General features: G+C 35.1%; 1 protein-coding gene and 3 pseudogenes across 5 annotated transcripts; all 4 read right to left on the bottom strand.

The window, feature by feature from the left end:
• Window positions 1-41031: 41031 nt before the first annotated feature.
• Window positions 41032-44535, bottom strand: LOC110007956 (phosphoenolpyruvate carboxykinase (ATP) 1-like). Of its 4 annotated transcripts, none has more exons than XM_088855764.1 (6): window positions 44376-44535; window positions 43993-44291; window positions 43707-43880; window positions 43396-43441; window positions 42025-42172; window positions 41032-41501 (listed from the first exon to the last, which is right to left on the bottom strand). In XM_088855764.1, the coding sequence occupies exons 1-3, from the start codon at window positions 44396-44398 to the stop codon at window positions 43711-43713; spliced, it is 492 nt and encodes a 163-aa protein (XP_088711890.1). In that variant the 5' UTR covers window positions 44399-44535; the 3' UTR covers window positions 41032-41501; window positions 42025-42172; window positions 43396-43441; window positions 43707-43710. The 4 variants fall into 4 exon arrangements, with proteins under 4 accessions (XP_088711890.1, XP_088711891.1, XP_088711893.1 ...); XM_088855765.1 differs by having other exon boundaries at window positions 41032-41124; XM_088855766.1 differs by lacking the exon at window positions 41032-41501 and adding an exon at window positions 41636-41793.
• On the bottom strand, window positions 41358-43308 carry LOC148779252 (phosphoenolpyruvate carboxykinase (ATP) 1 pseudogene; annotated as a pseudogene).
• On the bottom strand, window positions 44434-45491 carry LOC148779251 (phosphoenolpyruvate carboxykinase (ATP) 1 pseudogene; annotated as a pseudogene).
• Window positions 45492-45493: 2 nt separating this feature from the next.
• Window positions 45494-52496, bottom strand: LOC148779250 (phosphoenolpyruvate carboxykinase (ATP)-like; annotated as a pseudogene). The gene is made up of 6 exons (XR_016047538.1): window positions 50557-52496; window positions 47843-47943; window positions 47067-47365; window positions 46755-46954; window positions 46472-46517; window positions 45494-46332 (listed from the first exon to the last, which is right to left on the bottom strand). The product of XR_016047538.1 is annotated as a phosphoenolpyruvate carboxykinase (ATP)-like (transcript).
• Between the last annotated feature and the right edge of the window lie 19593 nt (window positions 52497-72089).

Raw genomic sequence — 72089 nt, 5'->3', positions numbered from 1 at the left:
ATGATGCCTATTGGTGATTGAGAAAAAAAAGAAAAGAAAAACTACAATTACAATTCATCCAAATTGACTAAAGTAAATAGAGCCTCACCTCATAGCTCATCCAAAATTACAATTCAAGCTTTAAAAATACCTTTGCATTGATCATCTCGAATTGAATATTATAGTTATATAAAATAATTAGGATTCAATCTCTAAAAAATAGCATATATTGTAACAAATTATCTCGACCATCCATTTCACCCTTAAAATAGTAATTTACAAATCCACAAGAATTTTACCATTTTTTTAGTTTCAAATTTTATTCTTGGTGTTGAGAATTAAATTTAGAGCCATCATGGACATTTCCTTTGTCAAAAGTAGTTTTGGACACGGATTTGAGATGAGGTTTTATTTTTTTTTCCATAAAACCTAGGCCTTATAGAAACCTCATCAGCTTTGAAGTGAGGTATTGTTTTGTTTTCTTCTAGAAACCTCATCCAAATAAATAATAATAATAATAATAACTACATCCAAAAAAAAATAGCACAACGAGGATTCGAAATGAGGTTTTGTTTTGTTTTCTTATAAAAACCTCATCCAAAAAACAAAAAAACACGACGCACACTATTTTTTTAGCTGCAACACTATGAAATAAGTAAAGCTTCACGTCAAAACTCACCAAAAAATTGTAATTTTTGTAGCATAAAACCTTCAAATCGATCATCTCTGACTTACCATAATGGTACTAAAAACAAAAGGAAAACTATCTCGTCCATAAAATATGGACCACTGGTTGAGATCTCATATGGCCATATCCAATGGTCGAAATTAGTTTCGTATGGCCATATCCAATGGTCAAAAATTAGTCTTGTGTTTTTTTTTTTTTATTATTGAAATAAGATACTCATCTGCATTTGGAGGGCAGGTAAATTTTTATCAATACTACTAAATAAAAGTGATTAAACAAAATTTCAATAAAAAATGACAAAAATATCTCTATATTTATTTTGTTCAATATTTTTTATTCAATTTTATTAATTTTATTCATTTTTTCTGATAAAAGTGAACCTAAACACAAATTTCATATTGATATCATTTTTAAATAAGAAGCTAAAAATATAAAACGAGATTCATTATTAACTCTTACATGAATATGGTTCAATCAAACCATTAAAAGGCGCATTTGCACCTTTAAGCATCCACATGCTACTGACCAAAACCACCATAAAAATAAAATAAAAAAAATAAAGATTTCAACCCCTAAAAATACTACGTATTGTAAAATATTTTTCAAACTGCCCATGTCACCCTAAAAATAAGTGCTCGGACATATGCCACTTTATTTTAGCTTTAAATTTTATAGCCGTTGGACATTAATTTTCGGAGAAATATCCCCCATTAATTTTCGGAGAAATATCCCCATACATCCTATTTTTTGTTTTCATATCTCAGTAGACTTAAGGATTTAAATTATATCTCCTAACTCTCTGACTAACTTTACCGCCCTAAAAAATATAAAAAGAGATGCTTATTCTAAATCTTTCTTCTCTTTACGTGATATTTCCCTAAACCCTAAATTTCTCTCTCTCTCTCTTCCTTGAGATTCCTCAAACCATCTTTCTCTCTTTGCATTCCTCACTCTCGGTCTCTCACTCTTTCTTTTGTCCCGTGTTACTCGAAACCCCTCTATCTTATTTTTGTTCCAAAAAGGCACAATCTACAAACAGTTAATCATCCATGCGAATAATATCCAACCAATCAATAGAAAAAATCCACATAAATCATGCAAATATATAAAGAAAAATAAACCATAGAGAGAAAGAGAGAGTGGGAAAATAGAGAGAGAGAGGGTTTGGGAAAAGTCAGGCAGAGAGAGATTTAGGAGAAAATCACGTGAAGAGAGAGGAAGAATGGTGTTTAGAAAGAATATGTCTTTATTATATTTGTTTGAGAAAAAAAAATAGGTTAAAAGGGAATTAAGTTAGCTTAGGGGTTAAAAGATACAAGACTTAGAATTTTTATGACCCAAGATTTGTTTTGAAAACTTGGGTCTAGTGAGATATAAAACTTAAAAATAAAGGGTATAGAGATATTTTCCCTTGATTTTTGAGCATCATGGAAACTTCCAACGCCCGGATGCTTTTCGAAGGAGTGTTTGAGGTGAGGCATTTATTTTCCTATTTACTAGGATTTATAGTAACTACAATTTTTTTTAATTCAAAATCCATCTTGATTAAATTTAGAGGTGCACCTCATTTTGGATTGTTTTGAGGTGCACCTTAATTGGATTGTTATATCAAAATTATATTTATGATTAAATTTAGAGGTGCACCTTAATTGGATTGTTTGAGGTTGCAACCGTATGCAAACCACACCCTTCTTAAAATTTTAATTATAATAAAATAAACATTAACTAAATTGTTAGCATTAAAGTTTTAGATTTGTTTTTCAATATAATTATTAAATTTTTGGGAAAAGATGCATGTACGGGATGAGTGAGAATCTTTGGGACAAAAATTAACTACAGTAGAATCCTGGTCCAACTCAAAGTGGTTTACTGATATAATTTACAGATTTCTTTTTAGGGTGTCATTTGTACAAGTTGTCAAGCTTAAACAATCCAAGTTAAGTAAATTATACCTAAACGGCGTGGTTTGTATAAGGTGTTCAACCTTAAACAATCACGGTAAGGTGCACTAAAAAATCTCGTCATAAGATGTATTTTAGGTGTCAAAACTTCAATAATCACCCTAAAATGTATTTTTGACCCTTATTATGAAATTGAAAGAACCAAACATATTGTAAAACTGGCAAATCTATCAACACTTAAATATCTTGATAATGGACAGTCTAAATAACGTATTGCAAGATATACTATTATTAAAACTTTAAATTGAAAATTTCTTTCACATTCATACATATCGAATTGGAGATGATTAATTGGGGGGTTTTCTAATGAAAAAACAATATTTTCCGGTGAGTTTGGAGTGCACTATACTTGTACGGTATAATGTTGACACCTTATTGAAACTTTTTGCCATATTTGAAACATGTGGTTTTTTATGCCGGAAAACTTTGTGATAATCCAAAAAAATGTTTTTGTCCCAAATCATGAAATCTACTCCATTGAAAGTGATGCAGATCGCATAGATCTATAAACGCTTAAAAATATTTGAAAATTGACAGGTTAGATATTGTGCCATAAGATGCACAATTTTCAAGACTTGAAATCATTTTTTTAAATATATATCCGTACATCTCGAAGTCCAGAGGATTAATTGGATGGTTTTACTGTTTCTGATCAATCTGTTTTGGTAGGTTTTTGAGGTGCTCCTTACTTCTACCGTTCAAGGTTGATACTTTGTGTGTGGCTTGTAGAGAACTCAACAACATCTTGGATTATTTTTTATATACTTTATTTATTTATTTTAATATGGTTGAGGTTTACTTCTTAGGAAACAGTTGGGCTAGGAGTTGATAGAGATTTTGGAGGTACTTAGTTGATTAGAATCATAGATATTTCAAGTGCATTTTCTCTATTTAATTGCAGTGATATCTAAGGTTTTAGGGTTCTCTTTTGTTTATAAATATGATTTATTATAAAGAAAAAGGGAAAGAAGAATAATTGATTTTTGGATCTTGTAAAAGGATCTAAGGCAAGCTCCTCAAAGGCCATGAAGGCAAGGGAAAAGAGGAAAAATAGGATGAATGGGCTCTTAGCCCCTTTGAGAAATCCGCTAACTTAGAAGGTCCAAAATCTTACAAAAATAATCTCATGTGTTCTTCATCTTAAAAAGCCCTTATTTTTGTGTTTCTAGTTTGTTTTATTTTCTCTCCCCCCTCTTTCCTTTCATCAATTTCAAGGATTGAAAGTTAGGGGAATGAAGGTATGCAAGGATTGGTCGGAGGTCTTTCAGTTTATCCTGAAATATTCTCATTAGTGACAAAGTATGGAATCTTCTGTATTAATGCCCAAGCTTTTGTGCCATTTTCTTGAAGGTCCATTTTGCTTGTGTTAATCTTTTACCATGATCTTCCATTTGATTCTGTCAAATTTGAGGGATAAACCACTATCTCTGTGCATTCTTTTTATTGCAGGTGGGGTGTCGACAAATTTTGAAAGGAGACGCCCCTTGTTTTCCACGAAAATAGAATTCCAATAGATCCTCCACTTGGAATTCTAGATGGACTCAAGAATCATTTAAACATGCATTACTTGGCTCAAGCATCCATTTGCTTGATTTGACCCACTTAAGCAAATTCAGAGGCTATCTAGTTGGGAAAAAGGGATGCAATTTCAGTATGGGGCCAGGACTGCATGCATTGGTGCCTGCCTGATGTGCCCGATACTTGGGTTAACATATTGTCAACTCTAATTCAAGAGAGATTGGTCAAGAAAACAGGACCTGCATATAGAGGATGATGAACAATGATTCGAATCCATCGAAATGTAGAAATATAAATCTTCCTAGAAACCAAGAGGAAACCTTGTGGAAGACAGTCTAGAGAAGATTTTTTTAGGCTGTATTTCTATTTAGATTCTATAACTGCAGCTTATCAAAGAGGAGTGAAGCTATTTTGTCACACTTGATAGTTAGCAAACAAAGATACACTTGGTTGTTGAGGTCATTACACAAATTTGAACTCACGATTTTGCAATTCTTCACACGCTTCGGTGACTTGATTTTTGCCTTTCATAAGAGAAATCCACCAATTCTTGGGACTAGAGTTGAATTGTTGTGTTGACTTTTATAGGATTGGAGCTGATTCAGTTGTAGTGAGTCAGTTTTGGAACGAGTTTGGTTTGGAGTTGATTTTTGTGGGTGTGAAAACTGTCAATTAGTTTATTAGCTTTACCAGTTAAACCATGCATTACTCAGATGTAGTTTTTGGCTGAAATGAAAATGTAAGGCTGATCGTGATCATTCAATTGAATATTTATTTGCTCAAATGATTAAGAATTTGAGTGATTATTTGCTGGGCACTTTGGTTGAGTGCATACACAATTGAGCACTTGCACCTTGGGGACAATGAGAAATCGAGATGCTTCTTTGCCCGGACATTGTGGACTCATTAGATCAGGAGAAGGTTCCTAATCTGTTAGATATGCCTTGTGATCTGAATGAGAATTATCGAAATTATTAGATTGAGCAGTGGTATTACATCTACTTTATAAAAGTGAATATTAGAAAATTATAAGAAATAGTAAATTTTGGCGCCTGAAATTTGCGAAGGCATTAGTCACCCGAGTACTATTAATAGGAAAAAGAATGGCAGGTTTGGGGTCGAAATCTATCCCTTTTTTTTGTTTTATGACATCCCTCTCTATAAAGGTAGAAATATGCTTTCTTTTTCATTGTTGTCTCTCAAGGCATGTTTGGTTTGCATAAAAATATTTCTTAATAATTATTTTCACATGAAAAAATTCTTTATGTGGTTTGGTTTGGGAGTATTTTCACACCAATTGGTCCAATGCATCTTTTCACACCAATTCTCAGCTAAAAATTCCGTGGTTTGGTCAGGGAGTATCTTCACACCAATTGCTCCTAGTACATCTTTTCACACCAATTGGCAGCTAAAAGATTTAGAGGGAGCAGAAGTCTGCGCACATTTTTTTATCTCTCTCAAAGAAACAAGCAAAACGACTCCCATTTTCCACCATGAGCGTTGTTATTGCCATCCTCAGCACCACTCCGCGATTTCCTCTTGGGCTTAGCCACTTCTAATAGGAAACAACGTTTCTCATTGAAGGTCGTCATTTGGACACCAATCATGTACAAAAGAGCCACTCTCAAAACAAGCGTTATCTCCTACGGCACAGGCTCACGTTATGCCCCTAAATTCTTGCCCAAGACCCTTGAAACCCTACTTCACTCTTCATGTTGCTACTTACCCAACCTAGAAAGAGAGACATGACTATGAGATAGAGAGAAGAAGCATGGCTAGATATGGACCCATGCTCTCTCTCCTTTTTGCCTCATGCCCAGTGTTCTCGTTCTTTCTGATCACCATGTTGTGGTTTTCATTCCCATTGACACCTTCCCACTAACACTTTCAAAAAACTGACTCCTAAACTATTTCAAAAAACAGGTAGGTGCATGTCTTCTCAACTGAATTACCCGCAAAAAAGGGTGGGGATGGGGAGTTTTGAAATTATCAAATTATACCCTGAGTAAAATGCTAAGAGTTTTACTTTTAGGAAATCTTGATAAATCTCTCTTATTATTCATTTATACTTTTGAATTATTGAAAGTGGAAAATAGAAAATAAAGCAATATATTCAAGATATTGGTACATGGCTTGTAAGTTTTTGTTTTTGTGAAATGCTACTCTATTAAAGCACATTAAACTTCATATAGAAGAAAATCCTTTTTAACTAAGGCAGTTACCTTGTATTTTATTGAATTTGTTATGTACTTTTTCTTTTTTTACAACTTTGGAAAATTTTAGTGCCTCTTCCCTATTTTTAAAAGGAGAAAGTTTGTTAAAGTTGCAACTTTACTTATAGAAGTAAGGTTGCAATAATTGTAAGAAATACAATTTCTCCCAGTTTAGAGATGCGCACGATGATGAAGGGTGAATCAGAGGAATAGCGTCGTTTGGAGCATCGTCGTGCGTATGTAAGAACTTAGCGCCGTCTATGACCCAGCGCCGTCTGTGAATTAATGAGAGAGAGAGAGAAAGAAGACCCAATGTCGTCTATGAAGTGCAAAAGAAGAGAGAGAGAGAGAGAAGGTCGACGCCGCACGTGAAACCGCGCATGAAGATAGAGGTATGCATCACCGGCTGCGACGAGAGAGACGGAAGAGTAACGTCGCGAGTGGAAATTGGAGCATCGCCGAGAGTGTAGCACCGTTTAGAGCATCGCTGCGCGTGTGGATGGCTATCGCCACCTGTGAAGGCAGCAAAGAAGCAACCCCGTGCATGAGTTGAGTAGCATCGTAAGAGGAGAGGGAAGATGTGACTACTGTCAATGCCGCGCCTGTCAGAGCCGTACGTGTCAATGCCGCACTTGTTAGTGTCATGCATTCCAGCCACGTGGATCCTACCTACCTTGGGTACTTAAGGCCCTCTCCCCTTTCATCTCACTATCAGTTTTTCCCTTCCACGTTTCTTTTTATATCATCTTGTAATCCCCCATGGATTAGAAATTATGCTTCAAAATGTATGAGTATGTCACTGTTGAGAGGTTGCATAAAATGTATAGACTATCACTCTCTTTGTACCAAACCTTTGACTTACTGAACGACATCTAAATGTTCTCAAATCACCGCCATTTGATTCATGCATTTGTCTACTATGATGTTTATGCTCTAAACTTGTTCAAATTCTTCATAAAATATGAGTTATGTTTCAAATTGTGTCTATATGTCACTGTTATCAGATTTTACTGGATTTCACAATTATTACCTCTGTTGACACAAGTTTTGACTGACCAAACAGGATCTGAAGGATCCTAAATCACTGTCATTTGAAAGATCCGTGTGTGTATTAAAAGTTTCGTGTTGAACGCTTTTTGAAATTCCATGTAGGCTGAGAGTTATGCCCCGAAATGTGAGGGCATATCATTGTTGACAGTTGCAGGAAATTCTAGCAACCGTTACTAAGATTGTGCCGACCTTTTGGCCTATCAAATATCCTCCAAATATCTTCAAACCACCACCATTTTAAAGATCCATGTTTAAACTTGAAGTTTCATGTTTAGATAATTTTTAAATTCTCCGAGTTATGCCCCCGAAAAGAGGGGTACATCACTTTTACTCCTAACCAAGATTTTTTCAACTTTGTACCTGTCTTGAGAAATAAATTGTTTTATGCTAAAACCCTACCCATATGTGTTCAAATCACTTTTATACGAATAATGAACAATTCTATTTCGAAATTAGTTTTGAAACCACACTGGAACCCTGCACAGTTTGATAATGACGCCTTTTTGCCATGAAAATACCTTGGCGGTGAATGTAGTGAAATTGTACAGTCTTTTAAATGAATTGTTCACTGATCAACCTGAGCGACAAGTGTTACAAGTGATAATCGCTAAGCATAAATGTTATGGGATAATTTCATATGAGGAATGGTGTAGGTTAAGGGTCATGATGTTATGTAAACAATGCTATGTGACCATGTAATAAGTGACGACCGATGATTACAAATGGCATGTGATATCTCGATGATAAGTGTTACGTGATAAATGTTGTTGTGCTAATGTGACAAGTGTCATAAATGTTAATTGATAAGTGTAAGTGCCACTTGATAGTCCTATTATGATGGGTGTTTCATTCTAAGTGCCATAGTGCTTCATGACAGCTGTATGTTTGTGAATAAGACTCAAATCTTGCATAATGAGGCTAGAATTGTCTGTCATAAGGTACTGACTAGGTACAAGAAAAAATTAAAATTAGTGCTTAATTGCTGTGTTGAAATACTGTGATAATGACCATTACGCCATGGGCTACCCATTGGTAGTGGGTACTGTTTTATTATGATATTGTAATATTGAGCGCTACGCAATGGGTCACCCATTAGCAATGTGACTGAAATGATGGATGCTATGAGCATTCTTTGGGCGTATCGCATGACCAAACATTGATGTTAGGGGATGCTTTCTTTGATAGTATTGCAGGGCCTGCCGGCGTGATTGATGTCAGTGAAGTGCATGCTTTGTGTGTATTGCATGACCAAGATTGATGTGAGTGGGTGCCTGCTTTGAGAGTATTGCATGGTCTGCCTGTGTGATTGATATCAGTGAGGGGTATGCTTTGGGCGTATTGCATGACCTGACCATCAGTTTACTGTGAAATGAAAATGTGCTCTATGATAAAGCAAGAGCATACTCTGTTAAGACAAGAACGTATACTGTGAACCGTGTTCGATTATAGATTAATGAATGATAATGGGAAGTGCATGATTGTTATGTATCATGATGGTGTTCATTAAGGAAATGTTTTTTGGACAGTTACTCCTTATGATATCTGTTATTTGCACTGTGAATGTGAAGGATAATTATTGTAATGATCGAATGAGAATTCTGATATCTGAAATGATGCATGTGATTGATACACTGATGAGATTCCTGATTTATCTGATATTTATACTATGATAGACTTATTAATGATGCTTTGTACCTATATCTACTTATTGGGCTTTATAGCTCATTCCACTATTTCTCCCCTCCTTGTAGATTGATAGCGGCAGGTTCAGGGGCCTGGAGTTCGTGTTTTGCGGCGGGTAGTTGAAGCCAGATTCTTGGAGAAGGTACTTAGATCTTGTTTGTTTTTTGGTAGTTTAGCCCTGAGTTTTTGTTTATTGTGGATATATGTAATTTTGGGCCCAGTGGTCCCATCTGAAGTATAATATTTTGGAAGAAATTTTATATAGTGGATTTTTGGTGTATAGGATTCTCTATGTTCTTCTGCCTGTTGGATGACTATTTTAGTTCTTTTCCATGGCTTGCTCCGTTTGCCGCATTATTAAAGCATTGAGTTCACTCCGACCTGAGTGACGTAAACTACATCAAGATCATGGAACCGCACCCGATCATCCTCTGTCAAGTACGGAATGGGGGTCGGGGGCGAGGTCGTGACAATAATATAGACCATTCATTTTATTTAGATGGTATAAATTTAACTCTATTTTAAAAGACATGTCACTTTTTTACACTTACCATGTCAAATCTTACCTTCCAACTAAGATAAATGGTGTAGATTATTACAAGCGTATTTCTACAAATAAGTAGAGGTAATATTGTAACTTCAAAAAAACCACACTCTAAAAATATCTTTTAATTCCAAGAAAAAAAAATAGAAAATAGCAGTAAAAGGTGAGAGAAACTTTGGCTTGGAGAAGCCATCAATGCACCTCGGGAACTGGTTTTGAACTTTGGAAGTGGAGAAAAGGATGCGGTTAGCATGCAGCCAAGCTCACACATGTAGAAATATGGGCTTGGCAATAAATACATTTTTAAAATATATCTTGATCCTAATTTTTTGAGAATATAGAATCTTTAACCTGGAGAACATGAATATGAAAAAGTAATTTTTGAAAACTAGAAATAAAAACTATATGTAAAAAACATTTGGACCGTTAATTATAATTGTTTTTAGATGGACCACCTATTTGCATCCATCTTTAAGTTGGATGCTTTATACCTCCGGACCGCATATTGTACAAATATGGTCCAGCCCGCATAGAACAATTGTTCAAAAGAAAATGAAGATATATTCTCCATATTGGTATGTGGCTTCTATGTTGTTTGTTTTTTTATATCATGTTGAGATTATATAAAAGGAAAAAGTTTATATAAGATTGCAACTTAAAAAATGTATAATTAAGTTCAACCTCAGAAATTCATCATAAAAAGGGTTTTCCAATACTAGAAAACCCTCTAATCGATCATCTTGACATCGAGATATATGAATATGAAAAGAATAAACGATTTCAAGTCATAAAACTAGTGTATCTTGCAATGCATTATGTGGGCCAACTATTTCCAAAATTTTCAAGTTTTTATATATTTACTTGATTTGAGCAACTTTTGGAGTTTAAGATTTATAATTAGATATGAAAATAAATTCTCGATTTATTCTAAAAAATTTTGACACCAAAATTATATTTATAAAAAAAATTGGAAGTGCACCTTAATTTGATTGTTTAAGGTTGCAACCTTATATAAACCACACCCTATATAAAATTCTGCCCTAAAGCAGCACAATAAATGTTCTATGAGAGAACCCTTTTAAATGATTACGTTTTAAAAAAATTATTAAACCATTTTTAAAGTTATTAACTTCTGTCAAAAAGTAAAAACTTTTTTTAGTGAAGGGAGTTAGCATGTATCTCACTGAGTTTGTGTTCTATTTTTTTATCTTTTTTTAAAAAAAAAAAATAGAGCGATTACTCGTTTTAATTTCTTGAATCAAATTAATTTGGGCATGGTGAGTCTTGCTAAATCAGCATTTGTTTGAGTTAGGTGGTGCTATTAATATTCAAAAATTGGGGGCTAAGCTACTTGGCTTCAGCCTATGGCTAATGCGAATTCCTATGGAGGGCACATAAAAAATGCATAAAGTACTTCAGGGTTTACTTTTAAGGGATTGTATACTATGAGACTAGTCATCATTGTTTTGAGGAGGTCACAATTGATACTAGTCATTAGATGTTGGATGGTTTGGGGTGTCATAAAGTTTGAGGAAAAAAAATTGAACTCTGAGTTTAGTCAATGATACACTCACAGCCACCTGATTTGAAATCTGACAGACAAAAATATCTGTGACCTCCTTGTATAAAACTAAATGATCTCTTTATATACTTTTCCTATTTTTAAAAGAAGAAAATCGATGTCTCTTTATTTCATCTCTCATTCGGAAATAGGGGCAAAGTAGCCCTTTATTAATCTCTCTATATCTATAAAATTGGACGGAAATCTCCCCCATTTTTGTATCTCTCTTGAAAGGGGAAACTTTCGTTCCTCCTTGAGCTGAAACTCACACCTCTTGTTTTTCATTTCCCTCTCTCCAATCAACTTTACTCTCTCTTCTTAAGGCAGTTGCTCATTTGTTGTTCATTCCTATGTAACATATGTGTTTGAAGCCTCTTATGGTGAGTGCTAATTTTCATGGTTTTTAGGTTCTTTCACATGCAAAATCATAGATTTTTCTTCTTTTTTTAACAAAAGCAACATATTTTATTTATTTTTTATTTTTTATTTACAACGAAACATAAAATCTCTCCTCCAATTCCTTCTCGTCGAGCCTCTCGATCTGTCATTATACCTCGAGAAGTAGAAAGAATTACAACCCCCATTCCATCTGAAATCCTAAGAATTCGTTGATAGTTGGAATAGATTCGTAGACCGGATCTGCTTATACGTTTTAAAGTCTTTCTATAATTATCTTGGAAGGAATCTGATATCCTTATTTCCGTCTCAGCAAATCCTTTTTTTTCCACAAGGGATTGTGATGTCTTTCTATGGTATCGCAGGTCTGTTCATTAGCTCCTATTTCTATCATTAATGCCTGCAAAATCCTCCCTATAAACCACTTCGTGCAAATCTTTTAAGGAAACTTGGTAATATCTATCGATAATTAAATAGATCAATCTTCGTAACCTATTGTTAGCGGCCATTTAGAACCTAGAAATCTATTAAAATTAAAACAGAGTACACGGAAATATGACATTTTCATTGTTTGGGTACACTTTAATAGTAAGGAAATAAAAAAATATTACCAGAGATTTCCGAAAATCAATTACGCGCGGTATCGGTGAAAAATCTATTACGCGCTTGACAGATAGTCGGGGTAAAATCTTTGAGGCATCCCTACCTAAAAATACAGTGATTCACCTCCTAATAAACCACAAGAAAAAAATAAAAATAAAAAAAATAAAAAAAAAATTCATTAACTAGGAGCTAAAACGTTGTAGCGTTTTTCTTTAGCCTATAGCTTCCTTTTCAAACCGAATCGCATATATATTTAAACCTCAAAAATCACACATGACCCCATCTTCTTCAACGACCCGCTAAAAGCTGGTCGCTCCATTCCGGCAACCTATCTGTTTCAACGGATTTATTTTTTGGATTCTTCAACCACAGTTATGGCTATTGTTCCAAAAAACTAAACGGATTTGGGTTATCTGCTAAGATCAGTCTTTTTATTGTTTTGGCTTTATTTTTTCTTTTTTGCCATTATTGTTTACTGATAAATTTGAAATACTTGAGTTCACTCATAAAGAATCATCAAATGAGTGTGCTTGAATCGTTTTTTTTTTTAGTTTTTTTTTTTTTTCTTCAGAACTTTTTTAAATTAATTTATCTCTTCAAATCTCCTCCAATGCCCCAATATAATTTCTCCTCCAATGCATTTCATTTAGTCATAAAGCTTACTAGCCAAATATCTCCAAATTCTTTTTTTTCTTTTGAATTTGCCCATTGAAGTTTCTAGAGAGAGATGATCGAAAGGCTTTAGCACAAGAAAAGAAAACATAAAAATATGATGGCTTATCATAATAAAAGTATGTTATTCCAAAGTGTTAACATCTTGAAAACATGTGATTCCAAGTCAAGATGCAAAGGCATACAAAAGGGGTGGCTAATTCTTATGCCTGATGTAATTATAAAGTTTAAGCTACATACTAATAGGGATAAAGTTTAAGCTACGTACTAATAGGGATTGTATGCTCAACCATGTTTTGGGTATAAAGCCAAAAAAAAAAAAAAAATGTTGATAATGCATTTCCCATATTTCTTGACATAGCCAAACAGTAACAGTGTATTTTCCAGGTTGCATCTAAATACTACCCAAACAGTTACAATACATTTGCAGGTAATATATTACGCAGTAACGTATTACGCCAGTAATATATTTCATGGACAATATATTTCTAGGTATCCAAACGACCCCTTATTAGTATTACATGAAGTTTCTTCAAAGGCAAATAAAACTGGTTCCAAATAAAAAATCCCTCTCTTGAAAGGGTAAAAATCTGCCCCTTCACAAAATTCCACTTTTAAGATTTCATTTATCCCTCTATCTCTAATGGGGGTGGAAATCCACCTCCCCATTTTCTTTTATATCACTTTTATTTCTATTTGAAATTTATTAAAATATTCATGTGAGATAAGTCTATTTTACATTTCAACCAATGGTTTAAAAACCGGATCGGTGACCCGGATCGGGCTTTTCAAAAACCGATCCGGATCGGCGAATCGGCGATCCGGATCGGAATCGGGTGAATCGGTCAGAATAAAGCTTCAAAAAAATCCGAAAAAATTATTAAAATTCATTATAAATATTGGTTTTTAGGAATTCAATAAAAAATGAGGGTACTCCATTAAGAATTTTCATGTTTTTGAATGAATATGAGAATATTGATATGTTCTTTCCCTGCATGAACTGCCATTCAGCATTTAATTTACAGTATTTCGTGCTCATCCCTACACTGTTGCTGTTGGGACTCGATATGTGAATTATATGGCTGGGATAGGATGGCCTCAAAATCATCATCTCTCTCGTTTTCTCTTTAAATAATATGGATTAAAAAAAAAAAAAAACAAATTTTCAAAAAAAGCGATCATGGATTAAAAAAAAAATCACAAATTTTCAAAAAATTCTATCATGGATTACAAAAAAAAATTCGATCATGGATTAAACAAAAAAAATCACAAATTTTCAAAAAATTCAATCATGGATTACATAAAATTCGATCATGGATTACATAAAATTCGATCATGGATTACATAAAATTCGATCATGGATTACAAAAAAAAACAAACAAAAAAAACAAAAAATTCAATCGTGGATTACAAAAAAAGAAAAAAATAGTTCGATCATGGATTACAAAAAATTCAATCATGGATTACAAAAAACTCTATCATGGGTTACAAAAAAAGCAAAAAACAAAAAATTCAATCATGGATTAAAAAAAAACAAACAAACATTTCGATCATGGATTACAAAAAAAAACAAACATTTCGATCATATATTACAAAACATTCGATCATGGATTACAAAAAATTCTATCATGGGTTACAAAAAAAAAAAAAAAAAAAAAAAAAATCGATCATGGATTACAAGAAAAGAAAACAAACATTTCGATCATGGATTACAAAAAATTCTATTATGGGTTGCAAAAAACCAAAAAATTCGATCATGGATTACCCAAAAAAAAAAAAAAAAAAAAAAAAAAAAAAAAAAAAAAAAAAAAAAAAAAAAAAAAAAAAAAAAAATCCGTACGAATCGCCGATTCACTATTCGGACTCGCCGATTCCGTACAGTGAATCGGCGATTCACTGTACAGAATCGTCCGGTTCTCTCTAGAACCGGACGATTTCCGATTTTTGGGCGATCCGGTTCCTTTTTCACTATTTCCGAGTCGAACCGGGCGAGTCCGGTTCGACTCGGCGTTTTTTAAAACGCTGATTTCAACACATGATCATTATGTATTTTGATAGGTATTTTGAAATTAAATCAAAAGATATGAGTAAAATGTTAAGTAATTTATCTCTTATAAATATTTTTTATTTATTTATTTTCGTCCTTCTGTAAAAGGCGAGCAGAATTTAGGCCCCTTTATTTTCTCTCTCTTGTTCCAAATGCTCCCTCCATCTATTAAGGGAAGTGCACTTAGACTTGTGTGAGTAACTTGGGTCAAGTAGGTGCCGACTCCTGGACCTTACCTAAGTGTTTAAGTGTGCTTACGACATCATTAAATATGAATATTCATAGGGCTTTTTAGGGGAGTGATATTAGGCAATGGTTCATAGTAATATAATGAAACAATCTTCAAAATGTATGCAGCACTATTTGTTTAACATCAATTTTTAAATATATATATTCTTGTCATTCCAATCGACAACTTTTTTTTTCTCAAAACACAGCTTTAGTTAAATTAATATCTTTCCATTTCAGTGAGAAACTTAGATCTAGGCCTTAGAAGGTTTTTTTTCCTTTCTAAATATTTTAAATAACTTTATTACTATTAAATTAACAAAGATAAAAAAGAAAAACTAATTTTGAATTCGTAAAGGCCTAGATCTTGATATTCACTAGATGAATGATCTAGATATATTGTTGGTAGGAACTATGTTTGACCATATCTAAAGTACAAATTAAATTTTTTTTTTTTAAGAACGATTATTAGGATGAAAAGAGGGTATACACAAATTTTGACTGCATATAAAAACCGCATGGTGCTCTAAAAATATAGTTTCATTATATGACAATGATATGGTGGCATGAAATTTAATTTATCAAACCAACTTGGTTTTGGTAAAGGTAAGTCTTACCAAAATGGCTACCCTTACTATGGAGGTAAGTCTCATTTTGTAAAATTTGTGATATTTTAATTTCTCGAATCAACATGGTTTTGGCGTGCTAACTACTAAAAAACTTGGTTTAGCTAAAAAGCGAGTCAACGACAATTTGGCACTATATAAGTTTGCCACCGAATTAGGAATGACCCGCAATGGACCGGGCGGCCCATAGAAAAGTACGACCTGGGCCACAAACTATGCCTTGGGCTCATAGTTAGCAAATCGCCAATTAACCAGAGTTTTTATGGAAGCAATTTTAAACGGAGACTTTTTTAAAAGGTCGGAAAAAATCGCCTACTTTTCATAAAAACGTTTAAAACACATATATTTTTTTATAATAGGATTTAAATCAGGCCAAAAAATCGTATCTATTTCTAGTTATAATGTTTTTTTAAAGATATTTTTTTTTTCGTGTTTTGTGTATTGCAGCCGTTGCTACTTTCATGCTTTAAAAAAAAAAATTTATTTAAAAAAAAAAACCTAAAATAGAAATTTTTATCCCCACTATGTTCTTCAAAGCCATAGTTGCAGATTGAAGGTGAATTTTTTTTTCCCTTTTTAAAAAAAAAACTTAAACAAATAGATGCAGATTTCAGTGTTATTATGGAAAATCATTGTGTAAATGAAATACTGTTTATAGCAAATCATTTTGTAAAGTAAATCATTGTGCAAAGAAAATCATATACATGCAAATTTCTTTGATTATTTGTGATCATTGTTTTTATGAAAATATTGTTTATGGCACAAACTAGAGCTCAACATAGTATGTTACTGATGAATGAGAGGCAGAGAATGTGACTACAGGACCAAGCAGTCAATATTTTGCTTTTGATTATGTGATAACAAATATAAACAATATAGTGTAAATTGTAAACTTACATGAGCAAGCAATTGTACATATAGGTTTAGTCCCCAAACCTAATCTTTCAACTCTGCTTGCTATTTCCCCAAAAATAAAAAAAATCCCCTTTTTTTTTTTCTCTCTCTAAAAATCAGTTAAGGCTTCTTGACAAATCAGTATAGTTAGGGCTTTCTCTCAAACAACATCTTAAATAAGAGAGAAAAGCCATCATCAAACTATCACAAATCAGCATCCCATCTTTTTTTTCTCTTTCTAAAAATCAGTTAGGGCCTCTTCTCTCCATAAACCCATGAGCCCAGCCCTATTTTAGTCTCTGCCTATTTCCTCCTTCTCTCTCTAAATTGTAACCTTCTTCTCCCTCTCTTCCTTCTTCCTTTTCTCTCTAAACCGTAAACACAAAGGTCTGAAACCCAAATTTCTACGGGCCTCTTTTTAATTATAGAAATTAATAAACCTTTAGCCATAGTTATGGTGTGACCATAGTCACCATACTATAGTTAAATCCTTATAATGAGAAAAAAAAAATCGTGTTTTTTTTTTTTATACCTGTCAAGTAGGTGTGATGTTTAAGTATTTAATGAATAAATTTATATAGTATATTTGTCACCATACCATAGTTAAAGTATTTAATGGATAAATTTATATGGTATATTTGTTTTTGGTATGTAATGGGTAGATTTATATAGTACAATTTTTTTTTGATATATACTAATTAATTATGTATTTAATATTGGATGATTGCATCAGAGTCACGAGACATCTAAATTAATTGACTTAATTATATTAATCTAGTAAAGTTTTTATAAATGAATTAGTTATTGATGGCTTTGACATAACTTTTTTTTTTTAGAATTTCAAATTTTCTAATACTATAAATTTATCTGATGTTTTAGCCTAATCCGATATATTAACGATATCTTTATATTAAGTATTTCTGTCGATCCGTATTTTTTACCCGATTTTTTTACCCGACTTTTTAAAATAACCAATTTTATTGTGAGCCGATTTATAGATAGCCCCTGATTTGCTAACTATGCTTGGGCTAGGGCAGTGTTGGCCGCTCCGACCCAACCCTATAGGGATAAGGGCGAGACCCAGCCAAGGAAGGATTGGCCCATTGCCATTCTTATTTAATGTTAAACCGGCCTATAAACCCAATCAGTTCATGAAGATCAGCCACTCTAACTTTAAAGCGTAGCACCGGATGAGGTTTTTATAAAGCCTAGGTTTTAGGAAAACAAAATAAAGCCTCACCCCAAATCATCAGCCTCACCCCAAATCATCATCCGGAAAGTTTTTTGGGCGATGTATTTCTCTATGATGGCTCCAAAATCAATTTCAAACACTGACAATAAAATTTAAAACTCAAAACATTATACAAATCTTATGGATTTCTGAACACTTATGTTTCAGGTAAAATGACCGGTCTAAAAAATTTGTTATAATTATCTAGAATTTGTAAAATGGAGGGACTTCTCATTTTAATTTCTCAAATCAACATGGTTTTGGCAGAGTCACTACATAAAAACTTATTTTAGCTATGAAGCGAGTCAACAAGAATTTGGCACTATATGAGTGGGCCACGAATGAGTAAGGACCGGCATTGGCCGAGCAGCCACTAGGAAAATAGGACTTGGGCCACAAAATATGCATAGGGGTAGGGCAATATTGGCCGAACCCTATGGGGATGAGAAGAAGACCAAGGCCAAAGAAGCTCGGCCCATTGCTATTCCTATTCAACATTAATTCAGCATACATGCCCAATCGGCTCATGAAGACCAACCGCACTAATTTTAAAGGGCAACATTGTTATTTTAAAGGCCTAGACTTTATGAAAACAAAATAAAGCCGCTCGCCGAATCTTCGTCCGGAGAGTTTTTCCTGCTGAGTAAATCTTTATGATGGTTCCAAAATTAATTTTAGTACAAATCTTATGGATCTATAAATACTTATTTTTTAAAAAAATTAAAAATAATTTGTTATAATATACACTACATTTTTAACTTAAAATCCTATATTTTTCACAACGATAATGTTGATCGATGTAAAGGCTCTACAGTAAACTTGCAACTTTTGAATTATAAGGTGAGGATTTATTAGGCCTGCACCCCTCAAAACATTTTCTCATTTTAAAACACTTTTACCTTTCCAAACCCTAACAGTCATGGCGTTCTTTCCTGCAACTCTCCCGAAGAGTAACCCTAATCCTACCTTTCTCTTACCGCTCCTACCCCAAATCCTATCCCTAAAAAACCCCAACCTCTTTCTATCCACCAAAAGAACTAGAATCCCTTCTTTACTGGTCCATAGCAAAAGCAGCAATGGCGATGCAGATATCGCGGCCGAGCTAAGGGCACAAGCTATGAAGGCGAAAGCCAACGGTTTACAGAGAGAAAACGCCATGAAAAAGAGCAGGGAGCTCCTTCTGATGGCCCTCTGTGACCACACGGGTATGGCGAACTCTTCAGAGATGGCGAGGCGATGGCGCGCGTTACGGGAAACAGAGAAATGGGATTGTCTCAGAGGGTTTGTTGACGAGTGGGGCGAGGCCTTCTCTCCTCTCTCTCTGAGATCAATGAGAGCCATGATCGAGGAGCATCTCGAACAAGAAGCTTCTTCTATGCCTTCTTCCTCTTCTTCTCCACCTTTAATGGTTGCGGCCTTCACTGTGTTGCAAAAGAAGGTTACGGAGTTTCTGGTATCCAGAAACGAGCATTAAGAGGAGAAATCGAATCGAGCATTAAGACGAGAAATTGGGGGTAATGTGAATTTCAATCAATGCAATTTTTGTCTTTGATTGGGAAAAAGCTTTGATGATGATGAATGCGAATTTCTATTATCCATCTTTCTATTGCACATGGGAATGTAAATTGTTGTGAATTGTTTGGTTTTTCTGCTAATAATAGATTCCATTGACCAGATTTTAGTGAATTATGCTGAGCTTTAATGATAAATCATATTTTACATTCTTATAAGCCATGTGAAGTAATATCAATTTTCTGGTTTTGTTGCCTCTTTGGATAGAGTAGATTTTATTGGCCTTTTGGCTTATTTTGAAATCTAATTACAAGTCAATCAGATTTCTGGTTTTAGGGCAAATTATAAGTCAATCAGATTTCAGGTTGTTGTATAGTAATATGACGCAACAACCAGCTTTTCAAAGAGCACTAGACGGGTCCTAGGAAGCCTGGGGTCTAGGCCGCCCAACGCTTAGGCGGGCACATCAAAATTGTAGGGGTCTAGGCCACCCAGCACCTAGGCTGGCACATCAAAATTGTAGGGGTCTAGGCCACCCAGTGCCTAGGCAGGCACATTCTAGGGGTTTTAGGCCGCCCATCGCCAAGGCCGGCACATCTATAACTGTATAAAATATAAGAATTAGGGATTTAGGACACATCAAAATTCAAAAGTATAAGTATAAGTATAATTGTATAAAATATAAGAATTAAGGATTTAGGTTACATCAAAATTCAAAATTATAATATACAACACATAGGAGTACAATCCACGTTCTATACATAGTTAAAACTTAAAATTTACCAACCAAATTACCAAAGTTATCAAATACGAAACCATTCGAATCACAAATCCACTATCCACAATACACAACCACTATCCACTATCCACAATACACAATCCACAATCCACAATCCACTATCCACAATACACAAAATGCCCCTACTGAGTTGGCTTTACAGCCTCTAGCCCAGTGCTGGGCATTGGGTCCCTGCCTAGGTAGGCGTCCAGGGACGCTAGGCCACTCAAGCGGTCACCCAATGCCGGGCATTGGGTCCTCGCCTAGGCGGGCACCCAGGGATTTCGGCTTTTTTTGACGCATAGGCATGCGGCCACCCAGCCGTTTGGCGGTCCGCTTTTTGAAATACTGGAAACAACCTTAAAAGAAAAAAAAAAAACTATATTAAAGCCATTTGTCTAATGTGGGATAGGTACTTAAATCTTGAGATAAGCAAAGTGGTTGATGTGTTTCTCCCTAACATGTATATCACAATCAGCTCAAGAACTTAAACAAAATGGACCAAATGATAAAATGCTCTGGATTGCAATCTTGAAAATAGGCCACATTCCATGATAGAGAAGTGATCACTTTCTTCGTCTTAGTAATTGAGATGCCTCAGGAAGCCCAACAAAAAGCAACCAAAGAACAAAAGAAAGACCAGGCACAGGAACCAAACAACCCCATTTCAAAAATAGTTCTTCAACAAAACCCATCAAAAGAAACACGGTAAAGCCTTTTAAAATGAAACCAATTTTTGTAAAGTACAGAGACCCTTCTTTTGAGAACCATTTTACCTCAAAATTGCAACCCACCCATATTCTAGAGAGATGGAGAGTCCACTGATGTTCTTATGGTAAAGAAGATTGGCTGAAGGCGTTTTTCACAGTAGGATGACATTGTTTTGTGATAAATGAATGATAAGTAAACAAAATTAGGTTTGCAAAACCATGATAAATAGGGCCAAAATCCAATAAGGAAATATATGAAAGGCCCCTTATGTTTCCCTAATTAAATAAAAAACTCTATACAAACAGGAAAAAAAATATTGGATCAGTCATTCTAATGACCCAAATCACATCCAAGAGAGAAACTTTTTTATGCATCAACGAATGCCCAGAGAAAGAAAGAAGAAACTCCATTTTTATCCAACAAAAACAACGTAAAACATGCCCAAATCGCTCAATTTTGCATTGCACCGAGAGAGAGAGAGAATAGCTTCTTCCCTTCCTTTCAAAAAAAAAAGGCTTGCTCCAAGGATCCGGATACATTTTCTGTAGTTTATAAATTCGAAGTAGAGAGAGCAAAAAAACCTAAACACCCTGGAGATCAGCCATTAAATAAGACATTGAAGCTTCTGCAAGACTTGAATCTCTAAAAATGAAAGTTTTTTAGGGTTCTAATAGTGGTTTTTAGAAAACTACGGGTTTAAAGGGCCATTTCTAGGGTTGTAAATGGGCTTTGTATTAATGCTAACATTCACCGTTTTAATGAAGAGAACCCTAGCTCATCAAAACCCGACAAACTGTAAAATAAGCAAATCCGTTGTAAAATAGCTTGCAATGACCAATCGAACCCTACAGCCCATCAACCAAAGCTCAACACCTCCGTGATTCAACCTCCAAACAATCACAACAAGATAGTACAGAGGAAGATAAAGAGAGAACCAAGAATAGGAGAAAGAGATTACATGAGAGAGATACCTAGTTTAGGGCTTTCACCGTACAGCACGGAGGAAGCCACGTGTTGGGATCGATGGTGGTGAAAATACAGCAGGGGTATGTCGCATTAACAGCTATTGTGCATCCAAAATCATATAAACTAGCAATAGAAATAATATGGAATCAAAGCAACATCATGGAATGAAAATACAGCAGTATGCACATCACAAAACACAAAGATTTAACGTGGTTCAGTCATAAATCATGATCTATATCTACGAAAGAATAGTGCGAGGCTTTACTTACTAATGCAATGGAGGTTACAAGAGAAAATAAGGTCAAAAACTCTAATTTACAACAGCTTTATCTATTTAAAACAATGCTCCAAACACACTACAAATATGCACTCTCTCTCAATAAAACAAAGCCAGCAGCCAAACTTCAAGAACCCAACAAAACTCTCTCTCTCTAGCACTTTCTCTCACTAGAAATCAGGTAGAAAAATTAAGCACAAAATACCCACCGTGAGTTTTATCTTTCTCTTCTCTTTTTCTGTCTTTAAACAATGAGGTTCAAGCCTATTATACTTGGGAGCTTACAAAACATGACAGCCCTTGGATTAGATTTAATCCTATGGTTTAGAAATAATGAAGAAAAGCAAAAATAAAATGTAAAAACAATAAAGCCCAAACCCACGTGTGATTTGCATTCATATATACACAAATCTCTCACTTGAAAACAAATCACCAAGTTTCTGAAACAACCACTAATACATCATTCTCCATCCTTTCGAGGTTACGTCTCCTCCAACCCCAAAAAGTCTTCTACACATCTTATTTTCTCAGTTGAAACAACTTTTTTCAATATATCAGCAAAGTTCGTCTCAGTGTAGATCATGTCAATATATCTCTACGCTCGAGGGCTAACCGAATAAAATGGTATCTGATCTCTATATATTTTTGTCTAAGAGTGATAAGCTGCATTCTTAGCCAGATGAATAACACTCTAGTTATTACAATGCACAATATGCTTATTTTGTTTCACCCCAAACTAGTCAAGTAACCTCCTCAACCAAATCATTTCCTTTGTTGCTTATGTCAATGCCACATATTCAACTTCAGTTGATGACAAGACAACAATATCTTGCAATCTTCGCATCCAACTGACTACACTACCACCAACCTTGAAAATATACCGAGTGGTAGACCTTCTAGTATCACGACATCCTATATAATCTGCATTTACATAACCTACAATTTTCAATGATGAGCTGCCAAAACACAAACATATATTTTGTGTCCTGTTCAAATACCAAAGGATCTATTTAACTATTTGTCATTCCTAACTTGGATTAGACATAAATCTAGAAACAACTCCTACTGCATGGACAACATCAGGCCTAGTACAAACCATCGTATACATCAAACTACCCACTGTAGAAGTATATGGAATGTTTTTCATCCTACTTTAATCTATCTCATTCATCGTTATTTTTAGACAACTGAAAATATACAGCTAACGGTGTAGAAATAGGTTTACAATCAATCATATTGAAGCACACAAGAACTTTAGAAATATATTCATATTGACTTAAGCAATGCTTGCTTTACTTTTTTATCTCTATGGATATGCATGTCCAAATTCTTCTTGGATGGTCCAAGATTCTTGATGGCAAAATGCTTGGACATATCAAGCTTCAAATGTTTGATTTTATTAAGATCATTTTTAGCAATAAGTATATCATCAGCATAAAATAACAAAACAATAAAATAATCACATGGTGAATCCTTAAAATATACACAATGACCAAATTCACATTTAGAATAGCCTTGACTTAACATAAAACTGTCAAAATTTCTTATACTATCGCCTAGTTGCTGGCTTCAAACCATACAACCCATTTTTCAACTTGCAAACCAAGTTAGGATTGGTTTATCCTCAAAACCTTCTGACTAACACATACAAATTTTTTCTTCAAGATCACCGTACAAGAAGGCAATTTCTAGATCAAGTTGTTCTAGTTCCATATTCAAGTTAGCAACCAAAGATAAAACAGCTCTAATAGAGTTATGCTCACCAACATGAACAAAAATTTCATTAAAATCAACACCTAATTTTTTTCCATAGCGTTTCACTACAAATCAGACCTTTTATCGCATAAGACTATTTTCCTCCCATTTAATTGCATATACCCACCTATTCTTAAATATTTTCTTCCCATGTTGAAGTTCCACCAACTCCCATGTATTAATCTTATGCATAGCATAATTCTCCTCATCATTGCCTTATGTCACTTTTCAGCATTTTGGCAATAAATAGCCTTATGAAAAGACTTTGGTTAACCATTATCAGTATACAAAAATATAATATAAGGAAGAAGAGTACTTTTGTGTGGGCTTGTGAGGACATGTGGATTTTCTCACGTCTTGTATAGGTATAACAGGCAGGCCTTTTTCATCTTTAATCAATCAATGTCTTCTTCATAACTAACATCACCTTCATTAACACTATCTTGAGGTCAAGCTTGAGTCCCTTACACTTGCCGAGGTGAAATAATGGAATTTTGGACTTGCATATTTATAACAACTCTTTCGTGCTTGGAATCTTCTTGCTTCTTTTCAGCAAACAGGACATTCTAATTGAAGAGAACATCCATACTTCTTATGGTCTTCTTTACGATTGGATTACAAATCCTATAACCTCTACCATCACCACCATACTCAAGAAAAGTACATCTGATTGACTTGGCATCAAGCTTGGTTCTAGTTTCATTTAGCACTTGAACGTAAGCTTCACACCCAAATGTTCTCAAATGTTAATATGACACACTTTTACATTTCCAAATAATATATCACCATTCAAGGATGTACTAGGAGATCTATTGATCAAAATTGGTTGTCAATACCTGTGAAACCATGCTTCTTACTCTTTTAATGATAGTCATATTCATCCTCTTAATAACACTATTTTGTTGTGGTGTTTCAAGAATAGTCCTTACCATGCGAATGATATTCTCTCTACAAAAAACATCGAAAGCATTCGAACAATATTCACTGCCATGATCAGTTTGCACCCATTTAATAAATCTCTCTGTTTTTTTTTTAAACATTGGTTTTAAAAACTTTGAAAACTTTAAAACCTTGATCCTTAGATGCCAAAAGATATAATCAACACTTTATAGAATAATCATCTAAAACGTTAACGGAATCAGAAGCTCCACCAAAATATTTAACATTAACGGTGCCACAATCATCAGAGCACATATCTGTTGATGGCGGCGAGAAAGAACCAGTCAAAGATGATTTTAAGACCTGCCTTCTTGTGCTACATATCTCATTCGAAACCTTTAAAACAACAATCTCAATTCCAAGATCAACAAGAATATCAGACTGAGCATCAACATTGTTGTGAACACTATCCTGTGAATTTTCTCTTATCACCTGAGCATAAGATCTTTGATCTATATTTTCCTTCCATCCACCATCAGCAACCACACCCACAACCACCCCTTCTCTCACACTCATATCTTCCCTTCCAACACCCAGCCTCCCTCTCTCCCACGGAACCTCTCTCCAACTAGAGTGCACCATTCCTTACATCTCTCTCTCTCCTTAATATTCTTGGTGATTACATGTAGTGTTGATGTGCTTCATGGATGATTACATGTTATCTACAAGGTAAACTGGATGGGTCGGGTCAAGGCCACGCTCGACCTAGATCCGAAACAACAAATCATAGACCCATGTAGACCTTTTTATCGGGTTGGTCAAGTTTGGGTCAAAATATTAAAAATCTAAAAATATTTAATATTTTACAATGGAAATATATGCATAATATAATAGGATTGTATATTATTACATTTTAGTACAAAGAGGTCACAACCATCTTTAACCCTTGGATGTGATAGAATAAGTGTATCAAAATATTCGAAAAATAATATTTTGGACATCGTGCCTAATCAATGACAAATCCTCAACTGCCCGATTTCACATTTAATAGTTAATAATAATCTTAACCTCTTTGTATAAAAATTAAGTGGTCTCATTGTATGCATTTCCTTATAAAATGTAAGAAACTGGTTTCATAGGGCTGCTATCATATCAAAAGAAGTAAAGCCTCACATCATAACTCATCAAAAATTGCAATTCAAGCATTAAAAAAACTTTTGAATCAATATCTTGGCTTGAACATTATAGTTGTGAAAAAAAAATAAAAATAAAATGCAAGCTCTAAAAATAATGTAGATTGTGAGAAATTATCTAGACTTTATATTTTGCCATAGAAATAAGTGTTCATAGATTCGTTAGATTTGTACTAGTTTTTTGGTTTGAATTTCATTGTCGGTGTTGAAAATTGATTTTAAAGCTATTATGGAAATTTTTGTTGCTAAGAATATTTTCCGGATGAAGATTTGAGGTGATAAACCTCATCCTAAACTTATGCCCTATATATAGAAAATATATGTATTGGGTCATGCCCAACTAGATTCTGATTAGGACACTTGCCCCAACTAGACTCTTTTGTCGATAGTTTGGGACTAAGACTTGATTGTTGGGTCCCAAAGCCGGACCTGTAGTCGTACTAGAGAGAAGTTGACCCGTAAGGTCTGCGGGTCGACCCAACCTGATTGATAGCCCTAATGACGCTAGAAAAAGAATGAGCCTATGCCTCTCAAACTCCAAAAAATTGAAATCTTTAATTTTGGCAAGGGAATTCCAGAGAACCTAAACCATGACCCATACTAGCCCAGTGATCCTAGGACATCCTAATTGTAGTCTAGACCCATAGGAGATCTCTAAAGCCTCTTAAAAGCTAATTTTAGAAGATTATAACCTGACATTGCCAGGTCTTGAATTCAAGAGGGGAGAACATGTGAAAATAACTAATCCAGTAAATGGAAAATATCTATCAAAGAAAATCATTAGACAAGGAAAGTCAAGTACCATAGCCAATTCCAGAGCTTCGGAGGTTTAACGAGGCAGATCGCATCCCTAGACCATTGATGGTCCAGATTTGATCCACAATGTTGATGGTGCGATTTAGACATTTTTTGTCTCTATAAGTAGACCTTTTTGGGACTAGTTCTAGATTTGGAAACCTTAGAACCCTGTGCCCTGACTAGGGGTGGCAATGGGTTGGTTAAGGGTTAGGTCCGGCGGGATCCAGACTTGGATCGGAATAATTCAAAATTTGGACCCATACCCGGACCTTTAGGGTAACTATGATTTTTTTTTTTTTTTTCTTTTTTGCCTTTTTTTTACCGTTATATACCCTGTGACTATAAACTTCTTTTTTTTCTACCAATAGTATTGTAAATGTTACGAATAATGTGACAATATGAGCATTTAGTGCGTGCCAAAAGTCCACGTGATTGCCATCATATATCCTATGACTACGGGTATGGGTCTGCTACGAGTTAAATCCGGCTGGACCTGGACCTGAATAGCATTCAGGTCCAAAATTTGTGGACCCATACCTGGACCCAAGGTCGAGTCTACATGTCGGGTCCCGGGTCTAGTCGGATCCATTGCCACCCCTACTCCATACTCTAGCCTCCAAAACCCTAAACACCTTAGGTTTTCCCTCCGAAACTCTGTAATTTCCAGCAATCCAAAACCCTGCACTTTCAGTGAATTCAAGCTTCTTAAACCTTTGAGAGAATTATTAGCCCATTTAGGGTCATGGAACTTCATAGTGGGTTCGGATAATCAGTTAAAAAAGTCATTTAGATATGGAACTTCATAGTGGGTTCGGATAATCAGTTAAAAAAGTCATTTAGATGTGAGTAAGAGGCCATACAATTAACTTTATTGTTGATGGGCTTCATTGAGGATGCATGATGGGCTTCATTAAGGATGCATGATGGTCAACTTTTCTTCTATGAAATCTTATTGGTTCATATTAGTCTTAAATAGGGGTGAGGTTTGTATAAGACGCTTTCTTTATAATGTAAAAGTAAGGCACACCTCTAAAATTTGTTTTTTAGGTGTAGTTTTGGTGTTGGAAATTTTATGATGGTTTGAAAATTTATCTTTATCTCCAGTTATGAAATTTAAAATTTTAAACATGGTACAAATCGAAAATTTCGATGAGCATTTAAAAATATTAAAAATAAACCGTTCGAATAACTTCTTACGACATACTTTATTTTGAAAACTTGAAATTCTTTGCTCTTTTTTTTCATATATACACATATCAAAGTTGAGATGATCAATTGGAGGTTCTCCAATGCCATAACACCCTCTTGAGAATTTTTAACGGGTGCACCTTACTTCAATGAAGTAAGGTGTAAAAGTCGCAACCTTCTATAAACTTTTTTCCCTCGTATAAGGCTTGTGAAGACGAGGACTACACGATTTACAACTTTGTCGAGGTTAAAAATTTTAGGAAAGGTTGGTACTCTCACAAGAGCATACTGTCTACTTACTGCCTTGGGTGGAACCCAACAAAACACTATTTTTAGGGCTCAAAAATTTGGGATATAACCCTTCAATCTACAGACTAACCTCAAGGGAAAAAAATATCAATTGGACATTATAAGTGCCTAAAAAGAATAATGTCTTATTATTGAAAAGAAATTATCCATTTTCAGATTGTGGAATCTAAAAGATTTTATACTTCTTATGGATGGAAGGGATTACGTCTAATATATATCAATTTTGATCCCCTTACTTCCTTAGAAGGCCTCGAACCCCACTAAAACCAACCCCACTAAAACCAAGAAGGTTTGTTAGGTTACACCACGTAGTGTATACTTTTAAAGTCTTCAATATTTTTGGACACTTAAATACTATTATCCTATAGTTTAGTAACATTTTGTCTCAGGGTATTTTAAGTAATTAGTCACGGATAAGTAGAAATTTATAATAGAAACAAAAGCATTTGTTAACCATAGTGGGCAAGGACATCACCGACATGGTGTGTGGCAACACCCACAAGATGCATTAATTGTTTAATAACTACTAATAGAATGTTACTATTTTCTTATATAAATATCCATTCTACCCTTCTAAATGACCAAAAATGCCCCTACTTGAAAATTTTTATATTACAATTCAAGGATATTTAAGTGTCCAAAAATATTGAGGACTTTAAAGGTATACACCACATGTGGTGTAGCCTAACAAAACCCATAAATATATAACTTTATAATAGCTGCGTAGCTATTATGAATAGTAATACAGGTGAAATCCCAACAGTTATATCTTCATCGAGTGGTTCAAAATACATATCACTATTTTTATTTTTATTTTTTTTCTATAAATATGATTAATATGAAATTTTGGGTGTATATACATAATACTATTGAGCACCATATAAAAATATAAAAGAATATATTTATTTTCAATAATTTAAAATAACCAAATTACCCCTGTCATTTTTCATTATGGTCATTTTATATTTTGGGAAATATTTTTTATGTATTTTTAAATTGTGAGGCCTAATTTTTAGTACACACGTCTAAAATTTAATTATGATCCTATTTTTAAAAAATATATTAAAATTCATATAGTGATACGCATTCTAAACCACATGATGAAGATCTGACAGTTAGGATTCCACCTATATTACTATTCATTATAACTGCTCAACTCTTAAAGTGGTATATATACAAACGTTAAAGTTATAAGGGGTTATGATGAGTGTATATATAAAAAGATGATTATATTTTAATAGTCAATTAACTATTAAGCAATGACAAATTTGAAAATTTTACAAAAATACAATGGCATTTCGGAAGTTAGTGTTCTGAAATTTTATTTGTAGAGTGCTATTGTCAATTTTGCTTTTTATGGAGATGACAAAAGTACTCATTGTCACGTAGTAATATTTACAAAATTGCCTTTGAAGAATCACAAAAAGTAACTTTTAAAAAAAAAAAAAAAAAGATTACAAATTAATAAATCCACGCTTCACAACTCTCTCTATCTTTAACCTTTATAATTTGAAGGGTTGTGAAGTTTAGATTATCCTATACATATATATATATATATATATATATATATATATATATATATATATATATATATATATATATATATATATATATATATATATATATATATATATATATATATATATATATATATATATATATATATATATATATTGTGGACCAATAAAAATCATCATTATGCATAGTTCCTATAAAAGATGTATCACTACTTGTTGAAGTAGTGTTTGTATCTGAACTAGTGGACGAATCATATATTTGAATGATGTCATATATTTTATTTCTGATTTACTCATCTAATGTAATAGAGTCTAATTTTTGTTTTGACATTGCATTGGCTTTTATAATGGCTAACTTTTCCACATTTATAGCAAACAGGTAATTTCTTACCGTTTTGTTGGAATTTTTTAGATGCAAAACGTTTAATAAATCTCTTACATTTTTTATGTTTGGTTGGAAAAGACTTATGTGTTTTTTCGGATTTATTAATACGATGTTTTTTCTTTTTATATATTTTATGTATTTTATGTGGTTTATTTTTATCAATATGATAGCCAAATTGTTGGCAGAAGTCTCTTAACTCTTTTTTACCACTTATGTTTTGTTTATCAAGTTGCTTCTTGAGTTTCATATCTGTACATAGGGCTAAGCCTTCAGCACATACTTCAGAGGATAATTCACCTAAAGTATATTGAGAGTAATTGATTGTACCACTATTTTTATTTTTCAGACGTTCTTTGACCTTTTCAGCGAATAGATATGGTAGTCCTGCTACAAACTTTTCTTTCCAGTGGTCAATATGACTATCTTCTCATATAAGTAAACGAGAAAAAAAAACGTCTTTATACCATTTGTAGTGAGATAGTGTAGGACAACGTAAATTAGATAAAAGATCAGCAGTTCGGGCTGCAAGTATTGAAGTATTCCTATGAAATGAAGAGCAATTGTATAACTCAATGAATTGACAGCATCACTTTCAGAATAAACAATATCCTGGTTGTGTTCATTTTTTGCTATCCATTGACGAGTATTTGTTAATATTTGTTGTTTTGTTTGTTCATTGAGATAGGAATCCCACCATCCTCTTAGTCATCCAGTAAATCCTGAAACTATGGCTTTTGCTATCTCCTGATCATGGCTACCAGCCATTTTACATGCTGAAGCATATATAGTCATATGTTTCATTGTATCTAATATTCGGTGATCGAAAATTCCATTAATGTTCCAATCTATAATAGTTCGACCAGTATATGTAGAGGTATGACTTGTAAGGTCTTCTTCTAATTGGATATCAACTGGGGTTGGTCTCTTATAATATGGTCGAGCATTTATCGGTTGCCAATTTTTATTATAATTGACTCGATTTATCGTATCCGGGGAAATATGGTGTTCAGAAAATGCTTTTTGTATATTTGTTATTGTGTTGGCGATTGGAGGTTCAATATTTTTATTTTCTTGGAACATTATTTCTTCCTGAAGAGTCATATTATTTTGTTTTTCCTCTATCGCTGTTTCGTATAACAATATTTTATTTAGGTTTGAGACCTTTTATTTCTAAGTGGGATAATTTGGAAATTAATTGATCCATTAGTGTTTTATTATCATCACCTATATGAAATTTTTCTTTATTTAATTCAGGAGGAGGTTTAAAGAATAATTGTTTCTTTTCCTTATAGGTGGGAGGATGTAATAAATTTTCTATTCTAATAGTTTGTTGTCCAATAGTGTGAAGATAGAGATTCGTATAACTGTTTTGTTCAATTATGTGTGGGAGTAATTCCATACGAGATAAATTCGCGTTATTTAGTTTGTATGGTGTAGCTATTGTTTCGTATACAATCATTTGGGTTGAGGATCCTATATGCTCCGTGTTTGATCCTGTAATGGCGGATCCTGTAGTGGCTGTATCAGCTATTCCTTGTATTTTCAGACTTTGTTCAGGAGGATGTATGGCTTTGATTGTATTTCCTTCAGTAGTATTGAATAATGTATACTGGGTTTCCAGTGTATTTATTTCAAAATCGGGAATAGGAATTTGTTTTTGGTGTAGGATGTCTTTTAACCAATCAAAAAAACATGTTCCTTTATTTCCTTGTTTTCTCCATTTGTTAAATCTTTTATGAAACAAAGACACTAATTTAAGATCAAAAGTTTCTACATACCATTCTCTGATATTTTTATTTTCGTGGGATAAATAATCATTTATGATAAATTCTTTATCCAATTTTTCTTCAAGTTGTAGTACTTGAATGAATTCCGCTTCATCAGGTTCTTCCTGAGCTTGTTTATATTGAGGGATAATGATATTATCAGATGTTCTTATTAGTCCATCAATTTGTGGTTTCATTGACGTCATCGGTGTTGATGGAATAGTTATGATGGGAGGAATTTTGTTGTAAGTAGTAACAGATTTTCTTGCTGGTTCTGGTTCTGGGTTTCAGAAAGAATGAGTACTTGAAGTACCAGAGATAGATGAATCATCGATTGGTTGAAAAACTCTATTATTTGTGAATTGGATTTCAATATTTCCATCTGCATGTTCAATAATTTTATCTGGAATGTTTTGGATAGATGTTTGTGATGATTGATTTTCATTATGGATGGACCATGTTTGTGGTAAGATAATATCTGACCATGATATTGTTTTTGGTATAATCGTATTGGATTTTTCCATATTGGTTTGAAAAAATATTGTTTGTCCTCTAGTATCTATTTGAAGTACATTTGGATATAACGTATTCATAACTTTATAATAAATATGATAAACGATGGCTATGTTTTGAGAACCTAACATCATATTAAATCCTTGAGTTTTTAGATTTAAAGATAAAACATTTAAAATATTTGGATCTGTAAGAGATACAGAATAATTTGGAAAACAATTAAAATATATTGGTCGACTACATAAACTAGATTCGACCATCCCTAGTAACGAATCAGAAAATCTGTTATGCCTAGTATCACGTAAGCATACTAAGATAGAATTATTTAATCCTAGACGAGTTAAGGGTTTCACAGCTATTTGGATTAATCCTATATGTAAATATTTATAGTTTTTTGTTTTATGGACTTGTAATATTTTTTGAGATAATAATTAGAAATCTTCTTGATTACTTGTAACAGATAGAGTCTGTTCTACTGTTTTGATAACATATCCGATTTTTGGATCGAATGTGCCTTTCTTATAAACGTTTGATATTGGAACTTTGGGTATGTTCCAATTTTGTATTTGATTTTCAATATCGTTAATAATAATTTTTTCTTTATTTTTTATCCTTAGAGTCCTATTAGTTGCACTGGTTGTTTTATCCGTCAGATTCTTAATAAATTTCTCCATTATTAGGTTGCGGTTGAGTGTTATCTGGACAGTCCTCTTTGACTACCTCTTATGTCTTCTAGACCTCAACGGCTCTCTTGGCCTAAACGGTCAACTGACTGGGTGTCTGAGCGTCTCTTAACCTCAATGCTCGGACCAACTTTCTTTAATGGATTAACTTTTTAAGTGTCTTAAGATAAAAGAACTAGTGATAACTCTTAGTGCTCTTATGCAGGGTTGGCTCTGATACCATAACTGTGCCAAGATCACGCTATATTATTAAAAACCCTATTACTGAACTTATCTTAGAAATTGAAATATTAAACTATGAAAAGATACTACTTGCTGTAATATGCTGACATAGTATAAGAATGCTAAGATGATAAAGATAACAGATACAATAGATATATCTATGACTATCCACAAAGTATGAGTATAATTACGAATTTTTATGCTAAATACTAATTTAAATTGCATTGCGGAAAAACATAATAATCACATATATTAATTCAAGAAAAGAAATACAGGAAAAGAATACACACTTACGGATTATTACAAATACATAAGCTGGAAAATGACTGCCATTCGTGAGGGCGGTAAGAAGGTAGAGTTGATAAATTACAATCACACATGTATTAACAAAAAGTAAAGAGTAAGAAGTTACCGACTTAAGAGACGGTAGATTTACAACAGTACTAAGCTACTGTCGTAGAAAGAGTAAGAGAACAGAAAGAAGAGAAGAGCAAAAGAGAGTAGAAGAAGATGGAAGAGAAAAGAGCAGAGGTCTGGGCTTGATCTTCTTTGGTCTGCCGAAAGTCCTTGTAAGCCTCCTCTTCTGGTAAGTGAAGGGGGCTATTTATAGTGGGCGAGAGGTAACTTGGTGTCGAAGGTATCACCTCTGATTGGTTGGTCCTTTGCTGTGTCAGTGAGAGTAGTTAAAGGCGAAGGATGGGATGTAAAGTTGAAGAGATGTTTGTCGTGACTTATTGTTGTCGAGTATGTGATGGCGGTGTATTGGTTGCCGGAGAATTGACGTGATGGAGGAATCTCTAGTACTGTGCTTGAGGCTTCGTGGCGAGCATTCGAGGGAGGTGTGACTGTAGTTGGGGTCACATCGCGAATATAATGAGGCTACGTGGCGGTCTGTCGAAGAAGGTGTTACTGTGGTTGGAGTCATGTCGCGAATATTACTGTAGTTGGAGTCATGTCGTGCATAAAGTGGAGTCATGTCGCGAATAAAGGTAAATATAAGAATCTGCTTTGCGTCGTATCATGTGAGCTGCTGCTGATGCTGATTGTATTGGTCGGGTCGCAATTATTGGTCGGGGCTCTGGCTGAAATCTTCTAACAATGGATTGCCAGATTGAACTGTCTCTTCTGAAGTAGTAGGTGCAGTGGTATCAAAAGCAAAGATATGGAGAAGATTTTGTTCTAATTCTTCAAGGGTAGCATTAGGGTGTGCTAGTCTCATCTTTTTCAAATAAGCAGAAAATATAGGTAGGCTGACTGTATTATGTGCTTGTGGGTTCAGGATATTGTTCTGAGGAGGTATGCGTTTAAGGGGTAAGGAGGCAGGATCAGTACTAAAAATATCCCACCATTTAATTTTGATGGTTTTGCCAAGTTTAGGAATGTACTCATAATTATGCGTATTATTTTCAGAGATGGCATAATCCCATTTTAGGATCCAAGGTATTTGGTAGATGGCTATGAAGTAGAGATGAAATCATCTAGTTCGGTGCAAGTATTATGTTATGCGAATTTGGTTTGAAAGGCTTGAAAAAAATTGGGTAAGATTTGTGTCTGCGATCCCCATAATAAAAACCAGTGGCGGAACCAGTTTGGGAATCTTTCGTAAATAAGGAGTTTAAATTGCAAGTACCAATAGTGAGTATTATTTGGATTCTGGTATGAGAATACCTTATGCCAGGCTTCTATGTACTCAGCATATTTATAATATTTGTAATAAAATTCTAGATTTAACAATTGTTTCCATTGGAGAGGATTACATCCCCAATCGTCATAAGAAAGTAATTTTTTGATTTGAAATTTTGAATAAGCATATACTTTAGTAGTTCCTTGATAAAAATGAACTGTCGAAACTGAACCGGTTTCCATGAGAATTGATTCATACCATTCACGGGTTTTGACCCCGTGTGATGGATTTAAATGGTTTACAAGGTAAAGGGGAGCCAATTTATTTGGGTCAATTTGTGCATGGTTATCAAAAATGGGTATATCTGCTAGGAATGCTGTGTCTATATAGACTGACTTAATAGTAGTAGAGGTTTGTTTATTTGGGTATGTTGCCAGAGAAAATGTCGGACTTGGGATTTGTATTGGGCTTTGAGGAGGAGTTTGAATCAAGTATTCAGGTATGTTTGTAGATTGGAGAGGTGACATAGGTGTCAGAGTCAAAGAGGGATAGCTGGGCATAAGAGGTCCAGACATATTGGTTGGTACTAAGTCCATGGGTTGTTTTCCTCTCTTGTTTGGAGGATATTCTTATTGATATTCTTAATAGCAAGAAAATAGTTGCAAACCGTATGAAAGTGTATCTTCTTCAGGAAGTGTGGATAATGTGGGTATTGTACGGTCCCCCCTGCAAAAATTCACGGGTAAGGAAATCAGGTAAAGAATTAGTAGAGCCGTGAAGATGCTCATTAGAGAAATGAAAGGCAGATAGAATGGCCTGCCATCGGGCAAATATTTGTTTGGAAACAAGGTTTTGAACATCTTTTTGCAGAATATCTTTTGCTGCTTTACAATCGGTGCGAATAAGAAAATGTTGGTTTAAAATATCAGTTTGAAATTTACAAACACAGTGAATAATAGCAAGTAATTCTTTTTTCACAGTAGAATAATTATTTTGTGTAGGATTCCAAGCTTTGGGAGTAAATCGTATTAGTTGTTCTTTGGAATCAACTTATTGTTTTAATATACCACCAAGACCTAATTCAGAAGCATCACATTCAATTATTTTAAAAGCTGTAGGATTAGAAAAAGTTAAACATGGTAATTCTTTGGCTTTTAATTTAAATCGTTGTACAGCCAAAGTATAGACATTAGTCCATGGTGGAGGATTCTTCTTTAATCGGTCATATAAGGGTTTAGCATCAAGAGCTAGATTTTGGTAAAAATCACTTATATAATTCAGACATCCTAAGAATCTTTATAATTCAGTTTTATCTAAAATTTTGTTAGGAAATTTATTAGTAAAGAGAATGGATCTATCAATTGGGATAATTGTCCCTTGATTTATAATATGTCCTAAAAATCTAATTTTTGTTTGGAAAAGATTTAGCTTTTTAGCAGAGACTATTAATCCAGCATTTGTAACTGTGTGGATGAAAGTATGAAGATGTTTAAAATGTTGTTCAAGAGATTCAGAGAATACTAGAACATCATTAATTTAAACTATCATGAATTTATAGAAAGGATTAAATATATCATTCATTATTTTATGGAATTCAAATTGAGCATTTTTAAGACCAAAGGGCATAACATTCCATTCATATTGTCCAAAAGGGACATTAAATGTTGTTTTATACTTATCTTCTTCTTTTATCTGTATTTGCCAAAAGCCAGATTTTAAATCAAATTTGGAGAAGATGACTGCATGTAAGAGTCTATCGAGTAAACTTTTTTATTTTGAATGTGATATCTAATTCATTGTAATACTTTATTGAGGGGTTTATAATTAATAACTAGTCGTGGAACTCCTCGTTCTTGTTCGACGTTTTTATTGACATAAAAAGCAGAGCAGCTCAAGGGAGATAAACTAAGACGTATGAGTTTCTTATGAAGCAAATCTTTAATTTCATTATGACATGTTTGTAATAATTTCGTATTCATCTGAATAGGTTGAGCTTTTGTTGGTATTTTCGTTTCACTAAAATTTGGTTCATATGGTAATCCAACAATATGTTGTTTTCTTTGCCAAAAAGCGGTTGGTAGATCATTATATATTTCGTTTTCATTAAGACTTTTGAGTTGTTGTATTTTTTGTATAATATCATTAGTTTGGAGTTTTTCACTGATAATCTTGTGTTTGATTTCAAGTTGTATCGAGCCTATAAAATCTTCTTTTTGTTTGATATTTTGTTTGACAGTATTAATTTCTATGATTTTTGGTATATCAAGGACTTCAAATTTAATAGGGGTACCATGGATATTTGTTTCAATAACTGTATGGGAAATAGTAATTGGATATAACAGAGTGAGGAAAGGTATGCCAAGAATTACAGCCTGGCTGAGTCCCATGACCATAATAAATGGAGTAGGAAAACAACGTCCTTCATTACAAATTTTAGCATTAGATAATTTGTATTTAATAAATAGTCTACTCCCATCCGCAGTGTTAAGATTCTTAGGATGTCTGAATTATATAAGTGATTTTTACCAAAATCTAGCTCTTGATGTTAAACCCTTATATGACCGATTAAAGAAGAATCGTCCACCATGGACTGATGTCCATACTTCGGCTGTACAACTACTTAAATTAAAAGCCAAATAATTACCATGTTTAACTTTATCTAATCCTACAGCTTTTAAAATAATTGAATGTGATGCTTCTGAATTAGGTCTTGGTGGTATATTAAAACAATAAGTTGATTCCAAAGAACAACTAATACGATTTACTTCCAAAGCTTGGAATCCTACACAAAAAAATTATTCTACTGTGAAAAATGAATTACTTGCTATTATTCACTGTGTTTGTAAATTTCAAACTGATATTTTAAACCAACACTTTCTTATTCGCACCGATTGTAAAGCAGCGAAAGATATTCTGCAAAAAGATGTTCAAAACCTTGTTTCTAAACAAATATTTGCCCGATGGCAAGCCATTCTATCTGCCTTTCATTTCTCTATTGAGCATCTTCACGGCTCTGCTAAATCTTTACCTGACTTCCTTACCCGTGAATTTTTGCAAGGGGACCGTACAATACCCACATTACCCACACTTCCTGAAGAAGATACACTTTCATACGGTTTGCAACTATTTTCTTGCTATTAAGAATATCAATAAGAATAATCCTCCAAACAAGAGAGGAAAACAACCCATGGACTTAGTACCAACCAATATGTCTGGACCTCTTATGCCCAGCTATGCCTCTTTGACTCTGACACCTATGTCACCTCTCCAATCTACAAACATACATGAATACTTGATTCAAACTCCTCCTCAAAGTCCAATACAAATCCCAAGTTCGACATTTTCTCTGGCAACATACCCAAATAAGCAAACCTCTACTGCTATTAAGTCAGTCTATATACACACAGCATTCCTAGCAGATATACCCATTTTTGATAACCATGCACAAATTGACCCAAATAAATTGGCTCCCCTTTACCTTGTAAACCATTTAAATCCATCACACGGGGTCAAAACCCGTGAATGGTATGAATCCATTCTCATGGAAACCGGTTCAGTTTCGACAGTTCATTTTTATCAAGGAACTACTAAAGTATATGCTTATTCAAAATTTCAAATCAAAAAATTACTTTCTTATGACGATTGGGGATGTAATCCTCTCCAATGGAAACAATTGTTAAATCTAGAATTTTATTACAAATATTATAAATATGCTGAGTACATAGAAGCCTGGCATAAGGTATTCTCATACCAGAATCCAAATAATACTCACTATTGGTACTTGCAATTTAAACTCCTTATTTACGAAAGATTCCCAAACTGGTTCCGCCACTGGTTTTTATTATGGGGATCGCAGACACAAATCTTACCAGATTCTTTTCAAGCCTTTCAAACTAAATTCGCATAACATAATACTTGCACCGAACTAGATGATTTTCATCTCTACTTCATGACCATTTACCAAATACCTTGGATCCTAAAATGGGATTATGCCATCTCTGAAAATAATACGCATAATTATGAGTACATTCCTAAACTTGGCAAAACCATCAAAATTAAATGGTGGGATATTTTTAGTACTGATCCTGCCTCCTTACCCCTTAAACGCATACCTCCTCAGAACAATATATTGAACCCACAGGCACATAATACAGTCAGCCTACCTATATTTTCTGCTTATTTGAAAAAGGTGAGACTAGCACACCCTAATGCTACCCTTGAAGAATTAGAATAAAATCTTCTCAATATCTTTGCTCTTGATACCACTGCATCTACTACTTCAGAAGAGACAGTTCAATCTGGCAATCCATTGTTAGAAGATTTCAGCCAGAGGCCCGACCAATAATTGCGACCCGATATATTGCGACCCAATACTGCGACCCGACCAATACAATCAGCATCAGAAGCAGCTCACATGATACGACGCAAAGTAGATTCTTATATTTACCTTTATTCGCGTCATGACTCCACTTTATGCACGACATGACTCCAACTACAGTAATATTCTCGACATGACTCCAACCACAGTAACACCTTCTTCGACAGACCGCCACGTAGCCTCATTATATTCACGATGTGACCCCAACTACAGTCACACCTCCCTCGAATGCTCGCCACGAAGCCTCAAGCACAGTACCAGAGATTCCTCCATCACGTCAATTCTCCGGTAACCAATACACAGCCACCACATACTCGACAACAATAAGTCACGACAAACATCTCTTCAACTTTACATCCCATCCTTCGCCTTTAACTCCTCTCACTAACACAGCAAAGGACCAACCAATCAGAGGTGATACCTTGGACACCAAGTCACCTCTCGCCCACTATAAATAACCCCCTTCACTTACCAGAAAGGAGGCTTACAAGGACTTCCGGCAGACCAAAGAAGATCAAGCCCAGACCTTTGCTCTTTTCTCTTCCATCTTTTTCTACTCTCTTTTGCTTTTCTCTTCTTTCTGTTCTCTTACTATTTCTACAACAGCAGCTTAGTACTGTTGTAAATCTACCGTCTCTCAAGTCGGTAACTTCTTACTCTTTACTTTTTGTTAATACATGTGTGATTGTAATTTATCAACTCTACCTTCTTACTGCCCTCACGAATGTCAGTCATTTTCCAGCTTATGTATTTGTAATAATCCGTAAGTGTGTATTCTTTTCCTGTATTTCTTTTCTTGAATCAATATATGTGATTATTATGTTTTTTCGCAATGTAAATTAAATTAGTATTTCGAATAAAAATTTGTAATTATACTCATACTTCGTGGATAGTCATAGATATATCTATTGTATCTGCTATCTTTATCATCTTAGCATTCTTATGCTATGTTAGTATATTACAGCAAGTAGTATCTTATCATAGTTTAATATTTCAATTTCTAAGAAATTAGGGTTTTTAGTAATATAGGGTGATATATATATATATATATATATATATATATATATATATATATATATATATATATAAGATGATGTGCGCCCAGGTGCGAATTGCTACAGTAAACACCAACGGCCCAGATTGAAACTGTGCAATCTGACCGTCACCGATATTCGATACTGTTTGAATTTTAATTTTTTTTTCTACCTATTCAAATCGCTTGAAACTTTAGATGTATGTTCTTCAAAAAATAGACGAATCTACGAAAAATATCAAAAAACAATTTTACATGAAATAAATTGACCAAAATACCCCTAAAAAGTTTCGAAATGTATTTTGGTCAATTTACTTTTCATAAAAAAATTATATTTTTATTAATTGCACTTTAATGAGAAGGACACACACCTAAAATTTCAAGTGATTTGAATTTGTAGAAAAAAAAATTAAAATTCAAACACTATAAGACATCCATGAACGTCAAATCGGCCACATAAATGACCCAGATTCAATCTGAGCCATTCGCATATGGACATACGGCAGCGACTCATATATATATATATATATATATATATATATATATATATATATATATATATATATATATATATATTGAGAGAGAGAGAGAGAAAGACTAACAATTGTATGAAAGAATTGTTCAAATGCGTTATCTGATGCCACGAGAAATAAGTAAAGCTCTCTTCCACAATATGATATGCGTAGTTGTAATACAAGTGCAGGCTACGACAATTGCAAGAAGGCCCATTTTGCCAGTTACACCTGCAAAGAATGCCATGCTTCTTCACACAAGACACAAAAATAAAAACTTTAGAAAAAATAAAATTACGATAAGAATTGAAGGGAGCCTTCATTGACTGGAACCAAGCTAAATTTCGACACTAAACTAACATGAAAAATTAGATAGAAAATTGTTCTTCTATATTATACACATCAACTCCTTGTGCTTATTCACCTACCCTCTTTTTTCATTTTCTTTTTTCCACCTAATTATTTTAGAAGTTGGGGCCTACTGCCAAGATCTCCTCAGTAAGGCTGTTATCCTCTCCAATCTTGTAGTTAGTGAAGACCTCAAAGTTCTTTTTGAACAAACCAGCCAGCTTCAACAGTGTCTCATTCTAACCATTTTTGTCAGACCACTGTAATAGCACACCAAAATTTTTTATAATAGTTAGAAGATGAAAAAGAAAAATTTTAAGTAGTTTGTTGGGGAGATATTTACTTGGGATTTTTGGAATTGTTTTTAAAGATACAACAATTTCTCAAGATGACATTGAGACAATATTGGCAATATTGTGATAATTTCACAAGAAATAGAGATATTCATTACAATGCCCAAGTTTCAAGTATACTGGATATATTCCTATAGTAACCTTGCAAGGACATTAATTGGTGGGCCCAAGTTAAGAATGTGAGGCACACTAGATGTGGCTGCAAATTAAACAAAAATATGCATAAATGTTGGAAAGACTTGTGTTATAGAGACCAATGCTCAAGAGTAGTATGAATCAGAGCTGAAACCAAATCTCAGCCTAAATTCACCCAAATTTGAAACCATGATTCAATTAAATCAAAAGAAGTTGAACATTTTAAAAGGGGAGAAGGAAATCAAAAGAAGTTGAACGTTTGAAAAGGGGAGAAGGAAATGTGGGTTGTACTTACAGTGTTCATAGGTTGAAAAATCTCAGAGGGAACACCTTCAGTTTCAGTGGGGATCTCAAGGCCAAAGACATCAGTTTTGATATAGTTTGCATTGAGAAGACTGCCTGAATGTATATAGCTCAGCTTGATTCTGTTTCCGGAGCCATAGCTGCAAAAAAGCAACACAATAATATAAATAACTACTAGGTCCCAAAGACACTAAATTTTCTTTCAAGAATTATGAGGAACTAGCCTAATAGGAAGAAAATTAATATTCTAGAAACTCGTATTAGGCACATTCCTTCTAAATATAACAAGGAAAGCACACAATAAGACCTTTACCTCTAGTACAACGAGGTCGAGATCACCCTTAGTTGTTAGGTATGAAATCAAACAGCTTAGGTTGTACCATTGACAAGGCTCAAAATCCAAATAAATTTTTTAACTTAGTGACGCACTTGAAACTGTTGGATTTCACATCTAACGGCTAGGGACTATTTTGACCCTTTCCTACCAAATATAGACCGTGTTATCGCATATAATGTCTATATAAGACTAGTGTATATGGAAAAATTAAAAGCTGGAATCTTTTGAGAAAAAAGCATCGCAAACATAATCACAAAGTTGGCTGTTTGGGTCAGATAATCAGTGCCCAAATTGCAGTGGGCAAAGTGTAGAGTGCTTGGTCTCAATTCTCAGGCTAAAAGTGAATTCCTAGTTTGGTCCATTAAATAGAAGTACTCTGGAAGTCTATATGAAAATTGACATACTGAACAGAAATACTGAATCTAATTGTTTTGCATCAGTTTGCTCAGAGAGGTTCCATGTTCCATTTTTGGATGACTGGGTCATGTTGAGGTCTAAGACTCTAAACCCAAAACCCAAATATTGGGTAAAAAAGCTTTCTCCATAGATAGGCAAACAGGGTTAAATGCTTATTCGATATGCCCCTTGAGATGCACGCAACTCTTATAGCGGAAAAAAGAGATAACTGAGAGGGCACAATAAGATAAAATTAATTCCCTACACTAAACTTTATCAGCATTGATTCTAATTGGACCTTAGATCCCAATTGGACCTTTATCAGCCACTGATGAAATGGTACATGGTTTGTGCAAGGCTGAGTTTGCTAACAGGTGGTAAAACTCCAAAGGCATCGCATGCCAAAAGGATAACATTCTTTGGGTGGGGTTCCACACAAGGTATCTTTGCATTGGGGATGTACTCTATCGGGTAAGAAGCTCGAGTATTCTCTACGAAAACCAAACCATAAGTCTTGCTCTTTTCTCTTTCAAAAGTGAACATAATGAGTCATACAAAGGTGAAGTTTTATAAATTCCCTTTGGTAAAAAATCAATATAATTAGAAATTGTAAGATGCTTTTGAATTTACCTGTTACTGATTTGTCAGAATAATTAACCTCTCGAGTTCTCCAGCACTGCAAAAAAAGCCAAAGATATTTGCTTCCTCAAAAAAAAAATACTTTTTAAAAAATAGAATTTTTTTAATGGACATAAGGATTATCCTCAAACAGGCCAACTTCGTTACTGAAGAAGAATGAACATGAATAAAATTCAAACCATCATTTGTGGGTGGTAGCATGTGTGTGTGTGTGTGAGTGAGAGAGAGAGAGAGAGAGAGAGAGACAGATGGTGCAAGCATGTGTATCTGTGAAACTATGTGAGGCGTAGAGAGAGGTATACCGGTTCAAAATTTGATGGCGTTCCAAATATCGGGCTCCTTTTCCCTTGAAAGATCAATACATTTCGCATAACAACCACCTTCTATGTTCGAGACACCATTGTCACTCCTACAGTGTTCATCATCTCCAATCAAAAAGCGGTTATGGTCGGTAGACAGAGTGGTCTTACCAGTCCCTATACATAACAAATAATATAATCGTGTAAAAAAGGAGATCAAAATTTTGACTGCCTACATTCTTTTGGAACATAGCAGGTCGGATCCAAGAATAGTAACATAAACACTAACCTGACAAATAAAAAAAGAGAGCAACATCCCCTCCTTTCCCCATATTGCAGCCAGAATGAAGAGAGAGAATTCCCCTCTTAGGCATGAGGTAGTGCATAACACTAAACAAACCCTTCTTCATCTCGCCAGCATATTGAGTATCTAGGATCACCATTTCTTTCCTTGCTAAGTTGAGGTCAATGCTAGTTAAAGAAGTCATGTAATGGGTGCATCGGTTGCATGGGAACTGCCCTCCATTGTATATAGTAAGGTCTGGTGTCCCAAAGTTCTCTAACTCTTCAGCGGTAGGTCGAATGCACCTGCCACCCACATATAGTGTTAGACTACATTTCCTATCCTTTTTTCCTGTTTAGAACATTTGAAATGATAAGTCAAAGGTCAACTTATAGACTTCTCTCCAGGACATGAGGTGGTTTTGATCCAATTTTCCACCTAATTATTTTAGAAGTTGGGGCCTGCTGCCAAGATCTCCTCAGTGAGGCTGTTATCCTCTCCAATCTTGTAGTTAGTGAAGACCTCAAAGTTCTTTTTGAACAAACCAGCCAGCTTCAACAGTGTCTCATTCTAACCATTTTTGTCAGACCACTGTAATAGCACACCAAAATTTTTTATAATAGTTAGAAGATGAAAAAGAAAAATTTTAAGTAGTTTGTTGGGGAGATATTTACTTGGGATTTTTGGAATTGTTTTTAAAGATACAACAATTTCTCAAGATGACATTGAGACAATATTGGCAATATTGTGATAATTTCACAAGAAATAGAGATATTCATTACAATGCCCAAGTTTCAAGTATACTGGATATATTCCTATAGTAACCTTGCAAGGACATTAATTGGTGGGCCCAAGTTAAGAATGTGAGGCACACTAGATGTGGCTGCAAATTAAACAAAAATATGCATAAATGTCGGAAAGACTTGTGTTATAGAGACCAATGCTCAAGAGTAGTATGAATCAGAGCTGCAACCAAATCTCAGCCTAAATTCACCCAAATTTGAAACCATGATTCAATTAAATCAAAAGAAGTTGAACATTTTAAAAGGGGAGAAGGAAATCAAAAGAAGTTGAACATTTGAAAAGGGGAGAAGGAAATGTGGGTTGTACTTACAGTGTTCATAGGTTGAAGAATCTTAGAGGGAACACCTTCAGTTTCAGTGGGGATCTCAAGGCCAAAGACATCAGTTTTGATATAGTTTGCATTGAGAAGACTGCCTGAATGTATATAGCTCAGCTTGATTCTATTTCCGGAGCCATAGCTGCAAAAAAGCAACACAATAATATAAATAACTACTAGGTCCCAAAGACACTAAATTTTCTTTCAAGAATTATGAGGAACTAGCCTAATAGGAAGAAAATTAATATTCTAGAAACTCGTATTAGGCACATTCCTTCTAAATATAACAAGGAAAGCACACAATAAGACCTTTACCTCTAGTACAACGAGGTCGAGATCACCCTTAGTTGTTAGGTATGAAATCAAACAGCTTAGGTTGTACCATTGACAAGGCTCAAAATCCAAATAAATTTTTAAACTTAGTGACGCACTTGAAACTGTTGGATTTCACATCTAACGGCTAGGGACTATTTTGACCCTTTCCTACCAAATATAGACCGTGTTATCGCATATAATGTCTATATAAGACTAGTGTATATGGAAAAGTTAAAAGCTGGAATCTTTTGAGAAAAAAGCATCGCAAACATAATCACAAAGTTGGCTGTTTGGGTCAGATAATCAGTGCCCAAATTGCAGTGGGCAAAGTGTAGAGTGCTTGGTCTCAATTCTCAGGCTAAAAGTGAATTCCTAGTTTGGTCCATTAAATAGAAGTACTCTGGAAGTCTATATGAAAATTGACATACTGAACAGAAATACTGAATCTAAGTGTTTTGCATCAGTTTGCTCAGAGAGGTTCCATGTTCCATTTTTGGATGACTGGGTCATGTTGAGGTCTAAGACTCTAAACCCAAAACCCAAATATTGGGTAAAAAAGCTTTCTCCATAGATAGGCAAACAGGGTTAAATGCTTATTTGATATGCCCCTTGAGATGCACGCAACTCTTATAGCGGAAAAAAGAGATAACTGAGAGGGCATAATAAGATAAAATTAATTCCCTACACTAAACTTTATCAGCATTGATTCTAATTGGACCTTAGATCCCAATTGGACCTTTATCAGCCACTGATGAAATGGTACATGGTTTGTGCAAGGCTGAGTTTGCTAACAGGTGGTAAAACTCCAAAGGCATCGCATGCCAAAAGGATAACATTCTTTGGGTGGGGTTCCACACAAGGTATCTTTGCATTGGGGATGTACTCTATCGGGTAAGAAGCTCGAGTATTCTCTACGAAAACCAAACCATAAGTCTTGCTCTTTTCTCTTTCAAAAGTGAACATAATGAGTCATACAAAGGTGAAGTTTTATAAATTCCCTTTGGTAAAAAATCAATATAATTAGAAATTGTAAGATGCTTTTGAATTTACCTGTTACTGATTTGTCAGAATAATTAACCTCTCGAGTTCTCCAGCACTGCAAAAAAAGCCAAAGATATTTGCTTCCTCAAAAAAAAAATACTTTTTAAAAAATAGAATTTTTTTAATGGACATAAGGATTATCCTCAAACAGGCCAACTTCGTTACTGAAGAAGAATGAACATGAATAAAATTCAAACCATCATTTGTGGGTGGTAGCATGTGTGTGTGTGTGAGTGAGAGAGAGAGAGAGAGAGAGAGAGACAGATGGTGCAAGCATGTGTATCTGTGAAACTATGTGAGGCGTAGAGAGAGGTATACCGGTTCAAAATTTGATGGCGTTCCAAATATCGGGCTCCTTTTCCCTTGAAAGATCAATACATTTCGCATAACAACCACCTTCTATGTTCGAGACACCATTGTCACTCCAACAGTGTTCATCATCTCCAATCAAAAAGCGGTTATGGTCGGTAGACAGAGTGGTCTTACCAGTCCCTATACATAACAAATAATATAATCGTGTAAAAAAGGAGATCAAAATTTTGACTGCCTACATTCTTTTGGAACATAGCAGGTCGGATCCAAGAATAGTAACATAAACACTAACCTGACAAATAAAAAAAGAGAGCAACATCCTCTCCTTTCCCCATATTGCAGCCAGAATGAAGAGAGAGAATTCCCCTCTTAGGCATGAGGTAGTGCATAACACTAAACAAACCCTTCTTCATCTCGCCAGCATATTGAGTATCTAGGATCACCATTTCTTTCCTTGCTAAGTTGAGGTCAATGCTAGTTAAAGAAGTCATGTAATGGGTGCATTGGTTGCATGGGAACTGCCCTCCATTGTATATAGTAAAGTCTGGTGTCCCAAAGTTCTCTAACTCTTCAGCGGTAGGTCGAATGCACCTGCCACCCACATATAGTGTTAGACTACATTTCCTATTTTTTTTACCTGTTTAGAACATTTGAAATGATAAGTCAAAGGTCAACTTATAGACTTCTCTCCAGGACATGAGGTGGTTTTGATCCAATTTTGTGCATTAGTGATGGTACAATTGAACCCACTCTAATTCCAAATCTGGATGTCATAAAACTATTATCCAGTGTAATGTAGAAAATGGTCATGGCTTTCCAATGCAATGATGGAAGGCAATGGAAAGAGAGTGATACCCATCTGAACAGGATATGACCACAAAGGCAGGTACCATTCTCTCTCCATATAACCATCCACTTCTACAATGGATGTTGTTGTCCCCCATGGACTACAGATTTCCATAGCCTTCTGGATCACAGTAAACTTTCCTGTTTTCACAAAATCATAACCATTTTGGATAGGAAAAGGATTAGAAAAGATCAAAGAAAAATCAATGTCTATCTCCATACATGTTGTGCATGAATAAAGCATGGTATGCTCTAGCTGAGACAATCCTGACTTTGATCTGATGCTCGGGGTCCCAGTTGAGGAATTGGTCATTCACAAACACCTGACAACCATGATAACAAATCAGAGATGCTAATAGGAGACATAAGCACAATATGATAATAGACAAAAAAAGAATGGACCAAAGTGAAAATCAGAGTTGTATAGTGTTTATTCATAAGACTGGATACCTAGCCCTACTTGCGAATGCAAAGATTCCAATGTTACCTTGTCGCTTATAGTAGATGGTGATAATCAATTTTCAAGGTTTCAAAAACAGCTAGGCGGCCCCGAGGCGGCCTGCCTGGTGCCAGCGCTTAGGCTGGTGCCTAGAAACTCGGGCGGCCTGTAGTTTCTTCACTTTGGGGGTTTTCATATATTGAGGGTTTTTTCTTTTTTATTGGGGGTTAAAAATAAACCCCATAGCGTTTTTATATAAACTTGGGTCAAAATGGCCCATTTTGCCCTTTTGGGCAGTTTAAAAACACGAAAACGGCCTTACAACCCTGGCCGCGCCTGAGAGCCCGCCCAGGTACATTCGCCCGTGTGGGGCAGCTTGGGTCTAGGTGTGCGGAGTTTTGGTCTGGGCCGCCTAGGCGGGCACCAGGCGGACCGTTTTTTAAAACGTTGCCAATTTTCAGAGGTTTCTATCATGTATCCTTCAATTGTCGGACTCAATGGAAATTAAAGGCCCTTTATAATAAGGTAGAGCTTAACTGGTTAAAATTTAGGAAATAAGGATTGGATTTCAGTTTGGGGAGAGGTGCAACAAATGTTTTAAAACTCAGCAAGTCTGACCTAGTCACCTGAGCTACTTGCACCTCACAGGGTGCATGAGCCCATTAAAAAACCTTAGGAACAAGCCGAATTCCACCAGCTTCTGACGTCTCTGTTATCTTCTAATAAACTAGGCCCAGTCTTGTTGATACTTGTCTGAGTCAAACCTTCTAACTTGGGCTCAGGCCCTGTCCAGCTCCATGCCCAAGTCAGAGGTTACAAACACTAGTCAAACCATTGATTTGATTTAAGACAAACGTTCACACCCAAAATGTTCCAACAAAAGATAAAACAGTCTTTAAGATTTTCTTGATAGAAATAACCTATAAAAAGAAACTGCCTAATGCAGTAAAGTGGTTGAAGACAAGAATTTGAAATGCAACTATCTTATACACCACATGTAACCGTATATCATATTTAACTAATTCAAAGTTCAGGAAGATTGTCTTGGTAAGTGAATTTGGCATTAAATTGCTTACACATGCATGCTGTTGCTAATCATATTTTTCATCCTTACTGCAACACCATATTGTGACAATTTTTTGCTACAATATAGACAAGGAATACCTACATGTGATGTGACTGGTTTCCATGTAACTGCTAGTGGATCTCAAGACCTCTACTCAATTATTTAAGCATCATCCTATAGTTTTGTATTGGTTTTCGTTTGATGGATCGCTTGTAGTCCTCTACTTGAGAGCACAAAGGTCTGCTACTAAAGTTCTTGACATGGCTTGATGGCCTAGATCTTGCTTTCCTTGTGGTTTGGGGCTCTTTTGGACATTTTCCAGCAATCTTTCGGATGATCAATCATTGTAAAAACGCTTGTCGTGTCAGGGGATCGTTTTGATATTGAGTTTGAGTCGAGGTTTTGTCATTGTTTTCAAAATCCAGCAAAACCATTAACTTGTAAATTTGAATCTTCAATCTAGTTCGTTTCTTCTTATTTTCGTTAATTTTCTTTATCACAAATCAAAGGAGCAGTTGTTGCAATCATTTTGTAGAAAAAAATCCTTCGATTTAGATGGCAAATGATCACTTTCCAAATTGGGGAGGTGGTCGAAAAATGGGATTCCGACCATTGAAAAATGTACTTTCTTTTGAGCCTTATTAAAGCAACTTTCTGGTCAACATTTCGAGCGAATGAAGTATTCATAACGATGCTCTCTGAGCCGCGGTCACAATGGACCCGGCCTTGAGATCGTGGGAGTCTGAAATCACAGCATTGGAGTGAGGAGATATTCTACTGAAATTTTCTACATTTTCATAGTTTTTAGCTACCTTCCCTCTAAGATTTCTCCCTATCCATGAGCTCCCATGGTGCATGCTACCTACCAAATCATAGAACCCTAATCCCAGGGGATTTGAACCCTAAGAATTCTTAGAACCCTAAATTTTGGGGGATGTAATACTTTCATCCCATAGCCTAATTAAAAGACGATTTTCAAATTGCACTCTTTGTGTTTCAAAAATAATAATTTCTCAAGATTGAATATATAGTGTCAATTTTTTGTAGTGTTGATGAACTCATAATCCATTTTTGTAAAATAATCAACTAGGATTCTTAGATGTATCCTAAAATTTCAAAATGACAAAATCATTCTAAATAGGTCTTTTATCTGTTGGAGTAAGGGTATAATGTGATCCCGTGGGAGCATCTCATATGTGTTTGACTCAAACATGGTAGTAGCATTCATCTCTTTGCCAGCGCGAAACAGGAGAGAAAGAGAGAGAGAGAGAGAGAGAGATTTATCATTTAGGAAGCGAGAAAAAAGGAGGGGGAGAGGTAATAAGGTAACGTTTATCTTCTGCAAGCGAGAAAGCGGAGAGAGAGATTCAAGGAGAGATATTATAAATCTATAATCTTGAGAGAGAGAGAGAGAGAGTTCATATCCTGCACCTGAGAGAATTTTTGAAACTCAGGACCTAGAGAGAGAGAGAGCGCCATGACTATGGCTCAGCAGTGTCCCAGCCATCGCTACCCCATGAATCCTTCTTCCTCTCCCTTCACCGGAAGAAGATCCAAATCCTTCTTTCCCTCTCTATTCAGAAAACCCCATCTTCCATGCTTCCTTTCATGTGGTTCACGCAAGAAACACCGTTGCTTCTCTTCTGGTTCAGGCAACAAAAACCACCGCAGCTTCCTTTCTGGTTCAGGCAACAACTTCCCCGGCGATCTTTCCGGCGAAACTAACTTTTCTGTGGAGGACTGCACTAAAGATTCCTGCTCCAGTAATCTTTCCGGCCAAATTCAGTTTTCTATTGAAGAATCTGCCCAAGATTCTTGCTCCGGCGATCATTCGGGCCAAACCCACTTTTCCAGTGAAGAATCTGCCAAAGATTTCTGCTCCAGCGATCATTCCGGTCAAACTCATCTGATTCAAGAATCAAGCCAAGATTCCTGCTCCGGCAATCTTTCTGGCCAAACACATTTTTCTATGGATCAATCTGTCCAAGATTACTGCTCCGGCAACATTTCCGGCAACATCCACTTTTCTGTTGATGATTCTGACCATGATTCTTGCAATGACGACTATTGGGTTTCATCGCCTAATACGGTATTTGGTGTCTTGCAGGTTCAAAGAAACGAACATCATTTGGAGGGTGAGCAAGAAGCCACGTCAAAGCTGATGAATCTAAGGGCGATGCATCCCGAGGTTAATGGCGCTGATCATTTTGAGACCGAACAACCACATTCCACACGGAAGATGATGGATCTAACAACAATAAGACCACTTGAGCTACCCCAGGTCGATTCCGTCGAGTCATACAACAATATTTTTCTTAGCTGCCTGGAATCATCACTGAGTCCGAGCTCTAAGACACTACCTCGTAGTTTTTTGTTGTTTTCTTTTATCTTTTTTCTCGTTCTCGTCTTGGACGATTTCTTGTTCTTTTTTCTTTTTTAGGCCATTTTTTCTTACAAATTATTGGAGTGTTTGTTTTCCTTTTTGTTTATTTATTTTCTTTTTTTAGCCGTGAAGTTGGGTTTGCACCCTCCGATCTCAAGGTTGCCTTATTTGAGAAAAATGAAGAAGCAATAATTTCTAATATGGTTGCCTAATTTTGTGTAATCTCTTTTTTTTGGGTGGATTTGTGAACTGTTTACTTACATGAAATATTGGCCTATTCTAAAAATTTTAAAATAAATTTAAAATCTTATTGAAATGTGTTGTTTTTTTTTTTAATGCTGCTGCCCTGATTTTCAAGAGATTTAAGAGGTCTAAAATAGTTCAAGATTTAAGACCCCAAAACAAAACACGACCGATATCATCGGAAATCCATTCCCACTTCAATCCATACATTCGGAACTCAAATTAGATGATACCTGTTGGTGATTGAGAAAAAAAAGAAAAGAAAAACTACAATTACAATTCATCAAAAATGATTAAAGTAAATAAAGCCTCTCCTCATAGCTCATCCAAAATTACAATTCAAGCTTTACAAAAACCTTTATATTGATCATCTCGAATTGAATATTATGGTTATGTAAAATAATTAGGATTCAATCTCTAAAAATAGCATATATTATAACAAATTATCTCGACCATCCATTTCACCCTTAAAATAATTGTTTACAAATCCACATGATTTGTACCATTTTTTTAGTTTCAAATTTTATTCTTCGTGTTGAGAATTAAATATAGAGGCATCATGGACATTTCCATTGCCAAAAGTAGTTTCTGGACATGGATTTGAGATGAGGTTTTATTTTTTTTTCCATAAAACTTAGGCCTTATAGAAACCTCATCCCTTAAAAAAAGCTTTGAAGTGAGGTATTGTTTTGTTTTCTTCTAGAAACCTCATCCAAATAAATAATAATAAGTACATCCAAAAAAAAAAAAGCCCAACGAGGATTCGAAATGAGGTTTTGTTTTGTTTTCTTATAAAAACCTCATCCAAAAAAAAAAAAATACACAACGTACACAATTTTTCTAGCTGCAACACTATAAAATAAGTAAAGCTTCACGTCAAAACTCACCAAAAATTGTAATTTTTGCAGCATAAAACCTTCAAATCGATCATCTCTGACTTACCATTATGATGCTAAAAACAAAAGGAAAACTATCCCGTCCATAAAATACGGACCACTGGTTGAGATCTGATATGGCCATATCCAACGGTCGAAAATTAGTTTCGTATGGCTATATCCAATGGTCAAAACTTAGTCTTGTGTTTTATTTTTTATTTTTATTGAAATAAGACACTCATCTGCATTTGGAGTGTAGCTACATTTTTATCAATATTACTAAATAAAAGTGACTAAACAAAATTTCAATCAAAAATGACAAAAATATCTCTAAATTTATTTTGTTCAAGATTTTTTTATTCAATTTCTATTTTATTAATTTTATTGATTTTTTCTTATAAAAGTGAACCTAAACAAAAATTTCAGATTGATATAATTTTTAAATAAAAAAGGTAAAAATATAAAACGAGATTCATCATTGACTCTTACATGAACATGGTTCAATAAAACCATTAAAAGGCGCATTTGCACCTTTAAGCATCCACATGCTACGGACAAAAACCAACCCCCCCAAAAAAAAAAAAAAAGATTTCAACCCCTAAAAATACTACATATTGTAAAATATTTTCCAAACCGCCCATGTCACCCTAAAAATAAGTGATCAGATATATGTCACTTTTTTTTAGCTTTAAATTTTATAGCCATTGGACATTAATTTTAGGAGAAATATCCCCATACATCCACTTTTTTGTTTTCATATCTCAATAGGCCTAAGTATTTAAATTATATTTCCTAACTCCCTGACTACCTTTACCCACTTTTAATTATTTTTTTAGCCCTAAAAAATATAAAAAGAGATGCTTATTCTAAATCTTTCTTCTCTTTACGTGATATTTCCCAAAATTTCTCTCTTTCTCTCTCTTCCTTGAGATTCCTCAAACCATTTTTCTCTCTTTGCATTCCTCACTCTTGGACTCGAACTCTCTCTTTTGTCCCATGTTACTCGAAACCCCTCTCTCTTATTTTTGTTCCAAAAAGGCACAATCTACATACAGTTAATCATCCATGCGAATAATATCCAACCAATCAATATAAAAAATCCACATAAATCATGCAAATATATAAAGAAAAATAAACCATAGAGAGAGAAAGAGAGTGGGAAAATAAGGAGAGAGAGGGTTTGGGAAAAGTCAGGCAGAGAGAGATTTAGGGGAAAATCACGTGAAGAGAGAGAAAGAACGGTGTTTAGAAAGAATATGTCTTTACTATATTTGTTTGAAAAGAAAAAGTAGGTTAAAAGGGAATTAAGTTAGCTTAGGGGTTGGAAGATACAAGACTTAGAATTTCTATGACCCAAGATTTGTTTTGAAACCTTGTGTCTAGGGAGATACAAAACTTAAAAATAAAGGATATGGAGATATTTTTCCTTGATTTTTGAGCATCATGGAAACTTCCAACGCCCGGATGCTTTTCGAATGAGTGTTTGAGGTGAGGCATTTATTTTCCTATTTACTAGGATTTATGGTAACTATAATTTTTTTTAAATCAAAATCCATCTCGATTAAATTTAGAGGTGCACCTTAATTGGATTGTTTGAGGTGCACCTTAATTGGATTGTTATATCAAAATTATATTTATGATTAAATTTAGAGGTGCACCTTAATTGGATTGTTTGAGGTTGCAACCGTATGCAAACCACACCCTTCTTAAAATTTAAATTACAATAAAATACACATTAACTAAATTGTTAGCATTAAAGTTTTAGATTTGTTTTTCAATATAATATTTAAATTTTTGGGATAAGATGCATGTGCAGGATGAGTGAGAATCTTTGGGACAAAAATTAACTACAGTAGAATCCTGGTCCAACTCAAAGTGGTTTACTGGTATAATTTACAGATTTCTTTTTAGGGTGTCAATTGCACAAGTTGTCAAGCTTAAACAATCCAAGTTAAGTAAATTATACCTAAAGGGCGTGGTTCGTATAAGGTGTTCAACCTTAAACAATCACAGTAAGGTGCATTAAAAAATCTCGTTATAAGATGTATTTTAGGTGTCGAAACTTCAATGATCACCCTAAAATATATTTTTCATCTTATTATGAAATTGAAAGAACCAAACATATTGTAGAACTGGCAAATCTATCAACACTTAAATATCTTGATAATGGACGATCTAAATAATGTATTGCAATATATACTATTATTAAAACTTTAAATTGAAATTTTCTTTCACATTCATACATATCGAATTGGAGATGATTAATTGGAGGGTTTTCTAAAGAAAAATCAATATTTTCCGGTGAGTTTGGAGTGCACTATACTTGTACGGTATAATGTTGACACCTTATAGAAACTTTTTGCCATATTTGAAACTTGTGGTTTTTTATGCCGGAAAACTTTGTGATGGTCCAAAAAATTGTTTTTGTCCCAAATCATGAAATCTACTCCATTGTAAGTGATGCCGATCGCGTAGATCTATAAATGCTTAAAAATATTTGAAAATTGACAGGCTAGATATTGTGCCATAATTTCAAGGATTGAAAGTTAGGGGAATGAAGGTATGTAAGGATTGGTTAGAGGTCTTTCAGTTTATCCTGAAATATTCTCATTAGTGACAAAGTATGGAATCTTTTGTGTTAATTCCCAAGCTTTTGTGCCATTTTCTTGAAGGTCCATTTTGCTTGTGTTAATCTTTTACTATGATCTTCCATTTGGTTCTGTCAAATTTGAGGGATAAACCACTATCTCTGTGCATTCTTTTTATTGCAGGTGGGGTGTCGACAAATTTTGAAAGGAGACGCCCCTTATTTTCCACGAAAATGGAATTCCAATAGATCCTCCACTTGGAATTCTATATGGACTCAAGAATCATTTAAACATGCATTACTTGGCTCAAGCATCCACTTGCTTGATTTGACCCATTTAAGTGAATTCAGAGGCTATCTAGTTGGGAAAAAGGGATGCAGTTTCAGTATGGGGCCAGGACTGCATGCATTGGTGCCTGCCTGGTGTGCCCGATACTTGGGTTAACATATTGTCAACTCTAATTCGGGAGAGATTGGTCAAGAAAACAGGACCTGCGATATAGAGAATGATGAACAATGATTCGAATCCATCGAAATGTAGAAATATAAATCTTCCTAGAAACCAAGAGGAAACGTTGTGGAAGACAGTCTAGAGAAGATTTTGCTAGGCTGTATTTCTATTTAGATTCTGAAACTGCAGCTTATCAAAGAGGAGTGAAGCTATTTTGTCACACTTGATAGTTAGCAAACAAAGATACACATGGTTGTTGAGGTCATTACACAAATTTGAACTCACTATTTTGCAATCCTTCACACTCTTCGATGACCTGATTTTTGCCTTTCAAAAGAGAAATCCACCAATTCTTGGGACTAGAGTTGAATTGTAGTGATGACTTTTATAGGATTGGAGCTGATTCAGTTGCAGTGAGTCAGTTTTGGAGCCAATTTGGTTTGGAGTTGATTTTTGTGGGTGTGAAAACTGTCAATTAGTTTATCAGCTTTACCAGTTAAACCATGCATTACTCAGATGTAGTTTTTGGCTGAAATGAAAATGTAAGGCGGATCGCGATCATTCAATTGAATATTTGTTTTCTCAAATGATTAAGAATTTGAGTGATTATTTGATGGGCACTTTGGTTGAGCACTTGCACCTTGGGGACAATGAGAAACCGATATGCTTCTTTGCCTGAACATTGTGGACTCATTAGATCAGGAGAAAGTTCCTAATCTGTCAGATATGCCTTGTGATCTGAATGAGAATTATCGAAATTATTAGATTGAGCCATGGTATTACATCTACTTTATAAAAGTGAATATTAGCAAATTATACAAAAATAGTAAATTTTGGCACCTGAAATTTTCGAAGGCATTAGTCACCCGAGTACTATTAATAGGAAAAAGAATGGCAGGTTTGGGGTCGAAATCTATCCCTTTTTTGGTTTTTTGACATCCCTCTCTATAAAGGTAGAAACAAGCTTACTTTTTCATTGTTGTCTCTCAAGGCGCGTTTGGTTTGCATAAAAATATTTCTTAAGAATTATTTTCACATGAAAAAATTCTTTATGTGGTTTGGTTTGGGAGTATTTTCACACCAATTGGTCCAATGCATCTTTTCACACCAATTCGCAACTAAAAGTTCCGTGGTTTGGTCTGAGAGTATCTTCACACCAATTGCTCCTAGTACATCTTTTCACACCAATTGGCCTCTAAAAGATTTAGAGCAAGCAGAAGTCTGCGCACATTTTTTCATCTCTCTCAAAGAAACAGGCAAAACGACTCCCATTTTCCACAATGAGCGCTGTCATTGCTACTCCCATCCTCAGCACCACTCCGCGATTTCCTCTTGGGCTTAGTCACTTTTAACAGGAAACAACGTTTCTCATTGAAGGTCGTCATTTGGACACCAATCATGAACAAAAGAGACACTCTCAAAACAAGCATTATCTCCTACGGCACAGGCTCACGTTATGCCCCTAAATTCTTGCCCAAGACCCTTGAAACCCCACTTCACTATTCATATTGCTACTTACCCAACCTAGAAAGAGAGACATGACTATGAGATATAGAGCAGAAGCATGGCTAGATATGGACCCATGCTCTCTCTCTTTTTTGCCTCATGCCCAGTGTTCTCGTTCTTTCTGATCACCACGTTGTAGTTTTCATTCCCATTGACACCTTCTCACTAACACTTTCAAAAAACTGACTCCTAAACTATTTGAAAAAACAAGTAGGAGCATGTCTTCTCAACTGAATTACCCCCAAAAAAAGGGTGCGGATGGGGAGTTTTGAAATTATCAAATTATACCTAGAGTAAAATACTAAGAGTTTTAATTTTAGGATATCTTGATAAATTTCTCTTATTATTCATTCATACTTTTGAATTATTGAAAGTGGATAATAGAAAATAAAGCAGTATATTCAAGATATTGGTACGTGGCTTGTAAGTTTTTGTTTTTGTGAAATGCTACTCTATTAAAGCACATTAAACTTCATATATAAGAAAATCCTTTTTAACAAAGGCAGTTACCTTGAATTTTATTGAATTTGTTATGTACTTTTTCCTTTTTTACAACTTTGGAAAGTTTTAATGCCTCTTCCCTATTTTTAAAAGGAGAAAGTTTGTTAAAGTTGCAACTTTACTTATAGAAGTAAGGTTGCAATAATTGTAAGAATACAATTTCTCCCAGTCCAGAGATGTGCATGGTGATGAAGGGTGAATCAAAGGACTAACGCCGTTTGGAGCATCGTCGTGCGTATGTAAGAACTTAGCGCTGTCTATGACCCAGCGCTGTCTGTGAATTAATGAGAGAGAGAGAAAGAAGACCCAACGTCGTCTATGAAGTGAAAAAGAAGAGAGAGAGAGAGAGATGGTCGACGCCGTACGTGAAAAGTCAGCGCCGCACGTGTATGCATCACCGGCTGCGAAGAGAAAGACAAAAGAGTAACGTCGCGAGTGAAAATTGGAGCATCGCCGCAAGTGAAGACCCGTTTAGAGCATCGCCGCACGTGTGGATGGCTATCGCCGCCTGTGAAGGTAGCAAAGAAGCAACCCCGTGCATGAGCTGAGTAGCGTCGTAAGAGGAGAGGGAAGATGTGACCACTATCAATGCCGCACCTGTCAGAGCCATACGTGTCAATGCCGCACTTGTTAGTATCGTGCATGCCAACCATGTGGATCCCACCTACCCTGGGTACTTAACGGCCTCTCCCCTTCCATCTCACTGTCAGTTTTGCCCTCATACTTTCTCTCTCTAGAGCCCAAGGTTAGAGTTCTTGCTGCTGCCGTTGAAACGCCATTGCTTGGAGCTTGAAGTGGCCTACGAGTGGGAGATTTTGAGATGCTGTGAGCATATGGTAAATAGGTTTAGCATCCATGCACCAACAAAAGTTGTAGGAATCAATATTATGTATTGGAAGTGGGTAAAATGGTAGGATGAAAGATATGGGTGAAAATGGGTGAAATGAGCTTGAAATCCCACATCTGTACTTTTGCATGCCATGATTGTTTGAGTAATGTAAATGATCTATTTAGTGGTGAAATTTCTGAAATAAATTACTTGTAATACTAGTTTAATATGAACAATACTTTGTATCAAGATTTGTATGAGTTGGTGAAACATTAAGTATTTTTTAAAGCATGTTAAGCTTGAGGATGAGATTTTCCATAACTGTGATTACTCTTGCATCGAATATTTTAGGGGCCAAAAGGCGTCCAAATGGGCCCAAACTAGTTTTGAATGAAGGGCATGGTTGTATACTTTCACTTTTCTGTTTAAATCATCTTGAAACCCCCCATGGATTAGAAATTATGCTTCAAAATGTGTGGGTATGTCACTGTTAAGAGGTTGCAGAAAATATATGGACTGTCACTCTCTTTGTACAAAACCTTTGACCTATTGAACGACATCTGAATGCTCTTAAATCATAGCCATTTGATTCATGCATTCGTCTACTATGATGTTTATGTTCCAAACTTGTCCAAATTCTTCATAAAAGATGAGCTATGCTTCAAATTGTGTCTATATGTCACTGTTAGCAGATTTCACTGAATTTCACAACTATTATCTTGGTTGACACAGGTTTTGACCGACAAAACGGAGTCCGAAGGCTCCCAAACTACTGTCATTTGAAAGATTTGTGTATGTACTAAAAGTTATGTGTTAAATTCTTTTTGAAATTCCATGTAGGCTGAGAGTTATGTTCTGAAATGTGAGGGCATATACAGTTCACAGTTGCAGGAAATTCCAGCAACTGTTACTCACTTTGTGCCGAGCTTTTGACCTATCAAATTTTGTCCAAATATCTTCAAACCACCACCATTTTAAAGATTCATGTTTAAACTTTAAGTTGCATGTTTATATCATTTTGAAATTCTCCCTAAATTATGAGTTATGCCCCCGAGAAGAAGGGTACGTCACTGCCACTCGTAATCAAGCTTTTAAGCTTTGTGTCTGCCTTGATAAATAAATTGTTTTATGCTAAAACCCTGCCCAATTGTCTTCAAATCACTTTTATACAAATAATGAGTAAGTCTATTTCGAAATTGGTTTTAAAGCCACACTGGAACCCTCCACGGTTTGATAATGATGCCTTTTTGCCATGAAAATACCTTGGTGGTGAATGTAGTGAAATTGTACACTCTTTTAAATGAATTGTTCACTGATCGACCTGAGCGACAAGTGTTACAAGTGATAATCATAAATGATATGTGATAATTTCATATGAGGAATGCTACATGTTAAGGGTCATGATGTTATGTGAACAATATTATGTGACCATGTAATAAGTGATGACCAATGAGTACAAATGCCATGTGATAGCTCGACGATAAGTGTTACGTGATAAATGTTGTACTGCTAATGTGACAAGTGTCACAAATGTTAATTGAAAAGTGTAAGTGCCACTTGATAGTCCTATTATGATGGATGTTTCATTCTAAGTGTCATCGTGCTTCATGACAATTGTATGTTTATGAACAAGACTCAAATCTTGCATAATGAGGCTGGAATTGGCTATCATAAGGTACTGACTAGGTACGAGAAAAAATTGATGTTTAACTGCTCTGTTGAAATACTGTGATAATGACCACTACACCATGGGCCACCCATTGGTATTGGGTATTGTTTTATTATGATATTGTAATACTGAGCGCTACGCAATGGGTCACCCATTCGTAGTACGACTGAAATGATGATGTTATGAGCATTCTTTGGCGTGCTTTGGGCATATCACATGACCAAACATTGATGTTAGGGGTGCCTGCTTTGAGAGTATAGTAGGGCCTGTGTGATTGATGCATGTGAGGTGTATGCTTTGTGCGTATTGTATAACCAAGATTGATGTGAGTGGGTGCCTGCTTTGAGAGTATTGCAGGGCCTGCCTGTGTGATTGATGCTAGTGAGGGGTACACTTTGGGCGTATTGCATGACCTGACCATCTGTTTACTGTGAAATGAAAATGTGCTCTATGATAAATAAAGAGTATACTCTGTTATGACAAGAACGTATAATATGAACCGTGTTCGGTTATAGATGAATGAATGATAATAGGAAGTGCATGATTGTTATATATCATGATGGTGTTCATTAAGGAAAGGTTTCTGGACAGTTACTGCATATGATATATGTTATTTGCGTTGTGAATGTGAAGGATAATTATTGTATCGATCGAATGAGAATTTTGATACCTGAAATGATGCCTGTAATTGATACACTGATGAGATTCCTAATTTATCTGATATTTATATTGTGATAGACTTATTAATGATGCTTTGTACCTAGATCTATTTACTGGGCTTTATAGCTCATTCCACTATTTTTTCCCTCCTTGTAGATTGATAGCAGCAGGTTCAAGGGCCCGGAGTTCGTGTTTTACGGCTGGGAGTTGAAGCCATATTCTTGGAGAAGGTGCTTAGATCTTGTTTGTTTTTGGGCAGTTTAGCCTTGAGTTTTTGTTCATCGTGGATATGTGTAATTTTGGGCCCAGATGTCCCAACTGAAGTGTAATATTTTGGAATAAATTTTATATAGTGGATTTTTGGTGTATGGGATTCTCCATGTTCTTCTACCTGTTGAATGACTGTTTTAGTTCTTTTATATCGTTTGTTCCATTTACCACATTATTAAAGCATTGAGTTCACTCTTACCTGAGTGACGTATTCTACATTGAGATCACAGAACCGCACCCAGTCATCCTCCGTATATTACGGAATGGGGGTCGGGGGAGGGGTTGTGACAGTTATGGTATCAGAGCAGCCAGGATAGGATCATTGACTTAGGGAGTTTTAGAAGTGTCATTAGAATAGTTTTAGGACAGATTAGTGACTGGGTGCTCCTGTGATAAGATGGAGATGTTGAGGGCTCGTGCCGACCATACAAGCTCTAGCAATGAGAACACCGAGGCCCTTGGTGAATTTTGTACAACTCTGGGAGCCATGATCCAAATGATGAAAGAGTCAATGCTGGCCATATCCACCCCTACCCTTGAACAGAATGATAGTAACCTGATAAAGAGGTTCAAGAGACTAGCACCCCCAACTTTTTTAGGGCATGAAAGTGTAGAGAAAGCAAAAAGATGTCTAATGCAAGTTGAAAAGATCTTTAGAGTCCTATAGTGCTCTGATGAGCAGAAGTTGAGACTAGGTGCCTTCATGTTAGAAGGGGACGCCGAAATTGGTGGTGTTCGGTCCAACAGGCCTAGGAAGAGGATGAGATAGTACCTACTTGGGAAGGATTTTTAGCAGCCTTCAATGAAAAATATTTCCTGAATCAAAAAATGAAAGGAATGAGGTTGAATTCATAGAGTTACAACAAGGGAATCTAATAATTGATCAGTATGTAGCCAAATTTTCTAAGTTATCCCGATACGCGCCACATATCATCGACACGGAGGCGAGCAAGGCAAGAAAGTTTGAGAGAGGTTTGCAACCCATTATCATCGGAAGAATTTTGTTAGCCAATCTTAAGGAATTTTCTCAATTGGTGGACTGGGCTAGGAAGGTGGAAAAAGACTCTGATGAATATCGACTGAAGAAACAGAAGTAAAGGACAAGACCTTTGCCCCCTGGGGGTCCATGAGAAAAGGAAAGTCGGAGCAATGACAAGACCCAAAATACCTCCCAGGGCGATGTCAAGCAGAGCCAGCTCATGCTTTATACCTCTTGTGGGAAGCAGGGCCATGTGGTTTCCGAGTGTTGGCTAAAGGCAAAAGCATGTTACAACTGTGGCAAGTCGGGTCACCTGGTTAGAGACTGCCCGACATTGAAGAAAGAACCCAAACCCAAGACTCAAGGTTGGGCCTTTGTACTCGATGGGGAAGGAGTTAAGGCCTCAACTTCGGAGAACTAGAATGTGTTTTGATTGTGAAATTTAAAATGTTGTTGGACCTTGTTTCCTCTCACTGTTATAGGAGCACTATATTTTGGCACATATAATAGAATTTGAACTTTTATTGTCTAACTGTGCTTAAATTGTGTGCGACTGACTAGGGATCCTATAGAGATCCTTTAGTATGATAAATGTGTTGAACTTTACTTAAGGCGTATGCCCTATCCCTTTTAGTTGAGGGCTAATATGTGTCATGTAATTGAAGTGATAATGTAATAATCCTAAAATTTCAAAAAAAAAAAAAACAGAAGAAGAGGGAAAAGAAAGTTTTAATAAGTGATGGTCCATATGAGCATGATGGTCCTTAGGGACCATCACTATCTTCAAAAGCTTTTGGTTTAAGCTTTTTCCTTTCTTTTACCACGTTATTAGTTGACTTGGGCCTTAATCATTTCTTGCATCATATTATGGTAACACCTCAGGTATGAGGTGGAGCCTAATAAAATAATATAATAATATGTTATAAGAATTTAAATTCGAAAAGGTGAGGACTCCCACCTTAGAATAAAAAAATACTTTTGAGATCTTTCTCTCTCTAGTCGAAACGCAGTGAGCTCCTCTCTCTAGCCGAATTTTTATCGGAAGCTCCCTCTCAAATATTTTAGGTAAGTGGCCTCATTGTCTCAAAAAATAATCATTCTTTTTTTAAAATAAAATGAAATAATTACTTCTGCTCATTATCATGAATTTTAGGCGCGATAAATTTTATGCGCAAGCGATCTCATTATTTCGAAGAATAATCTTTTTTGTAAAAATGGTGACATTTTTTCTATCGTAAAATATTTTAAATGCAATAAATTCTTAGAAATAAATTTATTTATTTTTCTTGTCCATTGTTAGAAAATTTTAGATATTGTAAAATTATAAAAAATAAATGTGATATTTTTTATTTTAGTAAAATTGTGAGATTTCTTTCTACTTTTTTTTAATATTTAGAGATTGTAAATTTCTGTGCAAATGACTGCCTTATTATTTGAAAACTGATATTTTGCATTTGATTCATTGTCTGGGAAATGGTCATTTGCGAATTGACATCTCATAAATTGTGATAATTCTGTATTCGTGAATTTCTATAAGAGTTTTTCTATCCATAATAGATTGGCAATTATGCTAGAATGTCTTTACGAACTGCTACCTTTCTTCATTTGAGCCCAAAATATTTGATTGGTTATTTTAGAAATGTTATGGAAAGCGATTGTTATTAATGGTTTCAGTGAAATTCATATTAATAATTTCAGTGATATGTTGAGTACATGATATTGCTACTTTCAAATGTTTAAAGAGATTTAGAAATACTTTAAGTATGTAAGTGGACTCATCCGGTTCGCTGGTGAGGTATAAGTAGAACTATCTAGTATACCGGTAGGGATTAAGTGGACTCATCTGGTACGCCGGTGAGGTATAAGTGGACCTGCAGGGATTAAGTGGACCTATCTGGGACGCCGATAGGGATTAAGTGGACCCATCATGACGCTGATGGGGTATATGGGTGACCTACTTGGGATGCCAGTAGGGTAATTTGTGAAATCCTTTGAATTATGCATTGCTGTTAAAATGTTATACCCATTTTAATTATTCGAATTATACTTAATTATGCATTTTCTTTTAAAGTGAAACTGTTAATACATTTATGTTAATAGATCTCCTTTTTTAAAATATTGATATCTTTCAATCATGATTATTTTTAGGATTATGATGATCACTTACTGAGTAGCCAAACTCATCAAATTATGGTAAACATTTTTTCAAGATAACTGTAGTTTCATTTTGAGTGCTCGTCAGGATTAACTTTGGAAGATACTGTAGTTGTGCTTAAACTTTCTTTTGTTACTTTGTAAGAATTCGCCACTGTAAATTATGGTATATATGTTTTGACTGTCACATCTCAGGAATATCAGTATTGTAAATTCTTGGGGCGTGACAGATAAGTACTGTATGATATGACTTGTATGGTCAATAGTGTGATAAATGGAATGTGATGTATGAAATAAAGTGTGAGGGTAGAGAGTGCTACGTCGTTTTTGTGGTGCATGCTTTGAGCGTATTGCATGACCATGACTGATGGTTGTAGGGTGCCTGCTTTGAGCGTATTGCATGACCAAAGAGTATTGCATGACCTTATATTGTATTAGGTGCCTACTTTGAGCGTATTGTAGGACCTGACTTTGACATTCTGTAGTGTATATTTTGAGCGTATTGAATGACCCTACTGTGATATGTGATTGATTGGCATATTTTGAGCGTATTACATGACCATACTGTGATATGTGATTGATTGACATGCTTTGAGCGTATTGCATGATCATACTGTGATATGTGATTGATTGGTGTGCTTTAAGCATATTGCATGGCCATACTGTGATATGTGATTGATTGACATGCTTTGAACGTATTGCATGACCATATTATGATATGTGATTGATTGGCATACTTTGAGCGTATTGCAAGACCATACTGTGATATGTGATTAATTGGCATGCTTTAAGTGTATTGCATTATCATACCGTGATATGTGATTGATTGGCATGCTTTGAACGTATTGTCGGGTCTAGTTTTGTGACTGTGATTCTGTGGTATGTGTTTTGAGTGTATTGTATGATTGATGCTTATAAGGTGCCGCTTTGTGAGTGTTGCCAGACCTTATTTAGAGACCGATACCAATAGTCAACTGGTATTGACTGAACTGGTTGAGATTGATTAGAGTTGAATGGCTTGATTTGATTTATGTGTGATGTGTGCATGACTAGATGGATATGATATCTCATTTGTTAGTGCATGACACTCTGAGTATAGGATATGAGAAGCTAGGTTTATGCTGTAGACAATGGTAATAGGCGGCAGTGTGTATATGATTACCCTCCCCCTATTTTTTGATTTCATATGTATGATTTTGGGGACAAAATCCTTTTTAAGGGGGGGATGATGTAAGGACCACAATTTCTACCAGTCTAGAGATGTGCACGGTGATGAAGGGTGAATCAGAGGCCCAACGCCGTTTGGAGCATCGTTGCGCATGTAGAAGAACTTAGCACCGTTTGTGAATTGATGAGAGAGAGAGAAAGAAGATCAAGAGCCGTATGTGAAGTGAAAAAAAAGAGAGAGAGAGAACGTCGGCGCCGTGGGTGAAAAGTCAGCACCGCGCGTGAAAGGTCAACGTCGTACGTGAAGATAGGGGTGTGCATCGTCGGCCATGCATTGAGAGACGGAAGAGTAATGCCGCGAGTAAAAATTGGAGCATCGCCGCGAGTGTAGCGCCATTTAAAGCATCGCCACGCATGTGGATGGCTATCGCCGCCTGTGAAGGCAGCAAAGGAGCAACCCCGTGCATGAGCTGAGTAGCGCCGTAAGAGGAGCGAGAAGATGTGACCACTGTCAGCGTCATGCCTGCCAGAGTCATACGTGTCAGCACCATGCATGCTAGCCACATGGATCCCACCTACCCTGAGTACTTAAGGACCTCTCCCCTTCCATCTCACTGTCGTTTTTGCCCTCATACTTTCTCTCTCTAGAGCCCAAGGTTAGAGTTCATTGTTGTTGTCATTGGAACGTCATTACTTGGAGCTTGAAGTGGCCTGCGAGTGGGAGATTTTGAGGCGTTGTGAGCATCAGGTAAGTAGGTTTAGCATCTATGCACCAACAAATGTTGTAGGAATCAATATTATGTATTGGAAGTTGGTAAAATGGCAGGATGAAATATATGGGTGAGAATGGGTGACATGAGCTTGAAATTCCAGATCTGTGCTTCGGCGTGTCATGATCGTTTGAGCAATATAAATGGTCTTGTTTGTGGTGGAATTTGTGAAATAAATTACTTGTAATACTAGTTTAATATGAACAAGACTTTGTATCAAGATTTGTACGAGCTGGTGAAACATTAAGTATTCTTTAAGCATGTTAAGCTTGAGGATGAGATTTTCCAGAACTGTGATTATTCTTGCATTGAATATTCCAATAAGCAAACGGCATCCAAATGGGGCCAAGCTTGTTTTGAATGAAGGATATGGTTGTCTAGTTCCACGTTTCTTTTTATATCATCTTGAAATCCCCCATGGATTAGAAATTATGCTTCAAAAGTATGAGTATGTCACTGTTGAGAGGTTGCATAAAATGTATAGACTATCACTCTCTTTGTACCAAACCTTTGACCTACTGACCGACATCTGAATGCTCTCAAACCACTGGCATTTGATTCATGCATTTGTCTACTATGATGTTTATGCTCTAAACTTGTTCAAATCCTTCATAAAATATGAGTTATGTTTCAAATTGTGTCTATATGTCACTGTTATCAGATTTTACTGGATTTTACAACTATTATCTCTGTTGACACAAGTTTTGACTGACCAAACAGGGTCTGAAAGATCCTAAACTAGTTCCATTTGAAAGATCCGTGTGTGTATTAAAAGTTTCATGTTGAACACTTTTTGAAATTCCTTGTAGGCTGAGAGTTATGCCCCGAAATGTAAGGGCATATCATTGTTGATAGTTGCAGGAAATTCTAGCAACCGTTACTCAGATTGTGCCGACCTTTTGGCCTATCAATATTCCTCCAAATATCTTCAAACCACCGCCATTTTAAAGATCCATGTTTAAACTTGACGTTTCATGTTTAGATAATTTTTAAATTCTTCGAGTTATGCCCCCGAAAAGAGGGGTACATCACTGTCACTCGTAACCAAGATTTTCAACTTTATGCCTGTCTTGAGAAATAAATTGTTTTCTGCTAAAACCCGACCCAATTGTGTTCAAATCACTTTTATACGAATAATGAGCAATACTATTTCGAAATTAGTTTTGAAACCACAGTGGAACCCTCCACAGTTTGATAATGACGCCTTTTTGCCATGAAAATACCCTGGTGGTGAATGTAGTGAAATTGTACAGTCTTTTAAATAAATTGTTCACTGATCAACCTAAGCGACAAGTGTTACAAGTGATAATCGCTAAGCATAAATGTTATGTGATAATTTCATACGAGGAATGATGTATGTTAAGGGTGATGATGTTATGTGAACATCGTTATGTGACCATGTAATAAGTGACGACCGATGATTACAAATGCCATGTGATAGCTCGATGATAAGTGTTACGTGATAAAAGTTGTTGTGCTAATGTGACAAGCGTCATAAATGTTAATTGATAAGTGTAAGTGCCACTTGATAGTCCTATTATGGTGGATGTTTCATTCTAAGTGCCATAGTGCTTCATGACAGCTGCATGTTTGTGAATAAGACTAAAATCTTGCATAATGAGGCTAGAATTGTCTGTCATAAGGTACTGACTAGGTAGAAGAAAAAATTAAAATTAGCGCTTAATTGCTGTGTTGAAATACTGTGATAATGACCACTACGCCAGGGGCCACCCATTGGTAATGGGTACTGTTCTATTAGGATACTGTAATATTGAGCGCTACACAATGGGTCACCCATTGACAATGCGACTGAAATGATGGATGCTATGAGCATTCTTTGGCGTGCTTTGGGCGTATCGCATGACCAAACATTGATGTTAGGGGATGCCTCCTTTGAGAGTAATGCAGGGCCTGCCTGTGTGATTGGTTTCAGTGAGGTGCATGCTTTGTGTGTATTGCATGACCAAGATTGATGTGAGTGGGTGCCTGCCTTGAGAGTATTGTGTGGTCTGCCTGTGTGATTGATGTCAGTGAGGGGTATGCTTTGGGCGTATTGCATGACTAGACCATCAGTTTACTGTGAAATGAAAATGTGCTCTATGATAAAGCAAGAGCATACTATGTTAACACAAGAACGTATACTGTGAACCGTGTTTGGTTCTAGATGAATGAATGATAATGGGAAGTGCATGATTGTTATGTATCATGATGGTATTCATTAAGGAAAGGTTTTCTGGACAGTTACTCCTTATGATATTTATTATTTACACTGTGAATATGAAGGATAATTATTGTATTGATCGAATGAGAATTCTGATATCTGAAATGATGCATGTGATTGATACATTGATGAGATTCCTGATTTATCTGATATTTATACTGTGATAGACTTATTAATGATGCTTTGTACCTATATCTACTTACTTGGCTTTATAGCTCATTCCACTATTTCTCCCCTCCTGTAGATTGATAGCAGCAGGTTCAGGGGCCTGGAGTTCGTGTTTTGCGGCTGGTAGTTGAAGTCAGATTCTTGGAGAAGGTACTTAGATCATGTTTGTTTTTTGACAGTTTAGCTCCGAGTTTTTGTTCATTGTGGATATATGTAATTTTGGGCCCAGTGGTCCCAACTAAAGTATAATATTTTGGAAGAAATTTGATATAGTGGATTTTTGATGTATAGGATTCTCTATGTTCTTCTGCCTGTTGAATGACTATTTTAGTTCTTTTCCATGGCTTGCTCCGTTTACCGCATTATTAAAGCATTGAGTTCACTCTGACCTGCGTGACGTACACTACATCAAGATCATGGAACCGCACCCGATCATCCTCTGTCAAGTACGGAATGGGGGTCAGGGGCGGGGTTGTAACAGTAATATAGACCATTCATTTTATTTAGATGGTATAAATTTAACTCTATTTTAAAAGACATGTCACTTTTTTACACTTACCATGTCAAATCTTACCTTCCAACTAAGATAAATGGTGTAGATTATTACAAGCGTATTTCTACAAATAAGTAGAGGTAATATTGTAATTTCATAAAAACCATACCCTGAAAATATCTTTTAATTCCAAGAAAAAAAGAGAAAATAGCAATAAAAGGTGAGAGAGAAACTTTGGTGTGGAGAAGCCATTGATGCACCTCGGGAACTGGTTTTGAACTTTGAAAGTGGAGAAAAGGATGTCGTTAGCATGCGGCCAAGATCGCATATGTAGAAATATGGGCTTGGCAATAAATATATTTTTAAAATATAATTTGATCCTAATTTTTTGAGAATATATAATCTTTAACATGGAGAACATGAATATGAAAAAGTAATTTTTGAAAACTAGAAATAAAAACTATATGTAAAAAACACTTGGACCGTTAATTATAATTGTTTTTAGATGGACCACCTATTTGCATCCATCTTTAAGATGGATGCTTTATACCTCCAGACCGCATATTGTACAAATGTGGTCCAGCCCGCATAGAACAATTGATCAAAAGACAATGAAGATATATTCTCCATATTGGTATGTGGCTTCTAAGTCGTTTGTTTTTTTATCTCATGTTGAGATTATATAAAAGGAAAAAGTTTATATAAGATTGCAACCTGAAAAATGTATAATTAAGTTCAACCTCAAAACTTCATCATAAAAAGATTGTTCCAATACTAGAAAACCCTCTAATCGATCATCTTGACATCGAGATATATGAATATGAAAAGAATAAAAGATTTCAAGTCATAAAACTAGTGTATCTTGCAATGCATTATGTGGGCCAACTATTTTCAAAATTCTCAAGTGTTTATATATCTACTTGATTTGAGCTATTTTTGGAGTTTAAGATTTATAATTAGATATGAAAATAAATTCTCGATTTATTCTAAACAATTTTGACACCAAAATTATATTTATAAAAAAAATTGGAAGTGCACCTTAATTTGATTGTTTAAGGTTGCAACCTTATATAAACCACCCCCTATATAAATTCTGCCCTAAAGCAGCACAATAAATGTTCTATGAGAGAACCCTTTAAAATGATTATGTTTTAAAAAAATTATTAAACCATTTTTAAAGTTATTAACTTTTGTCAAAAAGTAAAAACTTTTTTTAGTGAAGGGAGTTAGCATGTATCTCGCTGAGTTTGTGTTCTATTTTTTTATCTTTTAAAAAAAAAAAAATGGAGCGATTACTCGTTTTAATTTCTTGAATCAAATTAATTTGGGCATGGTGAGTCTTGCTAAATCAGCATTTTTTCTATTTGAGTTAGGTGGTGCTATTAATATTCAAAAATTGGGGGCTAAGCTACTTGGCTTCAGCCTATGGCTAATGCGAATTGCTGTGGAGGGCACATAAAAAATGCATAAAGTACTTCAAGGTTTACTTTTAAGGGATTGTATATTATGAGACTAGTCATCATTATTTCGAGGAGGTCACAATTGATACTAGTCATTAGATGTTGGATGGTTTGGGGTGTCATAAAGTTTGAGAAAAAAAATTCGAACTCTGAGTTTAGTCAATGATACACTCACAACCACTTGATTTGAAATCTGATAGACAAAAATATTTGTGACCTCCTTGTATCAAAAGTAAATGATCTCTTTATATACTTTTTCTTATTTTTAAAAGAAGAAATGAATGCCTCTTTATTTCATCTCTCATTCCGAAACAAGGGGTAAAGTAGCCCTTTATTCATCTCTCTATATCTATAAAACTGAATGGAAATCTCCCCCATTTTTGTATCTCTCTTGAAAGGGGAGACGTTCGTTCCTCCTTGAGCTGAAACTCACACCTCTTGTTTTTCATTTCTCTCTCTCCAATCAACTTTACTCTCTCTTCTGAAGGAAGATGCTCATTTGTTGTTCATTCCTTTATAGCATATGTGTTTGAAGCCTCTTATGGTGAGTGCTAATTTTCATGGTTTTTTAGTTCTTTTACATGCAAGATCATAGATTTTTCTTCTTTTTTTAACAAAAGAAACTTATTTAATTTTTTTTATTTTTTATTTACAACGACATTAATATCATTTTCAAGTCTTTCATTAATGCCTGCAAAATCCTCCCTATAAACCACTTCGTGTAAATCTTTTAAGAAACTTGGTAATATCTATCGATCATTAAATAGATCAATCTTTGTAACCTATTGTTAGCGGTCGTTTAGAACCTAGAAATCTATTAAATGAAAATAGATTACACGGAAATATGACATTTTCATTGTTTGGGTACACTTTAATAGTAAAGAAATAAAAAAATATTACCAGATATTTTCGGAAATCTATTACGCGCAGTAAGGGTGAAAAATCTATTACGTGCTTGACAGATAGTAGGGGTAAAATCTTTGAGGCATCCCTACCTAAAAATACGGTGATTCACCTCCTAATAAACCACAAGAAAAAAAAATAAAAAAAATAAATAAAAAATTCATTAAGTAGGAGCTCAAACGTTGTAGCGATTTTCTTTAACCAATAGCTTCCTTTTCAAACCGAATCGCATATATATTTAAACCTTAAAAATCACACACGACCCCATCTTCTTCAACGACCCGCTAAAAGCCGGCAGCTCTATTCCTGCAACCTATCGGTTTCAACGGTTTTATTTTTTGGATTCTTCAACCACAGTTGTGGTTATTGTTCAAAAAAACTAAATGGATTTGGGTTATCTGCTAAGATCAATCTTTTTATTTTTTTGGCTTTATTTTTTCTTTTTTTGCGGTTATTGTTTACTTATAAATTTGAAATACTTGAGTTCACTCACAGAGAATCGTCAAATGAGTGTGCTTGAATTGTTTTTTTTTTTAATTGTTTTTTTTTTTTCATAACTTTTTTAAACTAATTTATCTCTTCAAATCTCCTCCAATGGCCCAATATAATTTCTCCTCCAATGCATCTCATTTAGTCATAAAGCTTACTAGCCAAATATCTCCAAACTTTTTTTTT

The sequence above is a fragment of the Amborella trichopoda genome, chromosome 13, assembly GCF_054954075.1.
Source record: "Amborella trichopoda isolate Santa Cruz 75 chromosome 13, AtrichopodaSantaCruz75HAP2 v2.0, whole genome shotgun sequence".
In the NCBI taxonomy this organism is placed as follows: Eukaryota; Viridiplantae; Streptophyta; class Magnoliopsida; order Amborellales; family Amborellaceae; genus Amborella; species Amborella trichopoda.
The sequence above is the reverse complement of the archived record's forward strand: the minus strand, read 5'-3'. Positions and strand labels throughout refer to the sequence as shown.

What these genes read in the sequence shown, in the direction of transcription:
- LOC110007956 (XM_088855764.1), bottom strand. Translation starts at nt 44,398, where the DNA reads ATGTCCTGGAGAGAAGTCTATAA. An exon ending in TCCTGGAGAGAAGTCTATAA is followed by an intron (nt 44,292 to 44,375) that starts GTTGACCTTTGA and finishes TGTGGGTGGCAG; the next exon opens with GTGCATTCGACCTACCGCTG. An exon ending in TCTCTTTTTTTATTTGTCAG is followed by an intron (nt 43,881 to 43,992) that starts GTTAGTGTTTAT and finishes TGTTATGTATAG; the next exon opens with GGACTGGTAAGACCACTCTG.